The 71,235-nt window shown below is 43.4% G+C and overlaps 3 protein-coding genes across 5 annotated transcripts in view; 2 read left to right on the top strand and 1 right to left on the bottom strand.

Annotated features, from left to right (window-relative positions):
* Window positions 1-3,289, top strand: part of LOC131204615 (myosin light chain kinase, smooth muscle-like) — an 11,568-nt gene extending 8,279 nt beyond the window's left edge. The window contains exons 3-4 of the mRNA XM_058196047.1: window positions 1,092-1,208; window positions 2,662-3,289. Coding sequence (XP_058052030.1) covers window positions 1,092-1,208; window positions 2,662-3,143 — 599 coding nt within the window. The 3' untranslated portion in view covers window positions 3,144-3,289. The remainder of the gene's footprint in view (window positions 1-1,091; window positions 1,209-2,661) is intronic.
* A 16,474-nt stretch (window positions 3,290-19,763) lies between these two features.
* Window positions 19,764-37,377, top strand: LOC131204613 (phospholipase A2 inhibitor and Ly6/PLAUR domain-containing protein-like). Of its 2 annotated transcripts, none has more exons than XM_058196046.1 (7): window positions 19,764-20,556; window positions 23,516-23,637; window positions 24,870-24,998; window positions 26,632-26,748; window positions 30,118-30,270; window positions 33,007-33,144; window positions 35,958-37,377. In XM_058196046.1, exons 2-7 carry the CDS (start codon window positions 23,589-23,591, stop codon window positions 36,137-36,139), a joined length of 768 nt encoding a protein of 255 aa, XP_058052029.1. In that variant the 5' UTR covers window positions 19,764-20,556; window positions 23,516-23,588; the 3' UTR covers window positions 36,140-37,377. The 2 variants fall into 2 exon arrangements, with proteins under 2 accessions (XP_058052029.1, XP_058052028.1); XM_058196045.1 differs by having other exon boundaries at window positions 19,765-20,531.
* A 15,894-nt stretch (window positions 37,378-53,271) lies between these two features.
* On the bottom strand, window positions 53,272-64,554 carry LOC131204515 (phospholipase A2 inhibitor gamma subunit B-like). Of its 2 annotated transcripts, none has more exons than XM_058195895.1 (4): window positions 64,498-64,554; window positions 59,553-59,673; window positions 55,597-55,713; window positions 53,272-53,676 (listed from the first exon to the last, which is right to left on the bottom strand). In XM_058195895.1, the coding sequence occupies exons 2-4, from the start codon at window positions 59,599-59,601 to the stop codon at window positions 53,432-53,434; spliced, it is 411 nt and encodes a 136-aa protein (XP_058051878.1). In that variant the 5' UTR covers window positions 59,602-59,673; window positions 64,498-64,554; the 3' UTR covers window positions 53,272-53,431. The 2 variants fall into 2 exon arrangements, with proteins under 2 accessions (XP_058051878.1, XP_058051879.1); XM_058195896.1 differs by lacking the exon at window positions 64,498-64,554 and adding an exon at window positions 64,179-64,256.
* Window positions 64,555-71,235: the final 6,681 nt, after the last annotated feature.

Below are 71,235 nucleotides of genomic sequence, written 5' to 3'. Positions count from 1 at the left end.
TCTAGTGCTGCCTTCGGTGCAAAACTAACGGCAACTATCATGGAACAGTCATTTTCTCTCAGTCAATAACAAACTACTGTCAAAATCTTACCAAAAAAACCCCTGCAGAGACCAGACCAAGCAGTTGTGAGGTATCAAAAATAGACCCCAAAACATCCCCTATACACACACAAAGACTTCCTTTGGACTTCCTTGGTTTGGCGGTGGTGCAGTGGTCAGAATGCAGTATTGCAGGCTAATTCTGCTGACTGCCCATTGCCAGGAAATCAGCAGTTCGATCCTGACAGGCTCAAAAGTTGACTCGGCCTTCCATCCTTCCAAGGTTGGTAAAACGAGGACCCAGATTGCTGGGGCCAGTAGGCTGAATCTGTAAACTGCTTAGAGAGGTCTGTAAAGCAGTGGTGAAATCCATTTTTTTTTACTACCGGTTCTCCCGGCGTGGCTTGGTGGGCATGGTGTGGCTTGGTAGGTGTGGCAGGGGAAGGATATTGCAAAATCTCCACTCCCACCCCATTCCAGGGGAAGGATACTGCAGAATCCCCATTCCCACCCCACTCTGGGGCCAGCCAGAGATGGCATTTGGCAGTTCTCCAAACTACTCAAAACTTCCGCTACCGGTTCTCCAAACTACTCAAAAATTTCCACTACCGGTTCTCCAGAACCTATCAGAACCTGCTGGATTTTACTCCTGCTGTAGAGACATGTTGTGTTTTCCCCCAAATGAGACTGGGTCTTATATTTTTTGCTCCAAAAGACGCATCATGGCTTATTTTCCGGTTAGGTCTTATTTTGGGGAAAAATACGGTACTAAACGCCTCCGTCTGGTTGATGATCTTAACTAGGGCTTATTTTGGGGGTAGGTCTTATATTACGAGTATCCTGAAAAATCATGCTAGGGGCTTATTTTCTGGTTGGGTCTTATTTTCGGGAAAACAGGGTATGAAGCGGTATATAAGTGCGCTTGCTGTTTTCAGAAAGCCCACAGATTTAATCCGAACAGTACTTTTGGGTCCTTAGCGTGTTTGATCTATTCTGCTGAACATCCCCTAATACATTATGAACCTTTTTTCTCCCTCAATTTCTTTTTCCAGGAACTTGTCTAGAGTGTGAATATTGTTCTGCCTTTAAGGAAGACTGTACTGGCAAATTACAGCTGTGCGGTGAAGGCCAGGATACCTGTGCTACCATCCTAACGGAAACAATAATAGGTGAGTATTTTGGTGTTTTGTTTTGTTTTTGGCCAGCAAGTACCTGCCCTCCCCTTTTATCTGTTTTTAATCAATAAACCAATTTTACTCGCTAGAAATTGCAAAAGATTCAGCGCCCCTCCCCCGGCCGAGAATCTGCTTTCTTCCTGAGTTATTATGAATCTTTTCCTAAGAAAGGACGGATGAATTTAATACCTTTCTTGGTGGCTATGGATGATAACAGAGCTATTGCAAGTTTTCAATCAGAGGGATGCCCAACTTTGGGCAGCTTTGACACTTGTGGACTTCAACTCCCAGAATTCCCCAGCCAGCATCATCTGAGATTTTAGCATTCTTTCGTGAAATCTGTTGGTTGGTTCAAAATCACCCAGCTGACTTTCATGCCTAAGGCAGGGCTAGAAGTCACTGTCTCCTGGTGATTGGCCCAAAGCCACCCAGCCTTCTTTCATGCCTAAAATGGGACTAGGACTCATTGTCTGTTCTGTCCCCCCACCTCAGTCCGGGAAGCACGAGAAATGACTCAATTAGCCGGCAATTGAGTCCACGGCAGCTATCAGCTCTGGCAGCAACCCAGCGAGCGTCTGCCAAGGTTTTTCTGTTATCTTTCTTGATGCCGGCGTGTCAACCAGGAAGTCAGGAATAAACAGCACTTCAGCTCAAGTTCTCTCTAGGCAGTTTGATTTGTTCGTCACGAAGCAGTATAGCAGCCCCTCCTGCTTTTATACCCTGTGGGGTATGGCTCCGTGACTCAGCACTTTCTAGGCCTGCCCCACCCCTGCTTCTGTTGTTCCTGCCTCTCTTGTCTACAAAACCTGGGATCTAACCAGGACTGATTGTCCTCAGCTGGGTCTGGAAGCGTTTCCTGGGCGAGGGGAGATACAGGAGACAGAGGCCTCGTCACTATTTCCACCTGGCCTGCCTCTGGCTCCTGGAGCTGAGCCAGGGAAGCCGGCCCTGCAGAAGGGAGCCCTGACGGCCCTTCCCTCTCACTCTCTGAGTCACTCTCTGGCAGGGGGCCAGGCCTGGAGGGGGGCTGGATCCACAACACTGTCTCCTAGTGATTGGCCCAAAGCCACCCAGCCAGCTTCCTGCCTGAGGCAGGACTAGAACTCACTGTTTCCTGGTGATTGGCCTAAAGCCACCCAGCCATCTTTCACACCTAAGGCATCTTTCTAGCAGGGCGACTTAACCACTAGCCCCAATTTCCTTTTTGCTCAACCGAGTATGTAAACCTAGAAAATGAATAAATTCAGTCCCGAAGTCCAAACCAGCTCCTATATAAAGGCCTAACGAGGCATTGGCACAGTTGAAATCCACAAGTCTCCGAGTTGCCCACAGTTGGACACCTCTGCTCTAAATCATTTGTAGGGGTTCTGGTTCAATAAAGGTGGGGTTGACCATTCACCTCTGCCAGCATTTCCATGACTGCTTCTCTTGAATTGTTCTTATCTAGGAAAAGCGAACAGCTTTACCGTCGTAAAATCCTGCTACCAGACCTCCAAATGCGTTGGGAGCAAGCAAGGGAATTCCTTTATAAAAGTCAATGTGAACATTAAATGCAGTTCTTCACCAGCTGGAAAGATGGGACTTGAAGCACTGGTCCTTGAGAGCAATGAATTGCCCGACAATCAATTCCTAGTCCGACCCAAATCTAGGGCTGCTGCAGACCTCAATGCTAATGCTGGCAACCGCCAGGGTGGAGAAACACCCAAAACCACTAAAATACCTGAGAAACCTCCCACTGAGAAACCCAAGCCTCCCACTGAAAAGCCCAAGCCTCCCACTGAGAAACCCAAGCCTCCCACTGAGAAACCCAAGCCACCCACTGAAAAGCCCAAGCCTCCCACTCCCACTCCTACAGGGGATGCCCATCAAACCATCGCATCCTTTCTCCTGGCTCTCTCTTCCCTTCTGCTAATGAACCTCTTCCTCTAAAGCAACAGTCCCTTGCGCGATCTGAGTCCACGCAGAAGCAAACTTCTCATTTCAGCCCAAACTTTTCTAAAGAGAATCATTACTCTGAGGATCATAGAATTCTTTACTGGCCAAGTGTCTCCAGGTGTGTAAGCTCGCAGCGTTCATTTAAGCAGCAAGTCACAAGTCACTGATCATAATAAACAAGGAATGATTGTCTTCTCCTTCCATTTCTGGATTTGTCACCAGCGGAAAGGGAAAAAAATAATAATTTCTAACTTGAAATTTCGAGGCAAAGGGGAAAAGCAGGAAACAATTTCCAAGATAATTGAAATAAAAACCCATAGCTAAACTGGGACTATCTTCATGGAAAATTAGGGGAGAACAGGAAACATGAGTGGCCGTTATGGCTAAGAACACCTTCACATAGCTTCCTTTGGTGTAGAATAGAATAGAATAGAGTAAAGTAGAGTAGAGTAAAGTAGAGTAGAGTAGAGTAGAATAGAATAGAATAGAATAGAATAGAATAGAATAGAATAGAATAGAATAGAATAGAATAGAATAGAATAGAATAGAATAAGAATAAGAATTATTAGAATTAGAATTAGAATTAGAATTAGAATTAGAATGGAATGGAATGGAATGGGATAGACTTCTTTATTGGCCAAGTGTGATTGGACACACAAGGAATTTACAACCTCTTTTGGAGTAGGAGGTTTTGCTCACTGTCACTTGGGGTTTAGTTCTCTCTCTGCTAGATTACTGCATGATACCTTACACGGGATGGCCCTTGAAGACCATTCAGAAGCCATAAGTGCACCAGAATTCAGTGGTGCTCTCTACTGAGAGCACCAATTATACCATTGCTTCAGGAGCTGGTTATCACTTGGCCTCTGGGTGTCATTCAAGGTGACCACGCTCACATTTAAAGCCCCTTCATGGGCTGGTGACCAGAATTCTGGAGAACCTTCTCCCCATAAGAACTTCCTGCCTGATAGGATCAAGGACGTCCTCTTCTTTTAAAAATGCCTTCTCTATCTCTCTTCCCGTAGAATAGCATTCCTCTATGCCAGGAATTTTCGGGGAACAACAGCCCTTTTATGACTTATGAACGTCAACAGCATGGCTGGCTTAGGAATTCTGGGAGCTGAAGTCCACAAGTCATAAAAGGGCCATTGTTCCCCACCTCTGTTCTAGCTTCTAGACTAGGCGCGTCCAATCCACAGGCCACACGCAGCCCTGGACAGCTGGTAATGCGGGCCTCACAAGATCGTAAACTTTAAACGTGATGACGTGCATTTATTATACCTGCAAGTATAATATATTTTAGATGTGAGCCAAGACAATTCTCTTCACCCAATGCAGCTCAGGCAAGCCAAAACCATGGACACGCCTGCTCTAGAGATTTCCTTTTGTCATTTAGGAAATCAATGAAGATCAGGTTAATTAAACAAGACGTACGGTTCGAATGATTGTGCAACCGAACCCAAGTTCTGCTTGGGTTTCCTTCCTGGGTTTTCTATAGGTAATTTAATTTTACTGACTAGCTTACATGGGTAGATATTGTCTTCTGGCCTTATCCTGACTTATGAATAGGCAGAATTTGTACAGTGCTGAGGGCTGGTTCCGATTGTTGTGGTCTATAAACAAACCCTAGAAGCAAACAAACAAATGTTGATAGTCACTTCAATGGGTCTAAAGCAGGAGTGGCGAACAACGGTCCCTTTGTCAACCCTGAAGCTGACCTGGGTGAAGCCATCTTGGAGCTTCAGTGTTGCCACAATGGAGTGAGGGCTAGGGAGGGGAGGATTAGAGATAGCTGGGCTTTGTGTACTCAAAATAAAATACTTTCTAAAGACTTTCACCTGGGAACCAAGGACATTCTCACACCTGGCCGAGAGAAGGAGTGATGTCACCAGACCAGCGGATGCTGCCGTGATTGGGCCATGTGACTGATCGTTTGGGGATGAGGGAAAAACTTTTACTTATTTAAGTGAAAACCTAGGGCCATCTCAGAGCTGGTTTTCACCAGATAGGTGCCAATATGACCTTTCCAATAAAGCTATTCTTTGAGGAATTCACCTGCCTCGGAAAGTTTTGCTTGCAGTGGATGTATTATTTGGAACCCTGACATCCTTTATGACTTGTGGACTTCAACTTCCAGAATTCCTGAACTGGCTCAGGAATTCTGGGAGTCGGAGTTCACAAGATCAAAAAAGGGACCATAGTTCCCCACCTCTGGTCTCAGATGAGTCACTATATTTATCTTTTGAATAGAGCTGCTGGGTTTCCAAATCTGTCTCTCCTGGAAAGAGGCATTCCAAGCAACCGTGTCTTTTCCAACGTCGATGCTTTCCAAATCGCTTTCAGGAACAACGACATTTGTTTGTCATCGATCACCACAAGAACTCAGAGAGGTTTTTATGTTATGAAATACACAGGACAACCGAACTGTCTTCTTTCAAACATTATGGCTGTTGAGAAATAGCTCTCTTAGCTTTTTAGATAGCTCAGAAAATCACTAAGATCAGTCTGAAACAATCCAGGGGGTGGTGGAACAGTTGTGGTGGAACGTAGTCTGGATTCCCGGGAGAGGGGAGCTGCATTCCAGAGGATCAAGAGACAGCAAAGTTGAGATCCTTTGGTTGGGCGGGAGAGGGTCAAAGTAGCTTCTCCCTAGATGTTCCCAGAGTATATCTTTAATTATGCAAATTATGCAAAAAGTGCAAAGAAGAGCAACTAAGATGATCAAAGGCCTAGAGACAAAAAACATATGAAGGACGGTTGCAAGAATTGGGTATGGCCAGGGGTTGGATTCTATCTGTTCAGACCGGTTCGGTCAAACCGGTAGCTCCAACGATCAGCTGGGCCTGCCCACTTACCCGCCCCTGTGCTTTACTTACTTTTATCTTCGCAGCTGATTAGCGTGGCAGAGCAGATTGCTGTGCCTCAGCTGTTTTAGGTCCCTAGCACTAACGCGGAAGGTGGCTTTTTTTGTTGAACTGTGCACGCACGCGCAATGAAGCGCACGATCACCAAACCGGCTCTTAAACTGGAAGGATCCCACCATTGGGTATGGCTGCTCCAAAGAAAAGAAGCCTAGGGCTGACATGATAGCAGTTTCCCAGTATGAGGGGTGACCGCAAAGAAGAAGGGGGTCAACTTATTCTCAAAGCACCGGAAGGCAAGACAAGAAACAATGGATGGAAACTAATCAAGGAGAGAGGCAACCCGGAATTAAGGAGAAACTACTTAACAGTGAGGAGAACAATTAACCAGTGGAACAGTTTGCTTCCAGAAATTGTGGGTGCGTCATCGCTGGAAGTTTTCAGGAAGAGAGTAGATATGGCCACTTTTCTTGTGTGGGGGATTGGACTATCTCCAAAGGTCCCTTCCAGCTCTATTCTGAGGAAAATGCAAGTAGTTTGCTTTAGTTTCAGAAGATTTCTGCCTGAAAGAATGAAGAATAAAGAAAACTGCTCGGAAGTAATTCGGTGTGTATTTCTTGGTTTAGAGCAGGGATCTCCGACCTTGGTCCCTTTAAGACTTGTGGACTTCAACTCCCAGAGTCCCTCAGCCAGCAAAACTTGAGTTGCCACTGATGGAAATAAGCGGTCCATTCACGGGCCCTACGGAAGAAACCCTGTGGGCAGATGGCTTCAATCGTTACCCTAAAACTCACTGTGAATTTCTCACACACAAATGCTGGGAAGTTAGATGTGGTCTAATGTTCGTGCTTCGCTTCACAGTTTTGCAAGTTAAACAAAGGCGCGCCCCTCAATACCATATGCAGTCTACTCTTTCCATTCCGTGATGTGATTAATTCAGTAGCCTCCTCATATTATTACAGGGCCATAAAAGTATATATTCTCTTTTATAACCTCTGTAGTCCAAAGGGTAAGAACTCACTTCTTTCCTTGTACAATAAAATTCAAATCACTTTGCGGTCCCACCAATCTCTGGCCAGCTGCACGGAACCACGTACTTTACTGTTACAATCCTGATGTAACTGCAGTTACAAGGAAGCAGCCTCGAAAATTTCCCCAAACAGCTGCTGATATGACCCCAAAGAACAGTCTTCCCACTGAGAAGGGCAGGGGGCCTCATCCTATCACTCAACTAGAATAGAATGGAATGGAATGGAATGGAATGGAATGGAATGGAGTGGAGTGGAGTGGAGTAGAGTAGAGTAGAGTGGAGTGGAGTGGAGTGGAGTGGAATGGAATGGAACGGAACGGAACGGAACAGAACAGAACAGAACAGAACAGAATAACAGAGTTAGAAGGTACCTTGGAGGTCTTCTAGTCCAACTCCCTACTCAGGCAGGAAACCCTACACCAGTTCAGACACATGGTTGTTCAATCTCTTTTTTAAAGCTTCCAGTGTTGAAGAATTCACAACTTCTGGCGGCAAGTTGTTCTACTGGTTAATTGTTCTAACTGTCAGGAAATTTATTCTTAGTTCTAAGTTGCTTCTCTCCTTGATTAGTTTTCCCCCATTGCTTCTTGTCCTACCCTCAGTTGCTTTGGAGAATGAGTTGACCCCCTCTTCTTTGGGGCAGCCCCTCAGATATCGGAACACTGCTATCAGGTCTCCCCTAGTCCTTCTTTTCATCAAACTAGACATACCCAGTTCCTGTAACCGTTCTTCATATGTTTTAGCCTCCAGTCCCCTAATCATCTTTGTTGCTCTTTTCTGCACTCTTTCTAGAGTCTCAACATCCTTTTTCGTTGCGGTGACTAAAACTTTGTTTTGGTCCCCTTTGCTACAGACCTTAAGAGAGCAGGGTTGGTATTAAGACATCAGGCTAGAAACGAGGAGACCATGAATTCAAGTCCAGCCTCAGACACAAAGGCAGCTTGGGCCAGTCACTTTCTCTCAGCCCGAGGAAGGAGGCAAATGGCAAACCACTTCTGAAAAACCTTGCTTGTTGGTACTTGTCCAGGTGACCTCTGAGAAGTAGACAAGGTCCAAAGAGGAAAACAAAAGTTACAGATATATTTTCCAAGGTTTTCTTGCTAAACCAATGGAAACTTACAGACTGGAAGAAAAGATAGGGGAAGTCACAATTAAGTCAGAATGCCTGATAAGCCTTCATATGAGGAAGGGCAGTGCAGAAATAGATTATTGCAAGTAGCAAAGTGCAATCATCCAGATAGAGATATCGTAGAAACTTGTTAAATATAACTGAAATTAATTACGTGGGTTAAAGGTCAACGTAACCAGAGTTCAAGCACCCCAAAGCGTCAAATGTCACATTAAATGAACGGGGGAGTTCAAATAGGCTGCACATCAATACTAATCAAATATGGACTGGGCCTTGGATTTTTTAGTAAGATGTGCACTGGGTATGGTTGAAGCCCAGGCATTAAGGCACCAGAGGATAATTTAGAACAGGTTATCATCGATCTGGGGTTTCATTCACAGGTCTGAACCTGCTCCATGCCATGTTCTTCCTTATTGGATGCTCCATGACGCAATTCAGCTTTCCAGATCTCTGGCTGAGAAAAGGGACAGGAATGAAACCTTGGGAAAGTGTGTGAACAGATAGTCAATTGTTCGTTTAGCCAACATTCAAAGTTATAATCGCACTTAAAACTGGGATTTACAACTGGTCTTCACGCTTGTGACCATTGTGGCATCCCCAGGATCACGTGATCAAAATTTGAGCACGTCAATCAGAATAGAGCTTGATCAAAATCCGGACCCTTGACTCATATTTACAACAGCTGCAATGTCCCGGGGTCATGTAATTCCCCTTTTCCAACCTTCTGACAAGCAAAGTCAGTGGGGAAACCAGATTCACTTAACAATGATGTTATTAACTTAACAACCGTGGCAAAAAACAGTGGTGAGATTCAGCTGGTTCGGGTGAACTGATAGTTAAATTGCTGGCTGGCTCTGCCCCTTCCTGCCCCGCCCCTTCCAGGAGTGCCCACCTGCCCCATTTTTGCTCCCAGGTAAGTGCAGGGAGGCCTCCTAGGCCCAAAACAGGGCCCATTTTTGCTCCCAGTGCAGGAGGCCGAGCGCTGCCTGTCACACCCCCAGCCGGTCATTAAGGCAGCAAACCGGTTTTTTTTAATTATTATTCAAAAAGTTTTACAAAATTTTTTTTTCCCCTTTCCCCCAGCCCCCCTCCCCTCTCCCTTCACAAACCCCCCTCCCCCCTCCCCCCTGACTTCCCAGAACAAACACAAGGTATAGTTAAAAATAAAGCAAACATATGCTAAAAAAATTTTTCCCCAAAAACTATTATACCAAGTTTCCCTCTCTAGCTCTGACTTCCTCCTTACATAACCAAAATCCTTCAAAAAAAAAAAAAGAAAGAAAGAATTAACAGTAATAAAATATATAAATCAATAAAGCAGATTAATCCTAAAGTATTTAAAATCAGCTAATGCATAAAAATCCAATCCAATTCAGAAAATATCTCCCTTATAGTTTCTATAACCATATAATTTCCCCCCCAAATCTTTCTTACATAAGATCTTTCGAGAATATTCTATTTACAATTCAGTACAACACATTATATAATTTCAATACAAAAAATTACAGTATCTATTCAACTTTAGTCCTTCCTCGTCAAAATCCAATATAGATCCAAATATTTAGTCTTTTATGATAGATGTGAAACAAATAATCAACCCATTTCTTCCAGCAAACCGGTTGTTAAATTATTTGAATCCCGCCATCGGCGAGAAAGATGGTAAAATGGAGCAAAACTCACTTAACCAGTGAGCAACAGAAAATTGGGGCTCAATTGGGGTCGTAAATCGAAGACTACCTGTCGACGCAAGATCTGAGAACCAACTTGGGGAGGAATTAGGCTGAAACAAAATCTACGCATTTGGCAAAGAGCTGACGCTGACTTGATGGCACAGGATCAATCAATCTTAGGCGTTCACCCAAGAGATGGCGCACCAAGATAGATTTGCCAACTTCCTGGGGGAATGGAAAATAATAATAATAATGAAGAAAAGAAAAAAACAATGCCAGAAATTCGAATTAGGAATGAAGACTTGTAAAAATTCTCACACCTTAAGAATGTGCAAAGACATATTACCATATGTGGTGGTCTTGCCCCGAAGCACGTAAATATTGGTTAAAAATTAAAAAGTGTCTACAAGAAATCACGAATGAACAATTGGATCTAGAACCCGAACTTTTTTTATTGGGGATCTTTAAAAAAAAATACGTGAAGAGTATAAAATATTTACTACTACATATATTAACTGCTGCTAGGATGGCCTTCGCTCAATGTTGGAAACAGCCATGTGTGCCCACAGAGAGACTTATTGTACAAAAGATTATGAATTGCGCAGAAATGGACAAACTAACTTTGAGTCTGAAGGATAAGGAGACATCAATATTTTATGGTATATGGGAACGGTGGTATGGATGGATGGAAAGGAGATAGGAATATTTAGTTACTAAACATAATCAATAGATAAAATAAGAACACAAATATGTATAATTTAATATTTGTCATTATTGCATGGATTATTATTAGATGAAAAACACCACAAATAAGCTGTTAAATGATATAAGCCTTTTTTTCCCCTTTTTTTATGCTTTTAATGTAAAAAAGTTTAATAAAGTTTATTTAAAAAAAAAAGAAGTGTGCAAAGAGCATGTGCGTTAGTGCAGAAATGATGTGCTCGGTTTTTTTGTTTTTGGGGGTTTTTTTTTGAAAGGATATGAAGATTTAACTTGTTAGCACACAACCCTGAACGTTCAGGTAGAGTTCGGTTTCTAACCACATCTTGAAAAGACGTCACCAGTTCTCGTTCTCCTTTCTTACGCATCCGTGCGCACTTGATCTAGATTAAGATGTAGCATTTTGGGCTCAGAGATTGTAATCCGTCACTTCTATCTCTTCCCCTCATCTGCAAAGATCCTCTCAGTGCATTGGATTTCTTCTACACCAGGTACTAAGGACTCCCAAACCCAGGGGTAGGCGGGGCAGTCCGGAGAACCCCCAAATCCCACTCCTGGCTGGCCCCTCCCACTCTGCCCTGCCCCCGCCCCTTCCAGGAGTCCCCACATGGCCCATTTTGGATGCAGGTAAGTGCAGGGCGTGCCCGGAGGCTCAGGGAGGGGGGAAAAACAGGCCTACCGGAAGTTCGGGAAGGCCAGAAATGGGCCCATTTCCAGCCTCCAGAGGGCCTCCGGAGCCTGGGGAGGCTGTTTTCGCCCTCCCAGAGGCTCGGGAAAAGCCTCCAGAGCCCAGGGAGTCTCAAACTCAATTTCATTGAGAGCCGCATCAGGGTTGTGTTTATTTATTTATTTATTTTATTCGATTTTTATACCGCCCTTCTCCCGAAGGACTCAGGGCGGTGTACAGCCAAATAAAAAAGCACAGTATGTACATTAAAACAAGACTAAAACAAAACATATTACAAAATGGCCAAAAAATTTAAAACAGTTTAAAACCCTAAAATATAAATAACCCCAGTTAAAATTTAGTAAAACATCTAAGCCAGTCCCGCTTGAATAAATAGGTGCGTTTTCAGCTCACGGTGAAAAGTCCGAAGGTCAGGCACTTGACGTAAACCAGGGGGAAGTTCGTTCCAAAGCGTAGGAGCTCCTACAGAGAAGGCCCTACCCCTGGGGGCCACCAGCCAACATTGTCTGGCGGACGGCACCCTGAGAAGGCCCTCTCTGTGTGAGCGTACGGGTCGGTGGGAGGCATAGGGTAACAGCAGGCGGTCCCGTAAGTACCTGGGCCCTAAGCCATGGAGCCCTTTAAAGGTGGTAACCAGAATCTTAAAGCACACCCGAAAGACCACAGGAAGCCAGTGCAAACTGCGCAGGATTGGTGTTACATGGGAGCAACGGGTTGCTCCCACTATTACCCGCGCAGCTGCATTCTGGACTAGCTGCAGCCTCCGGGTGCACTTCAAGGGCAGCCCCATGTAGAGAGCATTGCAATAATCCAAACGGGAAGTGACAAGAGCATGAGTGACCGTGCATAAGGCATCCCGGTCAAGGAAGGGGCGCAACTGGCGAACCAAGCGTACTTGGTAAAAAGCCCTCTTGGAGACGGCCGCCAAATGATCGTCAAACGACAGCCGCCCATCCAAGAGGACACCCAAGTTGCGTACCCTTTCCATTGGGGCCAATAACTTGCCCCCCACAGTCAGCTGCGGCTGCAGCTGACTGTACCGGGGTGCCGGCATCCACAGCCACTCCATCTTGGAGGGATTGAGCTTGAGTCTGTTTCTCCCCATCCAGACCTGTACAGCTCAGGGACCAGGGTGGGCGTAGCCAGCTCAATGTCACTCGTGTTGGGGGTGCCTGTGGCGGCCCGAGCGCTCTGCCAGCAAAAATGGGCTCCCGAATTCCATTTTCGGCTGCGATGGTCTCCTGCAACCTTCTGCCAATGAGAACAATGAATCAGTGGAACCACTTGCCTCCAGAAGTTGTGAATGCTCCAACACTGGAAGTTTTTAAGAAGATGTCGGATAACTATTTGTCTGAAGTGGTGTAGGGTTTCCTGCCTAAGCAGTGGTTTGGACTAGAAGACCTCCAAGGTCCCTTCCAACTTTGTCATTCTAAATATTGAGAGGATCTTAAATCAGTATTTGGAATCACTAATTTAATTTAAGAGCAAAAACGCCCGCCCCTCCCGTGGTGCAGGAGGCTGACTAGGCCACACCCACCATGGCCACGCCCACCCGGAAACCGGGCAGAGAACCCCCTGCCCAAAAACCTATATAGAGTTTGTTCCCAGGGCCCTTTAGCTCCATTCATGCTCTCTCTTGAGCTTCACGTATGTCCTTTCCAGCAAGAAAAACAAACAGAAAAAGCAAATACGACAGATGCATGATACAGACTCAAAACGGGTGGTTAATCTGATCGCGGATCGGAAATTTTAGGCGAGTTAGAACATGCTGAGTAACAGCGACTCCTGGTGGGCCACAATTCCCTTTGTAGTTTGTCTTTACTGCTGTTTCTGCTATTGTTCATTTAGCTGTTGATTTCCTTTTTTTTTTTATTTCTTTTTGTCACAACAGTATACACAAACAATTATCATAGATAAAACAACATATCTTGAAGAATATATATATATATATATATATATATATATATATATATATATATATATATATATATATATATAGGCGTTTCGTCGAAGTCTCAGCTTCGTCATCTCTGGGAGCAATGTGATCGCAGAAGCACGAAGCTGAAGCCTGAAGATGACGAATGAGACTTCGTCGAAACGTCGCCAAGACACTTCCAATTTTACACGGGAGAAAACCCGAACAACCAAAGACCTGTATACAAACACCCGTGAAAACCTCAGAAAACAAATATATATATTTGTAAAAAATATGCATCAACTATATTAATTTGATATAATGAAGGGAACAATAGGACAGGAACGGTAGGCACTATTGTGCTCTTATGCACAATAATCCTTGCGGTATTTGCTGTCAGAAAGGAAGATTAAATTGCCCTGAGGCTCCCTAGATTAAAGCAGCCTATAAATTCCAGGGTAAAACTATAAAATAAAATAATAATAAAAAAAGAAATAAGTGTGAGATGATTTGTGAGTGCAAATCATTAAAGGTTCTCACTCATCCAGGTCATTGTTATCCTGGGTCTAGAAATATCCTGGGTCTAGAAAACTTGGAACTTCGTCGCCTTCAACAGGACCTGGGTTTAGCTCATAAAATCATCCGTTGTAATGTCCTTCCTGTCAATGACTTCTTTAGTTTCAATAACAATATCACAAGAGCTACCAACAGATTTAAACTCAATGTCAACCGCTCCAGTTTAGATTGCAGAAAATACGATTTCTGTAACAGAATTATATATGCTTGGAATGCATTACCTGACTCTGTGGTTTCTTCTCATAACCCCAAAAGCTTTACCCAAAATCTATCCACGGTTGACCTCACCACTTTCCTAAGAGGACTCTAAGGGGCGTGCATAAGAGCACAAACGTGCCTACCATTCCTGTCCTATTGTTTCTTCCCCTATGTATATATATGTTTATAGTACCTCGTTTCTCCTTATATATATGTTTATATATTATATAATCCTTTATGCAATGCTTGTATATATTGTTATGACAAATAAAATAAAATAAATAAAATAAAATAAATTGTTGTCCCAAAGGTGGTTTTTCAGGAGGCAACTGGACTTTTTTTTCTTTTGAAGATGTTTCGCTTCTCATCCAAGAAGCGTCTTCAACTCTGACTGGATGGTGGGGAATGGAAGGATTTATATTCCTTGCAGACAGTTGGTCATTCGCATCCTTCTAGAGGGTGGTGGAACCAGGAGCACCACTCAGGTGACCTTGAGGACACCGATAAACCTCCACCTGCTTCAAAGGCCCTCTAAAAGGATGCAAATGACCAGCTGTCTGCAAGGAATATAAATCCTCCCATTCCTCACTCTCCTGTCAGAGCTGAAGAAGCTCCTTGGATGAGAAGCGAAACGTCTTCAAAAGAAAAAAAGAACAAGAAGGTCCAGTTGCCTCCTGAAAAAGCACCTTTGGGACAACAATGACCTGGATGACTGAGAATCTCTAGCTATACAATTTGGGATGAACAGCCTTGAAATGGTGTAGGAGTAGGAAGGAATGGATTTCCAGAGGAAAAATTGCAGACTACAGGAACCAGGAGCACCATCAGGTGACCCTGAGGACCCAGATAAACCTCCAAGTGCTTCAAAAACATCTTTGGGATTTGAGTGCAAGGTAACTCAATCTAAGCCCCAGCCAAGCAATGAAATTATATATCTCATCTCATATAATCTCTCATCTCGTCTCGTCTCGTCTCATTTCATAGAGATGTCCAGTCTGGTATAAATCAACACATACTAGGAAAGTATGTCTTAATCTTAATCTTGCATAGCTTCTTCTCCAGAAAGATTACACTACTAACCAGAGCATATAAAACATTTGCTAGACCAATTCTCGATTACAGCTCACCTGTCTGGAACCCATACCTCATTTTGGACATTAATACAATTGAGCGTGTCCAGAAATATTTTACAAGAAGAGTTCTCCACTCCTCTGATCACAACAGAATACCTTATGCCAAGACTTGAAATCCTGGGTTTAGAAAATTTAGAATTCCGCCGCCTTGGACACGACCTGAGTTTAACTCATAGAATCATCTGTTACAAAGTCCTTCCTGTTGAAGACTACTTCAGCTTCAATCGCAACAATACACGAGCACACAATAGATTTAAGCGTAATGTTAACCGCTCCAATCTTGATTGCAGAAAATATGACTTCAGTAACAGAGCTGTTAATGCCTGGAATGCACTACCTGACTCTGTGGTCTCTTCCCAAAATCCCCAAAGCTTTAACCAAAGACTATCTACTATTGACCTCACCCCATTCCTAAGAGATCTGTAAGGGGCGTGCATAAGAGCACCAGCGTGCCTACCATTCCTGTCCTATTGTTTTCTTTCGTTATATCCAATTAATATAGTTATTACATACTCATGCTTATATATAACAAATAAACAAATATATGACAAATAAATAAATAAATAATAATAATAATAATAAGTAGACGTTTCTCTGAATGAAGCTAGCAGAATTTTTTTTTTAAGTTTTCAAAAATTTTCAAATCTTTATTGTCAGTGCGCAACATATGTGCAATGAGATTGGTTGAGCTCCCTCAGTGCAGCACCCCCCAACACAATACAACTTACAGTAAAGACAGAAAATTCCTAACCCTATATTTAATTTTTTATTAAATATAAAAAATTCAATGTCTACGTAAATGGCGTGTTGTCTGAGCACAGTTAATTTTGAGAAATAGTAATCATAATACCAGTAATCTTCGTAACAGTAATATTGATCGCATGATGATAATAATAATAATCGTATTTGCTTATCCATTTTAACAAGCCTTCCTTAGGTAATTAATCATTCTCTTCTGCTTCCAGATTTCTGACTTCTGTTTCTGCTAGTTAGCCTTTGATAAAACAAATCCCATGTTAACAAAATATTCAATTTCTTCCTTCGCCTTAATTTTAAGTCTTAGTTTATAAAGCTAGCAGAATTATTACCGGAAGCCTTAAACCTACCCCTCTAGATAAAATCTACCACCTAACTGACATTGCCCTCCCAAAAGCAGCAGCATACAGAGAGAGAGGCTCAAATCATCCATATTTAGACAACACCCTGGCCTACAACAACTCAGCAGAGACTAAAATCTAGGAAAACTTTTGAAGAATCCGAAAGCAGAGAAGGCCTATGGAAAGCTACACAAAACCAACACCGGATGGAACCAAGGTCTGACTAAAGCTGGGAAGAATGGAAATCGTTGAATAGACTGCGGCACAGGTACAAAAAGGCCCAGAGACACTCTGGATAAATAGGGCTATTTGGTGGCTTTTGCCCTTTGTGATTGTGGTGACTTGCATGTATATCTGCCCTTTGTGTCCCGGTCAGTGTACATTTGAGGCCCCTCATGGTAGCATGACAGAACACGATTAACGTTGCAAGATCTGTTTAGTTTGTGTATATTTTAGTCTTGCATTTCATATTTTATGTTCATATAGTATGCCTTAAGGCAGGGGTCTCCAATCTTGGCAACTTTACGACTTGTGGACTTCAACCCCCAGCTGGCTGAGGAATTCTGGGAGCTGAAGTCCACAAGTCATAAAGTTGCCAAGGTTGGAGACCCCGGTCTTAAGGGGTCCTTGTTGCTCTCTAAGCTTACTTGTTTTCTTGCAGATGTTTCATTACCCAAACTAGGTAACATCATCAGTGTTTGATGCTGATAATGCTAATAACCTAGTTTGGGTAGAGAATAAGCAAGCTTAGAGAGCAAATAAGGACCCCTCATGTCAACCCTAAGCTACAAATATTCTCCTTTGTTAATAGTATGCCTTGTTTTAATTGTGATGCTTGTGACGTGAATAAGCAAAAAAACATCATAGCATAGCATAGCGTAGCATAGCGTAGCATAGCATAGCATAGCATAGCATAGCATAGCATAGCATAGCATAGCATAGCATAGCATAGCATAGCATAGCATGATGTTTGTCCATTGTGTTTGAAGAGTGTCCATAGGTGACTGGTAAGGCCTATACGCAGTGGTGGGATTCAAATAATTTAACAGCCGGTTCTCTGCCCTAATGATTTCTTCCAACAACCAGTTTGCCAAACTGCTCAGAAAGTTAACAACCGGTTCTCCCGAAGTGGTGCGAACTGGCTGAATCCCACCACTGCCTATACGGGAACAAAATGTTCTGCCACATGTCGGGCAGACATGTGTGGGCACCATTATTACAGCATTTGCAACTCTGGCTTGGCTTGGCTTGGCTTGGCTTGGCTTGGCATAGCATAGCATAGCATAGCATAGCATCGCATAGCATAGCATCGCATCGCATCTCATATCAATCATAGTGTTTTAAGTTAAACGTGTTTTTTTTAAAAAAATTAAATTTTTAAATTTGGGCTGGTTAATTCTGCCTTTTAGCTTTGAGCTGTTTATTTTAATCTGTTTTTTCCCCCTTCTTGAAAACACTGCTGACCTTCTTAATTAGGCATCTCTTCTGAGATTTCATCATACCAATTCCAGAAAAGGAAATTGTCTTTCCCCTTTGTAGCCAATACAAGACGGGAATTTTGTGCCACCTTACCACCGAATGCATGTCTACTCTTCAAGGGTGCCCTTAGATTCTGTCTGTTGGGTTCAACTTTACACGACTTTTCACTGCTCCTTTGAACATAGGAGATGTCTTGCGGTGAAGACCTTTGCAAAAATACTTCGGTTTTTAAGGTGATACAAAAACAAACTTTCCTTTTCCGCAACAGATTTTATGAAACTTCGTAAGAGAGGCCCAATGAAAAGCCAGTTTGGTCTAGTGATTAAGGCACCGGGATAGAAACTGGGAGACAGTGAGTTCTTATCCTGCCCTAGGCATGAAAGCCGGCTGGGTGATTGATTTGGGTTCAGGGAGGAGGCCCTGGCAATCCAGTTCTGAAAAACCTTGCCAAGAAACTGCAAGAACCAGACACGACTGAAAGAAAGAAAAGAAACTTAATTACGCTTTGGAGCAGGGTTACTCAACACCTTGAAAGTTTCTGCAGTTGAGAAATGCTGCTTTCCCCACCCAAGGCAAAGACAACCACCACCACCAAAACCTCAGCTTCCGGAAACAATAAGGGAAGTCAGAGGATGGGCACATATCTGCAAAGAAAGGTACCTCCCAAGTGGTTTCGGCCATAAAAAAACTGACCCTGCCAGTTCTGAAATTCAGATGCATTGCCTGCCTTTGTTTTTTCAGCTCAGGTTCTCGTTGGTCCTAGAACAGGGTTAGGGTTAGGGTTAGGGTTAGGGTTAGGGTTAGGGTTAGGGTTAGGGTTAGGGTTAGGGTTAGGGTTAGGGTTCGGGTTCGGGTTAGGGTTCGGGTTCGGGTTCGGGTTAGGGTTAGGGTTAGGGTTAGGGTTAGGGTTAGGGTTAGGGTTAGTGAAGGACTGGCCTATGGTGCCTCTGCCAGTGAAAATGGAGCTCGGGAGGGCTGCCTGCAGTTCTCCAGAGCGCTGTTTTAAATTAAATTAATGATTCCAAATGCTGATTTAAGATCATCTCCATATTTAGAATGACAGAGTTGGGAGGGACCTTGGAGGTCTCCTAGTCCAACCCGCTGTTTAGGCAGAAAACCCTACACCACTTCAGACAAATGGTTATCCAACATCTTCTTAAAAACTTTCAGTGTCGGAGCATTTACAACTTCTGGAGGCAAGTTGTTCCACTGATTCATTGTTCTCATTGGCAGAAGGTTGCAGGAGGCCATCGCAGCCGAAAATGGAGTTCGGGAACCCGTTTTTGCCGGCAGAGCGCTTGGACTGCCACAGGCGCCCCCAACACGAGTGACATTGGGTGACAGGGACCAGGATGCCACACCCACCCTGGTCCCTGAGGTCAAACACAACCCTGATGCGGCTCTCAATGAAATCAAGTTTGACACCTTGTCTCAGTGCAATGCCAATCCAGTAGAGACCTCTAGATGGGGAATGGTTCTATGAAGCCAGTCTCTCTTGCCCTTACAACAGTGGTCCCCAAACTTTCTGACTTGTTGGACTGGGGGTGGGGACTGGGGGGAGTGAGGATGGTTCCATGTTCCACTCCAGGTTGCACGGCCCAGTCCCGAACAAGCCATGATCCAGTAGTGGGCCATGGCACCCTGCTTTATAGAATAGCAATAGCACTTAGACTTATATACCGCTCTGTAGTCCTTTACAGCAAGGGTCTCCAATCTTGGCAACTTTAAGACATGTGGACTTCAACTCCCAGAATTCCTCAACCAGCTGCTGAGGAATTCTGGGAGTTGAAGTCCACACGTCTTAAAGTTGCCAAGATTGGAGAGCCCTGCTTTACAGCAGTCGTCTTTGAGAGGTTTACTAATGTCAGTATATCGTCCCCAACAATCTGGGTCCCCATTTTATCAGCTTTGGAAGGATGGAAAGCTGAGCTTGGTCAGGATCCAGCTCCTGGCTGTGGAATGCAGAGTTTTCCTGCAATGCTGGCAAACCAGTATTGGTGCTAACCACTGCGCCACGCCTGCGAAGTAATCCAGAGAGGAAGCACAAACCACGATACCAAACACTATTTTTTTTGTAAAGTTACAGTAACAGAGACTTGCCAGTCAGAAAGCACTTGTCGGTCAGAAGGGTTGGCAGTTCGACGGTTCAAATCCCTAATACAGGTCTCCTGCGTGAGCAGGGGGTTGGGCTAGATGACCTTCAAGGTCCCTTCCAACTCACTGTTACTGTTACTGAGCTACCCGCACTCTCCCAAGGCCATTTTCACAGGTGACTACAGAACCTGAAGACAAATACGATGTCCCGATCTTTTGAGTTAGCCCTTTCTCGGGCTTTCCACAACGCCTTGGAACCGTAGCCTAACAGTCTACCCTGCCTTTATGCAACAAGCCAAATTGTGCAAACTATGATGCCGAGCGGCTCCTCAATCTGGCTCAACGTGCTGAAAGTTAGCCGTTTGGAATTTCCCTCTCTTGCGACTTGACTTCACCAAGAGTTATTTTTAAAGCGGAGCATTAGCTGTGGATCGGCCTCCCTTCGGGTTGTTGGTTTTGTTTTTTTGTTTTATCTGCAGCCGTCATTCAGGAAAGCAACAGATGAAACTTTGCTAGCTCTGATAAAAGTCATGTGAAGAAAGAAGAAGGAGAAGAGGAAAAAAAAAACACGATTTCAGCGACTGCCAAGAGTTTCAGCTGCTATTAAAGGCACAGGGAAAAGAAAAGTAGAAGAGACGCCAGAGTAGTAGCCAGCTGTGGATGTAACGCAGAGCAGTTTGTGAAATCCTGTGGTTTTTTTTAAAAGGGTTTTTTTTTTTTCTGGATTTCTGCGTTTGCTGCTAAAATGGCCCGTGGGGGTAGGTGGATCAGCAGACAGAAAACAGACGCTGGGTATGTATTTGAAGGCTGGGATACGGTAAGAACTTGCAGGGATCCCTGATCGGGCTATGGTGTTATTTCTCTCTCCCCCCCCCCACCCTTCTGTGATATTAATAGACTTTAACAGCATGGCTTTGCCAGTTATAGGATTCTCATAATCGTCCGGATTCATTAACCGTCAACAATGGGGGATCAGCGACCCCAGCTGATCTTGTTGACCTTTTAGATCTCTAACAATGAAGCATTTTGTCTTTGGAAAGTTCTCAGAACAGGTTAATCCGGAGGCAGGTGACGTAGTTCTGGGATCGGAGCTTGGATGATGTCAGGTTTAGGGTGCACCGTTCATCCTCGAGCTACGAACACAGCTGAGCCCAAAATTTATGTCGTGAAGCGAGACATTTGTTAAGTGGGTTGGGGGGGGGGCATTTTATGACCTTTCTCGCCATGGTGGTTAAGTGAATCACAGCAGTTGTTTGGTTGGGTTTTTTTTATTTTTTTTAGACAAACATATATAAAAACATCTTCAATACAAATACAGACAGTGTGTCGGTTGGTTACAAATCTTTGGTGCAATTTCACCATATTTACAGCGTGTGATTTATCTAATTTTACATTTTACCAATCTAAAATATATATCCAAATATTTTAATCAGTTAATCATTTATTTAACTACGGGCATTTCTTCCCTCACTTTGTGTAAAATATTCTAAATTTTATGTTAAGGATATTGCATCATTCATCACCTTAAATCAAACCGATGACATTACGTTCTGTTTTGTGTATTTCAACAATTTTTACATTGTAAAAGCCTCTATCCAACTTCATTAACATATTTTTTTATCTAACCATTGATAAAATAAATCCCATATCTTGTAATATTATTTATCTTCCTGTTCTCTAATTTCAGATGTCAGTTTGCTCATTTCTGCACATTCCATTTATTTTCTTGATAACTTCATCTTGTGCTGGTATTTTTTCATTTTTCCAGTTTTTAGCAAACACGATTCTAGCCGCTGTTAATACATTTACAATCAAATATCTCAGTTCTCTAGCTGGCTGAGGAATTCTGGGAGTTGAAGTCCACAAGTCTTAAAGTTCCCAAGGTTGGAGACCCCTGCTCTATTGCAGTTGTTAAGTTAGTAACATGGTTGTTCAGTGAATCTGGATCCCACCCCCATCCCCCGAAATTGACCTGGCTTGTCAGAAGGTCTCAAAAGCAGATCGCATGACTCCGGGACAAAAATATGAACCGCTTGCCAAGTTCGATCACATGAGCGGGGGGAAGTTATGACAGCCGTGTGAAAAACGTTCGTAAGTCGCTTTTTTCCCCCCCCAGTGCCGTTGTCACTTGGAATGGTCACGAAACGACCTGTTGTAAGTCGAGGACTACCTGTCATTGAATTTTGGATCGCCCTGTGCCACTTCCTGAACTGGGAGGGTTGTTGTTGTCTTTTTTCTCCTCCCGATGAACTTCCTGCCCCAAAAACTCTCAAACTGTCACGGTTGCAAGAAAATAGAATTTCCCACTGTTTCATTCTTTTTTTTTTTTAAATTAGCATATATATTCAAATCCTAGCTGTCGGTGTCGTGACCTTTTGCTTCCGTTTTTGAGTTCTTTCTTCTAGTGGCAAGGATCGTAATGTGTGCAGATGTGTGATTTTTTTTTTTTAAAGGTCATTCTTGGAGTTTCCAGCTCGTCTATTCTTGCTTAGTATTATAGTTCGATTCTTTCTCAAACTTCTCTTGCTTCCCATCCTTTCTGGACCAAAAAAGAAAAAAAAAAGCAAGGAAAAGAAAGCAAGGAAACTTTCTATTTTATATTATATTATATTATATATATTATGCAAACTTTCTCTTGGTGCCATTCCTCAGCAGAAGAGTAGGGTTCACCCCAATGATCTATATAAGGAGGGGACATATATATGTCTGGAGGCTAAAACATATGAAGAACAGTTGCAGGAACTCGGTATGTCTAGTTTAATGAAAAGAAGGACTAGGGGAGACATGATAGCAGTCTTCCAATATCTCAGGGGTTGCCACAAAGAAGAGGGAGTCGGGCTGTTCTCCAAAGCACCTGCAAGAAGCAATGGGTGGGAACCTATCAAGGAGAGAAGCAACCTAGAACTAAGGAGAAATTTCCTGACAGTCAGAACAATTAATAAGTGGAACGACCTGCCTGCAGAAGTTGTGAATGCTCCAACACTGGAAAAATTTAAGAAAATGTTGGATAACCATTTGTCTGAAATGGTGTAGGGTTTCCTGTCTGGGCAGGGGGTTGGATTAGAAGGCCTCTAAGGTCTCTTCCAACTCTGTTGTTGTTGTTGTTGCTGTTTATTATTATTATTATTATTATTATTATTATTATTATTATTATTATTATTATTATTATTATTAAACTAGAGATAAAGGGACAATAAAGATAAAGTTAAGAAAAGAGGGGGGAAAATGGGGAATACATAAAGCAGAAAGTATGTGGAACAAAACTGACACGTAAATAGAAAACACGTATTATGTGTTTGTGTTATATACTGTATGTTTGCGTTGTATTGTTGTAGCAAAATTAATAAAAATTTGGGATTAGATTACAGTTTGACGTGGGACCCCCGCAGTCACAATGAAGGGATAAATACTATGCCCCATTCAGAAGCAGTGAAGAAATTGGGAGAAAGATTTGCAAAAAGTTGTCCTTTTTCTGGAAGGATTTCTATTCCCCCCACTCCCAGCCCCCCAAAAAAGGAAGAAAACAAAAGCTTAGCAAAATGTTTTCTGCAAAACGTTGCTTTCTTAAAGAGAAAACAGGTACTCCTCGACTTCACAACCGGGTTGCTCGCTTTCCAACTGCAGGGATTCGCTGAATAACGGTGGCAAGAAAGCTCGTAAAACGGAGCAAAAATCACTTAACAAATTTCTCACTCAGCAACATCAATTTTGGGTCATAAATCAAGGACTACCAGTAAATGTCTATTTTTTTTCCCTGTGAATGTTTTACCCTTTAGGACATAGAAGTGGCTCCACCGCAGAAGCCGTCCCAGGGAGACGCTGCCGTCTTCCTCACTCCAGTTCTTCATCATGAAAGTTCTTCTGAGCCTATTTTGCATTTCTGTACTTCTTTCTCCCGGTAAGAAACAGCTGGTAATTCCTCAACAGCTGGGCAAACATCTGACATATTATGAAGGCAAGGCAGGCCTAAGCAGATCTTCTAGTTACGTCATGAAAACCCTTTCCAAGATAGGCCTGCTCTAATTTGGGACTTCCCTGAATTTCCCCAGGTAGCGTAACTCATACCTGGACTTGTGTAGACAACAACAGAAGAAGCATGAGTTTTGCCCCAGGGAATGGGAGAAGATTAGAAGAGCGTCTCACCTCACAAGTCCCTAGGGAAATAAGAGGGAGGAAATGGAAAATCCAGGTGGATTTGCAAGATTCCAGGACAAGTATTCCTTGATTTAACACCCACCATCGAGGCCAAAAATTTCTGTTGCTAAACAATACAGCTGTTAGGTCCCACTAGACATTAAGCTCACTAATACAAATTGTTAACACAGTGACTAGTGGACCTAACCTAACAAAGATGTTTTGGGGAACGAAAGCTAGGATTGTCCCCTTAATTGGGGCAAAACCAGGGGTGAAATCTAAAAATTTTCCCTACCAGTTCTGTGGGCATGGCTTAATTGGTGGGTGTGGCTTGGTGGTCAGGTGACTGAATGGGCATGGTCAATAATAATAAATAATAAAAATAATAAAGTATACAAAACTTGGGAGGCAACGGTCTACTTTCTTTAAAAATAGAGGCCCCAGTCTACCAATTGCCTTTTACTGACAGGCCCCGGTCTACCTTCTTTAAAAATACTACAGCGCTGATCAGCTGTAGTGCGGCCCTTTGAAGTGCCGCGGCAGTCATTTAAGGCCGTTTGCAGCTATATCACCACCTAGCGCTTCAGGGACAGAGAAGAAGAACAGCGAGGCGTGGGCAGTGGGGGGGGGAGCAGGGATTTTTGCTACCGGTTCTCCGAACTACCTGCCCCCATCGCTACCGGATCGTGCGATCCGGTCTGAACCGGGAGCATTTCACCCCTGGACAAAACCAGTTATGGGAAGACTTCCACGGTCTTACTCAAGGCAGCATCCCACCCAAGAAGGGAGCAGGTAGCAAATGAAAGAGGAGACCCAAGTTACCCTCAATCCCAGCACAATGTCCCTCTCCAACTCCATCTTTTGTTAGTGATGACCAGGAAGGGCAGACTAGATGCCTCGCAGATAAGCAGAACTTGACCAGATTTGCAATCCCCCCCCCCAAAAAAAACGGTCAGAAGGTCAAAGATGTCACTAAGGCCAATCCTTGTTTATTAGCTTTTTTTGAGACCCAAGAAAACACAAGGAACAAGAAGCTTCCTGATACATCAACTTCAACTGAGGGGCTGTTGAAACATCCTACCCAAAAATCCAAGGATGCAGAACCAACAATACTTCCATCTGTTGGTGAGTACTGACTCTTATTTCATTGGAGGGCCAGGGATAAATTCTGCAGGAATAAATTCTGTGTTGCCTTAATCTGTTGGTATGCTCCAGCAAAGCCCTTGATGGTGTGGGACCAGGATAACTGAGGAGCCATCTTGCCCTAGTGGGAATGGCCCACCCTGCTTGTTCTGGCCAAGGAATTTCACCTGGCAGGATCTAGGAAAAAAGCATTTTCTTGTCCCAACCTCCCTCTTTGGAATATCTTGCCTTGGGACGTGAGATCCGACCTCCACCCTTACACATAAATCTTCATCTGAAGTTCCAATGGAGTTCTAGTCTGCGAGGTGAAAATTAAACTTGGAGCATTTCCAAATTTCTCACAATCAAACCCAGCTCTTCTTCACCTGAGGAATGAATTAACCCATTTTCTGAATTGACACCACCCATGTAACCATAAGTTTTAACCAGGCAGTCTTGAGTTGATACAGCTGGCTAAGCCTAACGTACACAGCAGCTGTGGTTTTCACATTATGTTACTACTGGTTCACTGCCCCCGTGTGTGCACGCTCACTTTGTGCGTACACATGCCCAGTTTGTGCACGCCTGCCTTCTGCACATGTGCCCGGCCTTCTGCACATGAGTTTTGCTTGCATGCACCTCAAAAACATGCCTAAATAGGATGGGGGTGTGGGCCCACCTGCAATTTCTGCTACTAGTTCGGGCAAACTGGTTTGAACCAGCTGAATACCACCTCTGGTACAAAGACATGGAGAAACCCACCAAATCAAAAGACCAGCACATGGTATGAATGTGTTCTGACCTAGGCCTCCTGAGTCAGTAAAACACACAAGTAGTCCCCAAAACCTGTTTTATTTTAACAGCTGTGAATTCTGTTCATTCTCAGATGAGTCCCAAATAGTTGTAAAGAGTCCTTCGGGATAAGACTGATAATCACCCACCTTTATGTCCTTTGACACGCTGCCAAAGACCTAATTGGCAAAGCCACATGGAGTCCAGAATCAAACAGAGCTTCAGGCTTTAAGCTGAACCGAATGAACAAATGTTGCTTCCTGCAAAGGCCCGTAGGTCGTAGCACAGCTATTGGTTCCTTCCGTCTGACAGCTCCCTATTTAAGCAGCTGTCAGATGGTAACTTTAAGTCAGTGTTTCAGAGTTGCCTTGTTCTTGTTAGCTGGTTATTGTTAGCAATAAATGTTACATTGATTAGCTAAGCCTCTGCCAATTCTTGTCTGGTTCTCCATACAGAGCACAATCATCTCCTAGCCTTACTCCCGAGTCGCCCCTTTTGTTTTAGCTGTTCTTGCCTTCTGGCAGCTCTGCTCGTGCATGCACTGGGCACAGGCTCCCCCTGTTCCTCTGCCTCGCTGAGGTCCAACTCTGGAGGCTCCGGAGGCAGCACGTACCTGCCAGATGGCCCTTTCTCTGCCTCCGACGCAGAGCCCTCATCCGAGCCTTCCCCAGACTCCAGGACTGGCCCATGTTCCTCCCCAGCCTCCTCACTCTCTGACTTTGCTGCCAGGTCCACAGGCTGCTGGCGGACCAGAACAGAATGTAGTCACCAGACCCTTAAGCGACTCTATGGATACATGGCCTGAAATATCTGTCCTGCAATCTGGGCCATTTTACTTTTTCAGATGCCTCCCTGGAGTGTGAAAGGTGTTTTGGCACAGGAAATAGTTGTCTAAGTGGGAAAGAGAAGTGTGAATTGAATGAGGACATCTGTATCATCGGCCTGACAAAAATCTCCCAAGGTGAGTGAAAGGTGCAGCAGTAGACAAGCAGATCTCTTGGCCCATCTTCTCTCCCTACAATCGTTTATTTTTGTCCTTGGAAATAAGAGGAAGTCCTCGATTTATGACCAGCGTGTCGGTTGCTAAGCAACACGGTTGTTAATCGCTCCTGATTTGCCAACCTTTTTGCCACGATCGGCAATATCTGCAGTTATTAAATGAATCACATGGTCAGGAAGTGAATCCAGGCTCCCTCACTGACTTTGCCTGACGGGAGCCAGCTGGGAAGATCACCAATGGTGACCACATGGTCCCAGGATACTGGAACTGTCATAAAAACATGCCGGTTGCTAAGCGACCAAATTTTGATCACATGACTGTGGGGAATGCTGCGACGCATTATCTGTACCATCCAGGCCAGTTGGTGAGTGAGATTAGATTGAGGAGTTAAACCGAGACTAGCAGATTAAGTTCCGTTCCTTTCCTGACCATGGTGTTCACTGGCTAACTTTGGGCCTCACTGCAGTCCAACCTGCCACCCATGTTTGTGATGGATTAAGATGATGCCTCCTTCGGTTATAAGAACAAAAATGGAATATTAAGAATAACACAACATTTATTGTCATATTTTTTTTACTGTGAGCACACTGGCAGACATTAAAAATGAAATTCGGTTGCCTGCTCTCTAAGGAAAGTATGTATCTACCCATACATATAAAAAATACACATATACACATGCTATATGCATACATACCATGTTTCCCTGAAAATAAGACCTAACCCTAGCATGATTTTTTCCAATATTTTTAATGTAAGCCCTACCCCCGCAAAATAAGACCCAGTTAAGCTCATCAGCCACATGGATGTATTTAGTATCATATTTCCCCAAAAATAAGCCCTAATGCTTCTTTTGGAACAAAAATTAATATAAGACCTGGTCTTATTTTCAGGGAAAAATTGTATATCTATATCTATATAGAGACACACAGAGACCTATATCTATCTATCTATCTGTCTGTCTGTCTGTCTGTCTGTCTGTCTGTCTGTCTATCTCTATCTCTATCTCTATCATCATCATCTTTTAATGACCCCATAATCCTTGCGGGGTGGAGTCTGGGCAACCGGATGGAGCTGGCAGAGTGTTTAATGGCCGGATGCCCTTCCTGTCACCAATGCAGAGTTTTGTTCAGCAGATATATTCTCATTGTGCCCAGAGAGAGAAATAGAATTGAACTCACAGCCTCCTGATTGTGAGGCAAGAGCTCCACCTCTAGGCCACTGCACCACATCTCTATCTCTATCCTCTATCTCTACCTCTACCTCTCTACCTCTACCCCTTCCTCTACATCCATCTATCATCTATCTATCTATCTATCTATCTATCTATCTATCTATCTATCTATCTATCTATCTATCTATCTATCTATCTATCTATCTATCTATCATCTATCTACAATACAAAAAGTGCAATAAATACATAGAAAATCTTTTGGCTGAAACCCTCTTTATTCTCTGAGCTGAGATTGCTATATTATCTGCATTGAGATAGCTGCATCTTTTCTACAATACGTTTTATTGATTTGAGCATTGTCCATCAGAACTGTAAGCCATTGGGTAAAGGTAAAGATTCCCCCTGTCCACAACCATGTCCAACATTAGGGGGCCGTGTTCATCTCTATTTCCTAGCAAAAGGAACCAGTCTTGGCCAAAGACGCTTCCATGCTTATGTGGTTAGCATGACTATATGCCAAAAGTGCGTAGAAGGCTGTTGCCTTCCCACCGAAGTAGTACCTATTTATCTGCTCACATTTGCATGCTTTCGAACTGCTAGGTGGACAGGAGCTGGGACAAGAATGGGAACTCACCCCATCGTGCGGCATTCGGGTCTCGAACTCAGGCTGTCAGCTGTTGTCGTGTCCCACTCCTCCGCTGACGGCCGGGTCGGGGAAGTCTGTATCAAGCGTGCCTCTCCAGCTCTGCCAAAGTCCTATCAGAGTTCTCAAGGCAGGCAGGAGACCAGGAAGTGACTTCAGCAATCCAAGTTAGACTTTGCCTGATTCAGAGAATGCCAGAAAGCAGATCCTTTATATAGGCCATGGGGTGTGGCTCCATGACTCAGCACTTATCCAGGCCTGCCCCTCCCTTCCTTTTGCTGACGTCGCCTCTCAACTCTCCAGAAGCGAGGATCTCTCCAGCCTCCAGCTGTTGGCAATCCTAGCTCATGACTGGCCTCACATTCTTCAGGCTCACATGCTGTGGGGGAGGGGTTTAGTTGCTCCATTTGCCTGGGCATGGTGCCAGGACTGGGGGCTGAAGGCACGTCAGGCCCTTCGTCTTGCTCGGCCTGTCCGGGCATGGTGCCAGGGCTGGGGCCTGGAGGCATGCCAGGACATTCTTCCGAACTATCAGTGTCCGGCAGGAGATAAGAGGGGCCCGGCTGCGGCAGGGGGAGCGGGCGAGACACAACAGCTGTCCAGCTGAAAAGTGCACAATTTTACCACTAAGGGATTTAGAAATCAAATATTAACAGTCATAAAAAACACGCTTCTTTATGCCTGCGAATTAATGGAGCATGATCCAAACATGGAAAGTTGCCTTCAACCTGCGTTCCTTTGCTGGTTCACCAAGAGGTAACTCTCCAAGGCATTAGACTTGGAGATGCCAGCCATTGAGCTGGTTGCTTCTTGAGGCTAAGCAAGCATCCTACTACAGCTTGGAGATCCTTAGTCACAAAAGGAATCCCACAAAAGCTTTCTTTGTGCACTGCTAGCTTGCACGCAGCGTTCAAAATACAGCAATTTGAAGCTCAGCTGCCTTTGGTGTGATTCAATTTTTTTTTTTACTGCCGGTTCTGTGGGTGTGGCTTGGTAGGCACGGTGTGGCTTGGTGGGTGTGGCTTGGTGGGCATGGCAGAGGAAGGATACTGCAAAATCTCCATTCCCACCCCACTCCAGGGGAAGGATACTGTAAAATCTCCATTCCCTCCCCATTCCAGAGGAAAGTTACTGCAAAATCCCCATTTCCTCCCGATCAGCTGGGAGGCAGAGAATAGATGGGGGTGGGACAGTAGAGGTGGTATTTACCGGTTCTCCGAACTACTCAGAATGTCTGCTACCGGTTCTCCAGAACTGGTCAGAACCTGCTGAATACCACTTCTGTCAGCTACTTACCTTCTAAGGCAGCCCCGATAAGTAGAACACCGGAGGCGCAGAAATAAGCTGTGCTGCACGAATCAGCTGAGCCAGAAAGAAGGAAATGTAGGACAGGATAGGGCAGGGTGGGTGCGCGGGGCCAGCTGATTGTCAGAATTACCGGTTTGGCCAAACCGGTCTGAACCAGCAGCAGCCCATCACTGAACATCACCAAATATGAAATCTTCTCTCTTGGCAGGAGGAAAAAACATGTCGTTTATAGAAAAGGACTGCTATTTCTCCGAGAACTGCACCTCTGCATCTGTTTTGGTGACCTTTGGACAAGGAGAATTCCTCCGGAAAAGCGCCCTCTGTTGCTCAGGAGAAGACTGCAGAGAAGATTCTCTTCCATGTAGGTCTCATCTTCTTTTCCTCTGCCAGTGATCTCCATCCAACAACCTCAGAAATGATTTCATTGATATCCATCTCAAAAGAACTGGGAAGTTGCCATGCCCTCCAAGAACTTCAAGTACCAGAATTCTCTGCTAGAGGCCCTGTTGAGCATTGCAATTCAGAATGATCGAGAGCACGGGTATCCAAACTTGGCAACTTATAAGACCTGTGGATGTCAACTCCCAGAATTCCCCAGCATGCATATCTGGGGAATTGAAGTCCACCGGTCTTAAACTTGTTAAGGTTGGACATCCCTGATCTGGAAGACTACAATTTCCTGTCTTGGATAAAAATCCTTGAATTGCAAATTAGATGTTTCTGCTTTTTTTCCCTGTTTGCAAGATGGGTAAACAACTTTATCTGGGGGATTGTAGGATTCTTTGAAGACTGCATCAATAGTGTTGGGAAGTAGAATAGAATAGAATAGAATAGAATAGAATAGAATAGAATAGAATAATGAAAAAATAATAAAATGGAATGGAATAGAATAGAATAGAATAATGAAGAAATAATTAGAACAGAACAGAACAGAACAGAATAGAATAGAATAGAATAGAATAGAATAGAATAGAATAGAATAATGAAGAAATAATAGAATGGAATGGAATAGAATAGAATAGAATAGAATAGAATAGAATAGAATAGAATAGAATAGAATAGAATAATGAAAAAATAATAGAATGGAATGGAATGGAATAGAATAGAATAGAATAGAAATAATTAGAATAGAATAGAATAGAATAGAATAATGAAGAAATAATTAGAACAGAATAGAATAGAATAGAATAGAATAGAATAGAATAGAACAGAACAGAATAGAATAGAATAGAATAGAATAGAATAGAATAATAAAAAATAATAGAATGGAATGGAATGGAATAGAATAGAATAGAATAGAATAGAATAGAATAGAATAGAATAGAATAGAATAGAATAGAATAATGAAAAAATAATAGAATGGAATGGAATGGAATGGAATGGAATAGAATAGAATAGAATAGAATAGAATAGAATAGAACAGAATAGAATAGAATAGAATAATGAAGAAATAATTAGAATAGAATAGGATAGGATAATGAAGAAATAAGAATAGAATAGAATAGAATAGAATAGAATAGAATAATGAAGAAATAATAGAATAGAATAGAATAGAATAGAATAGAATAGAATAGAATAGAATAATAAAAAATAATAGAATGGAATGGAATGGAATGGAATAGAATAGAATAGAATAGAATAGAATAGAATAGAATAGAATAGAATAGAATAGAATAGAATAGAATAATGAAAAAATAATAGAATGGAATGGAATAGAATAGAATAGAATAATGAAGAAATAATTAGAACAGAATAGAATAGAATAGAATAGAATAATGAAGAAATAATAGAATAGAATAGAATAGAATAGAATAGAATAGAATAGAATAGAATAATGAAAAAATAATAGAATGGAATGGAATGGAATGGAATGGAATAGAATAGAATAGAATAGAATAGAATAGAATAGAATAGAATAGAATAGAATAGAATAATGAAGAAAGAATAAAATAGAATAAAATAGAATAGAATAATGAAGAAAGAATAAAATAGAATAGAATAGAATAGAATAATGAAGAAATAATTAATAGAATAGAATAGAATAGAATAGAATAGAATAGAATAGAATAATGAAGAAATAATTTAGAATAGAATAGAATAGAATAATGAAGAAAGAATAGAATAGAATAGAATAATGAAGAAATAATAGAATAGCATAGAATAGAATAATAGAACAGAATAGAATAGAATAGAATAGAATGGAATGGAATAGAATAGAATAATGAAGAAAGAATAGAATAGAATAGAATAGAATAGAATAGAATAGAATAGAATAATGAAGAAATAATAGAATAGCATAGCATAGCATAGCATAGCATAGCATAGCATAGCATAGCATAGCATAGCATAGCATAGCATAGCATAGAATAGAATAGAATAGAATAGAATAGAATGGAATGGAATAGAATAGAATAATGAAGAAAGAATAGAATAGAATAGAATAGAATAGAATAGAATAGAATAGAATAGCATAGCATAGCATAGCATAGCATAGCATAGCATAGCATAGCATAGCATAGCATAGCATAGCATAGAATAGAATAGAATAGAATAGAATAGAATGGAATGGAATAGAATAGAACCTTGGAGGTCTTCTAGTCCAGCCCCCTGCTCAAACAGGAGAACCTCTACCATCTCAGACAAGTGACTGTCCAGTCTCTTCTTACAAACCTCCAGTGATGGAGCAACCATGATTTCTGAAGGCAAGGTGGGATGGGAATGTTTAATTATTTATTTGATTAAAAAAAAACTTATAAGTAAGTCAAGACAGTGAACATATTCAGTATCCTATTTCTCCCACCACAATAACCCTGTGAGGTGGGTTGGACTGTGGGGATACTGCATCAATCATAAGTATGAGGACTGGTTATAAGTCACTTTTTTCAGTGCCATTGTAGCTTGGAACGGTCGCTAAACGAATAGTTGTAAGTCAAGGACTGTCCGTATAAAAAATGCAGGAGTAGGTTTGAGAGCAACTATGGATGACAAATGCCTAGAGAGCCCTAGAAAACTAATGGAACCACGGATCACAAGAGGGTTAGTCATTTTTGAACTCAAATGTTCTGATTTAATTAATTGGGCTCATATTTTTTTTCAGGGCCACCAGTAAATATAACAGCCAATGGGAAATACTGCCCAGCTTGCTATTCGGAATCTGAGCCATGTCCTGTGGAGACAGTCAAGTGCACTGGATCTGAAAATTACTGCCTGGATTTGCTTGGGCATAAAGATTCTGGTAATTCTGAGGTTATATTATGAACATGTTCACACCAGAGGTGGGTTTCAGCAGGTTCTGACCAGTTCTGGAAAACCAGTCGCAGAAATTTTGAGTAGTTCGGAGAACTGGTAGTTAACATTCTGACTGGCCCCACCCCCATCTATTCTCTGCCTCCCAAGTCCCAGCTGATCGGGAGGAAATGAGGATTTTGCAGTAACCTTCCCCTGGAGTGGGGTGGGATTGGAGATTTTACAGTATTCTTCCCATGCCACGCCCACCAAGCCATGACACACCCACCAAGCCATGCCCACAGAACCAGTAGTAAAAAATGTTGAAACCTACCACTGGTTCACACATCACCTTAAAACATATTGACTGTGTTGGTCACCACACTACAAAAAAGATATTGAGTGCAGACAAGAGCAACCAAGAGGATTAGGGGACTGGAGGCTAAAACATACAATGAACGGGTGCAGGAACTGGGCATGGCTACTCTAGTGAAGAGAAGGACCAGGGGAAACATGATAGCAGTCTTCCAATATTTGAGGGGCTGCCACAGAGACGAGGGGGGTCAACCTATTTTCCAAAGCACCTGAAGGCCGGACAAGGAATAATGGATGGAAACTGAACAAGGAGAGATTCAACCTGGAAATGAAGAGAAATTTTCTGACAGTGAGAGGAATCAAACAGTGGAACAACTTGCCTTTGGAAGTTGTGGGAGCTTCATTACTGGAGGCTTTCAAGAAGAGACTGGACTGCCATCTGTCAGAAATGGTACAGGGCAGTGATGGGATTCAAGTAATTTAACAACCGGTTCTCTGCCCTAATGATTTCTTCCAACAACCAGTTTGCCAAACTGCTCAGAAAGTTAACAACCGGTTCTCCCGAAGTGGTGCGAACTGGCTGAATCCCACCACTGGTATAGGATCTCCTGCTTGGGCAGGGGGTTGGACTAGATGACCTACAAGGTCCCTTCCAACTCTGTTAATCTGTTAACCTTGGTTATATTTCTTTGTGGGTATATTTGGCTTAGGTGGGATCCTTACCCATACTAACGGCGGGAACTGGATATGTATAGTCTAATGAAGAGAAAGATTAGGGGTGACATGATAACAGTCTTCCAATATTTGAATGGCAGTCACAGAAAGGAGGAGGGTGTCAACCTATTTTCCAAAGCACCTGAGGGCAGGATAAAAAGAACGGAAGCTTACTGAAGAGAGATCTAGCCTAAAATTAAGATGTTCCAGAAGTCGTGGGTGAAAACTGGAGGTTTTCAAGAAGAGACCAAACAACCATTTGCCCAGAATCATATAGGGTCTCTTTCTTAAGCAGAGAGTTGGACTAGAAGACCTCCAAGGTTCCAAATCTGTTATTCTGTTATCTATACCAAACCATCATGTTACACTAGGACAGGGCTGTCAAATGAGTGGCCTGTGGGCCGGATGCATCACGTGCTGGCCACGCCCACACCCGGTTTAGCGAAGGGGGGAAAAGTCACGATACATCATGTGACGCTGCCGTGACGACGCAAGTTTGACACCCCTTACACTACGATATGGTTTATATTCACATGTTTAGTGAATATAATACTGGCACTTTGTCAAACAAGTTGAAAGATTTGTCGTGTCCCCCTCCCCCTCCGATGACCGGGTCTAGGAAGTCCGTATTAAGCGTGGCAACAAAGCCTCTGTTGTGTCTTGCCCGCTCTCACTGCAGCCGGGGTCTGCTTATCTGCTTCCGAACGCTGAAGAATGTCCTCCCGGCCCCAGCCCTGGCTCCATGCCCAGACAGGCTGAGGAGGGGGCATCTCCCGGCCCCAGCCCTGGCTCCATGCCCAAGCAGGCTGCAGAGGAGGGAGCACCCCCCGGCTCCAGCCCTGGCTCCATGCCCAGGCAAACGGAGCAGCTACACCCCTCCCCCTCCTCCACAGCATGTGAGCCTGAGGAAAGTTTATTTCCAACAGCTGCTGATTGGTGTGACCCTCGCATCAGAAGACTGGATAGCAACAGAAGGAAGGGAGGGGCAGGCCTTAATGAGTGCTGAATCATGGAGCCACACCCCATGGCCTATATAAAGGATCTGCTTTCTGGCAGTCTCTGAGTCAGGCAAAGTCGAACTTATCTTGCTGAAGTCACTTTCTGGTCTCCTGCCTGCTCTGAGGACTTTGCTAGGACTTTGGGCAGAGCTGCAGAGGCAAGCCTGATTCGGATTTCCCTGACCCGGCCGTCAGCGGAGGAGTGGGACACGACAGCCTCTGTAGCTTTGCCAAATTCCTCCGAGGTTTCTCAGGGCAGGCAGGAATCCAAGTTGTGACTTCAGCAAGCTAGATGAGACTTTGCTTGACTCAAAGTTGGAATGCCACAAGCAGGTCCTTTATATAGGCTGTGGGGTGTGGCTCCATGACTCAGCATGTATCCAGGCCTGCCCTTCCCTTCCTTCTGCTGGCGTCACCTCTCAGATCTCCGGAAGCGACGATCCTCCCACTTTGAATTGTCTTCTGCTGTTTGGGAGGGGTCAGAAGGAGTAGGCCCAAGTAATTCCAATCTGTGGCTGACTTCCTCTGATGGCTGAGCCAAAGGAACACACGCCGTATGAGTGAGGTTTGTTTGTTCATTCCTGACGTCCATGGGGCCGTTCATCTTCATTATCAGACTCTGAGTCTGATAGCAGGCCCGGGAGGAGACGGGAGGGGCCTGGCTGAGGAGAGGAGGGAGGACGAGGCACAACAAGATTAGTGTGTTGTGTTAAGTAGCCACTAAGTGGATGAATGGACTTCTTAGGTCATTATCACCAGGCTGTGTGTGACTTTGCTTCTTATTTGTCGTATTTAGAGAAACGCATCACTCTAAAAGGTTGCACAACGGAGTCCATGTGCAACGCTTTACACTCTAGAAAAGTGAACCTGTTTGATATGGGTACTGTGAATTGCCGGCCAGCCAACCAGGTGTCCCAGCTGACCGGATGTCTCATCCTCACGCTCGCTGCCCACCTGCTGATGAAGGTCCTCTTGTGACGCACCTCTTGGAAGAAGAAGCCATTAAAGGTTCCTTGATTCTCCTTCTCAGAAAGAAGAACATAGAACATGGAAGTGGCATTTCACCAAGAAATACCCCATACCACCGAAACATTACCATCGTTTTGAGTCCACTCATTTGGTTTTCTCACTTCCTGACCAGCACAAGGTCTCCAGAGGAAATGTTGGGACTTGAATTTGGACCTTTTTTTTAACCAACAAGGAAAAGCTTGCTAAGCCATGAATACGTAGAAACAAAATTTCTCCTGGGAAATGCCTGTACTTAACAGACGTGTGCGAGGTAGAGTGGCCATCCGAGGTGATCAAACCATCCATCCAGGGTGATCGTCCTTGACTTAGGATTTTGTCCCGGAGGATGGGACTTCTGGACGCCTGCCACCCATGCGCAGAAGGTGCTGCTTTTCGCAAATAAAGTTTGGCCATACCACTCTGGTACTATACTAAGAAGGTGGAGAGCTCTGTATCTCCCCTGCAAAGCAATCTTCTGAAGATTTGCACAACATAATGCTTAAAACCTGGGATCTGTTTGACCAGGTTAGCGTAGGAGTCAGCAACCTTAAAGAGCCACAGAGGTCCTAAACGGAAGCCCCCATTCAATTCCGGAGCCAATTGGAAGTCCGGTTCCCCCACCATAGAGTCTCCTCCTAACGCGGTGTCCTTTTTTCTCTACCTACCCTAGCTGAAAGCCCTATCAATTGTGGAGCTGACCAACAACAGGGAGCTGCAGCAGAGGGATGAGAGAGCCACATGCGGCTCCAGAGCCCCAGGTTGCTGACTCCTGGGTTAGTGTAAAGAGTAATGGTGGTGTCCCCATGGCAAATCTAATCAGGACAGCTGATAATATGTTAGGCTTGGTTAGTTTTTAACTCTGATTTCTGGATGCATATGAAGTTTGATGCGATGTATGAAGCCAGGCTGGTTTCATAAATATTGCTCTATTTTTGTGCAATCGTGCTACGGCAAATATGGTGCCAATTGTATGGGTTTACAGTAATCGTGTTAGCATGTTCTGCCAATGGGGGAGCAGTGTTAAAACTTCTGCTTCAAATGGACCAAAATGCTTGACTCGGTTTACAGTAAAATTCCTCGTTTTCCTTCTTTCCTGCTGGACATTTGGGGTGGGGGAGAAAGAATATTAGATAGCCATTTGAACTTACTCAAAGCTGTTTGAATCTCTGAGATTCAGACCTCCAAATAAAATATGGTTTTAAACTTGATGAGCTCTTGCAAGAGTTTGATGGTCTCATGGGGGAATCTCATGAAATATTGGGGAATTGGGATGAGAGGACATTACCCAAGACAATGCCCAAGATATCATGCCAAGCCTTGAGTGAAGCTAACTGTGTTGTAATAAAGGAAAATTCATGCCAGCCCTTTAAGATCAGTTGGTTTTATACCTTAAAATATTGAAACCTTACCACAGGGGTTTGACAGGGCAGGACTGCCCTGGAAACAGCGAAGGACCGGTCTGCAGGTTGCCGGAGGCCATCATAGTTGAAAACGGAGCTCACTTTTCATTAGCAGAGCACTCGGGCCACCACAGGTGCCCCCGATACGAGTGACGTCAACCCTGGCCATGCCCAACCCGGCCCGCTGTGGTCAAACACAACCCCGATGCAACCCTCAATGAAATCGAGTTTGACACTCCTGCCCTACCAGGTCCTTCAAAGGAAGTTCATCTTCTACCGTGATGGGATTCTTTATGACTTTGGATCGGCTCCTTGTATTATCCTGCACTTGGTTTCCTGTATCTCTTTTTCCTTCCTGGGGAGCCCTCCTTCATTCTTCCTTGCAGTAGACAGACAGATGGACAGGCAGAAAAGATCTCCTCTAGATCAAGCAGACTTCAACTCAGCCATTTCTACGTGGTCCTCGTTGCCAATGAATCTCAGCAATGACCACACTGGCTTGAAATTCTGAACGATGGAGTCCTCATGTGTAGAGGCTGCCCATTGACAAGCCAGGATGACTAATAAATGACAGGCCATACAAATCCCACCTTTACCTACTTTATGTCAAAGCAATTAGCATGTATATGCAGGCATAAAAATGTACATCAGGTTCTTCCAGAGTCTTCCCATAATCGACATAATCCTCCTATGGTTACCTATGCCTGTTCTGTCCCCCCTTCACCTCCGTCCGAGTGATGGCTTAATTAGCCGGCACTATCAGCTCTGGCAGAAAAATAGCGAGCATCTGCCAAGTGTCTCTGTTATCTCCCTCGACGCCGATGAGTCACCCAGGAACAAACTTCAGCTCTTAGTTACTCAGTTGATTTGCCTGCTACGAAGAGGCACAGCAGCTCTTGCTGCCTTTATATCCTGTGGGGGTGTGGCTCCATGACTCAGCACTTCCTAGGCCTGCCCCACCCCTGCTTCTGTTGTTCCGTCCTCTCCTGCCTACGAAACCTAGGGTCCAACCAAGCCTGATTGCCATCAGTTGAGTCTGAAGGCATGGCCTGGGGGGGTGGGGAAGAGTCAGGGGACGGAGGCCTCGTTATCTCTTCCACCTGGTCTGCCTCTGGCTCCTGGAGCTGATCCAGGGAAGCCGGTGCTCCCAAGGTAAGTCCTGACGGCCCTTCCCCCTCACTTTCCAAGTCACTTTCTGGCAGGAGGCCCAGCTCGGGGGGCGCAGACACAACAATGCCTACTCTGGTCTTCCAACATCTTTCCACTTCAGTTCGTTATTTCAATGTCTTATTCAACATTATTTTCGGACAGTGAACAATTAATCAGAGGAACGACTTGCTTCCAAAAGTTGTAGGTGCTCCAACACTGGACTACAGAAGAAGCTGTATACTGTAGCTATTTGTGCAGAATGGTATAGGGTCTCTTGCTTGAGCACTGGAAGACCTCCAAGGTCCCTTCCAACTCTTGTTATTCTGTACCATTCTGTATTGGAATTGTGGTCTTCAGCATCTGACACTAAGGTGGGCTGAAGGAAGTAAATAAATAAAACCGAGGTCCAGTTTGGGTGTATAGATAGTCCTTGACTTATGACCACAACTGGGGTGGGAATTTTGATCGTAAGTCATTGTGGTTGTAATTCAAGGCAAGCATGGGACTGGACAGGCGGTGTGGTGGCTCAGTGGTTAAGATGCTGGGCTTGTCGGCTGGAAAGCCGGCAGTCCTGGCTCGGGACCCGAACTCCACGCGACAGGGTGAGCTCCCATCCTCCCCCCAGCTCCTGCCAACCTAGCAGTTTGAAAGCTTGCAAATGCGAGTAGATAAATAGGTACAACTTGGGTGGGAAGCAACGGCGCTCTGCAACATCATGCTGGCCAGACGACACGGAAATGTCTTCAACATTGAGCAACTCTGGCTCAATGGCCTTGAAATAGAGGTGAGCACTGCCCCCTAGAGTCTAGCAGAGTAAAATCCACAGGAACTCCTTTACTTTTCCCTTTATGGGTCTGGACAGGGATCTTTCTCCTATTTTTGCAGAGATTGCTAAGCCATTCTCCCGAGTGAGCATGTCTGCAGGCAAACAATCTAGGAAACAGTGCCAAAAACCTTGTAGGACTCAGCAAAACCTGTTGAAAAAATGGTGATGGGATGCTGCAAGCAGTTGTAAAGGCGAGCTGGACTCCTAGCACCTGAAATGCAGTCACGTGACTGCAGAGGGCGGGGCACGACATTTTACGACGGGCTGGAAGTGTTTTATGGATCATAAAGCACCTTTTCTGAGGCCGTTGTCACTTCATATCTGCCTGGGTTTTCCATTTCCTCCCTCTTATTTCCCTAGGGACTTGTGAGGTGAGACGCTCTTCTAATCTTCTCCCATTCCCTGGGGCAAAACTCATGCTTCTTCTGTTGTTGTCTACACAAGTCCAGGTATGAGCTACGCTACCTGGGGAAATTCGGGGAAGTCCCAAAGTAGAACAGGCCTATCTTGAAAAGGGTTTTCATGACGGTAACTAGAAGATCTGTTAAGGCCTGCCTTGCCTTCATAATATATCAGACGTTTGCCCAGCTTTTGAGGAATTACCAGCTGTTTCTTACTGGAAGAAACAAGTTACAGAAATGCAAAATAGGCTCAGAAGAACTTTCATGATGAAGAACTGGAGTGAGGAAGATGGCAGCTTCCCCCTGGGATGGCTTCTTCGGTGGAGCCACTTCTATGTCCGAAACAGGGGTGGTATTTACTTACCTTTGCTACCGGTTCGCAAATGTGAGTGCACACACATGCTCACTTTGCTTGCACGCGCCACCTCTGCACATGCGCAGGACCTTCCGTGCATGCGTAGAACGTCAAAAGCAGGATATGATGACATCCAGGCGGGTGGGCGGATCCTCCTGCAGCCGCCGCTACCGGTTCACCCAAATTGGATAGAACCGGCTGAATATCACTACTGGTCCTAAAGGGTAAACATTCACAGGAAAAATAGGCATTTACAGGTAGTCCTCGACTTACGACCACACTTAGCCCATGTTGCTAAGAGAGAAACTCGTTATGTGATTTTTGCCCCATTTTACGGCCTTTCTTGCCACAGCTGTTCAGCGAATCAGTCATAAATCAAGGACTGACTGTGTCTGCATGATCCCCCACACACACACACCTTCTCTCTGCATTTTCTGCCTGTCCTATAAGACCTAGTAGGCAGGGCATCTTACCAGTCCTGAAGAAGCACTACCTTCAGGGACCATGAGGCTGTGCCATTCGTATATGTGTTACCACAGATGCATCTTCCTCAGAGAATTGCTTTCTGGTGCAATAGACTTACAGAGAGGATGCAAAAGGAAAGAGAAGCAAGTTATCTTTCCCAATTTATACAACAGGAAAGGGTTTTGGAGGAACAAACCTCAAGAAAATCTTTTTTTTTCTCTTTTTGGTGGGCTAAGTACAGTGGTGGGACTCAAAAAATGTTTACAAGCAAGGTTCCTGTAGCTTCAACACCTTCTATCATTTCATCTCTGTTAGTGAGAATTAAGTCCAATAGGGCTGATCCCCTAGTTCCGGCGGTGGGTTGCTACCTGTTCGCGCCGAAACGGGTAGTTGGTGGTAGTGGGAAGCTCCGCCCACCTGCCTGGATGTCTCTGCGCATGCGCAGAAGTGTCGCACACGCACATGGGTGCAGCCACGAGCGAACCGGTATCAAACAAAATTGAAACCCTCTACTGCCTAGTTCCCTTCTCTACTTTTTGGGAGGCAAAGTTGTCTGCTAGATTTGTCAGGAACCTGTTTGATCTTCCACTTGTTGTGGAGTTTGCCTCCCAATTGATGTCAGGGTAGTTAAAGTCCCCCATTACTATTGTGATGTGCTTCCTAGATACCTTAGTTAGGTGAGTAGCAAAAAGTTCATCTATTTGCTCTGTTTGGTTGGGTGGCCTATAGTATACAACTAGGGCAGGGGTCTGCAACCTTAAAGAACCATTTGGACTCATTTTCCACAGAAAAGAAAACACCGGGTGGGTGTGGCCAACTCGATGTCACTCACTTCTACCAGTCACATGACCCCCCCTAGCCACGCCTACCTAGCCAGTCAGTAGGGCAGAGAACCAGTTGTTAAAAAACACTGGGAACCACAAAACCCTTTTGACATCTCTTTCTTCCCCCTCCCTCCTTCCCTCCCCATCTCTCTGTATCTCTCTGTCTCTACTCTGGCCGCTTCTCCATCCCTCGCCGTCGCCCTTACCTTCACAGGTCAGGCGAGGAGTGACTGGGAGGGGAGGGCGAGGCCAGCCAGTGGTGGGATCACCCGACAGGGAGACATAGCAGAGGGCCCAAAGAGCCGCATGTGGCTCCGGAGCCGCAGGTTGCCGACACCCGAACTAGAGCAATGTCATTCCTCCCCATCCCTTTTATGTTGACCCAAATGCATTCAAGACAGTTTTCATCATTGTTGTGCTCTATTTCTGTAGAGATGCAGTTATTTCTTCAATATAGTGCAACTCCATCTCCTCTTTTATTTGATCTGTTCCTTTTAAATAATTTAAATCCCTCTAGTTGTATGTTCCATTTGTGGGTTTCATCCCACCAAGTTTCCATAATGGCAACAATATCCTATCCACCCTCATTTACTTGAATTGCTAATTGTCTTCAGTCTGCGTGTTACCAAAGTATGTGTGTGTGAGAGAGAGGGGGGGGGAGATCCTGCTACAGCACACAGTTGCTAACCACAAATGTTCAGATCTCCTTTTCATCAAAAGTGAAAGGGGAAGTTCTTATTTTGGGCAATGATTTAGCTCCAATGCCAACCCAGATGCTGGTGGTTGAATTCTGTAAGTTGTCATCTTTACATCTTAAAGTGGTTGACATTGACCTCAAGTAGCATGTTGCACCTCTCCTTTTGAAAAATAGAAACAGCAATTGTGAACAAAGATCCTTGTTCTTCCTCAGGTTAACAATGAAAAAAGAAAAAATGAACAGGGTAATTTAGGGGTTGTTTTTTTTTTGGCAATCAGCAAAAAAAATTTGCATCTTCATTCAGGAACTTTGTCCCATTTTCATTCTGTTTCACAAAAGGGGAAGAATTTTGGACATGGGATTGACTTAGAGGCATGGCAAACATTATGGACTTATAATTATAAAACAACAATGTCTACGGCATATAAAGAGAATTTGTATAAGATGTTTTACAGGTGGCACCTACCTCCGACAAGAATTGCTAGAATGTTCAAGGACAAATCTGAAAAATGCTGGAAGTGCCATCAGACTCCTGGATCATATTATCATATGTGGTGGACATGTCGGGAAGCTAAAAGATACTGGCCTAAAATACACACATGGTTGGAAAAAATGATTAAAAAACATATCGATTTCAAGCCAGAAGTCTTTCTATTAGGGATCATGCCAGAAATATATAGTAGAGAATTGAGATATTTGATGGTGAATGTTATAACAGCAGCCAGGATTGTATTTGCTAAAAATTGGAAAAATGAGAAATTACCTTTGTAAGAAGAAATTATTAGGAAAATAATGGAATGTGCAGAAATGAGCAAATTGACATTTGAAATTAGAAAACAGGAAGATAAACAATATTATAAAATATGGGATTTATTTTACCAATGGTTAGAAGGAAAGATGTGTTAGAAAAGATCTAAGAAGGGTCATTATTAAGTGAAATATTAATTGAATTGATTTAGAATGATGGAATGAATGATGTTATAATTTGTGGGAATTTATATGAAATGAGAGAATGAAAGGTTATAGCCATTGGTTAATTAAAGGATTAGATACCAGATGGATGCAATGTAATGTACCACTTTATAATGCCTTGGTAAGGCCACACTTGGAATAGTGCATCCAGTTTTGGTCGCCACGATGTAAAAAAGATGCTGAGACTCTAGAAAAAGTGCAGAGAAGAGCAACAAAGATGATTAGGGGACTGGAGGATAAAACATATGAAGAACGGTTCCAGGAACTGGGTATGTCTAGTTTAACAAAAAGAAGGACTAGGGGAGACATGATAGCTGTGTTCCAATATCTCAGGGGCTGCCACAAAGAAGAGGGAGTCGGGCTGTTCTCCAAAGCACCTGAGGGTAGAACAAGAAGCAATGGGTGGAAACTGATCAAAGAAAGAAGCAACTTAGAACTAAGGAGAAATTTCCTGACAGTTAGAACAATTAATAAGTGGAACGACTTGCCTTCAGAAGTTGTGAATGCTCCAACACTGGAAATTTTTAAGAAAATGTTGGATAACCATCTGACTGAGATGGTGTAGGGTTTCCTGCCTGGGCAGGGGGTTGGACTAGAAGGCCTCCAAGGTCCCTTCCAACTCTGATGTTATGTTATGTTATGTTATGTTATGTTATGTTATGTTATGTTATGTTATGTTATGTTATGTTATGTTATGTTAATGCTAGATGGATTAAAGAGATTTTTACATTGAAATTGCACAAGGGATGTATTACTACCCCACTGTAATTGGATTGAAGATGTTTTTATGTTTGTTTGTTTTAAAAAAAAATTCTAAAAAAAAAATGTTCAGATCTTCTTTTCACCAAAAGTGAAAGGGGAAGGTCTTATTTTGGCCAATGATTTAGCTCAATGGCCAACCCAGATGCTGGCGGTTGAATTCTGCATCCTCACATCTTAAAGTGGTTGAGAAACAATGACCTCAAGTACCATGTTGCGCCTCTCCTTTTGAAAAATAGAAACAGCAAGTGTGAACAAAGATCCTTGTTCCTCCTCAGGTTAACAATGAAAAAAGAAAAAAAAAATAGGGTAATTTGGGGGCAGGGGAGGGGAGGGTTGGCAGTCAGCAAAAAAATTTGCATCTTCATTCAGGAACTTTGTCCCATTTTGATTCTGTTTCACTTTTGGTATCCACCCTAACAGAACATTTTTTGCACTCCTAAATGGCAGGGGGGGGTTGGGGTGTTTCTGGAATGCTGACACTAAATAAATATTACTTATTTATTGCACTTAATGGCTGCCATTGTTTTATTGTTCTTGTCGTTTCCTGGAAGGTTTCTAAAATGTTATTTTAAATGCATACTGTAAGAAGGAAGGCTGTGGAATTCTTACTGGCGTATGTACTCGGTTTCTTTCTGGCAGACTATTTATTCCAGGATTAAGTGACATGAGGGCCATGATGTAGCAGAGGGAAGTTTGGTTCAGCTGCTTGTGGGATTTTATAACCCACACAAAATACTTTGCCGGCTAGAAGGACAAGAAATAAATCTAAGCCAGCGCTTTGCGGCCGTTAGTTTCATTTTATTCAAGCCATTTTCCCATCTCTACCTGCAAGACAGGAAAAGAGGGTGAAGGAAGTTGAAGAACAATGTCAGATTGACATTAATGTGAACCTGCTCTAATCTTGATTGCAGAAAATATGACTGCAGTAACAGAGTTGTTAGGGACGCGGCGGCTCAAGGGGCTAGGACGTTGAGCTTGTCGATCGAAAGGTCGGCAGCTCAGCGGTTCAAATCCCTGGTGCTGCCGTGTAACGGGGTGAGCTCCCGTTACTTGTCCCAGCTTCTGCCAACCTAGCAGTTTCGAAAGCACCTAAAAATACAAGTAGAAAAAATAGGGACCACCTTTGGTGGGAAGGTAACAGCGTTCCATGCGCCTTTGGCGTTGAGTCATGCCGGCCACAGGACCATGGAGACGTCTTCGAACAGCGCTGGCTCTTTGGCTTTGTAACGGAGATGATAACGTATGAGTTGGCAACGACTAGCTGAGTCGGCAACTACTAGCACGTATGTGTGGTCTCTTCCCAAAATCCCCAAAGCTTTAACCAAAGACTATCTACTATTGACCTCACACCATTCCTAAGTGGTCTATAATGGGCGTGCATAAGAGCACCAACGTGCCTACCGTTCCTGTCCTAATGTTCCCTTTGATTGTATCCAATTTCGTATAATTATTACATACTTATCCTTATATATATGCTTATATATCGTATAGTTATTTCATGCTTATGCCTATATATACTGTTGTGACAAATAAATAAATAAATAAAATAAAAAAGATTAAGGAATATCTTTGTCAACAAGATATTTTTATTTCCGGGATGTTTTCCAACTCAACGAAGTTCAATTCTCCAGTGCTAGAATTCTCTGGAGGTTTCCCACCCTCTCTGCAGTGTTCAGATCAGTGGTTTCTTCTTTTTCCATTCCAAACTTGGCAACTTTAAGATGTGTGGATTTCAGCTGCCAGAAAACCCCAGCCAGCAATTTAGCGATCGAGCGATTTGAAATTGTGATCACTAATCTCTGGTTTTCCAAGCTTGCACAAGACGTTTAAGAATACAATGGTATCTCAGTTGCAAATATTCCCAGATATTGCTGGCTATTTACATTCATTCCAATCCTATTACAAAGTAGGTTCAGAGTCAGAACAGAATAAAGGGGGTGGTATGGTGGAGGGGAGGGGGGGAAGGGACATGGTGGCTCAGTGGCTAAGATGCTGAGCTTGTCGATCAGAAGGTCAGCAGTTCAGCGGTTCAAATCCTTAGCGCCGCATAACGGAGTGAGCTCCTGTTACCCATCCCAGCTTCTGCCAAACTAGCAGTTTGAAAGCATGTAAAAAATGCAAGTAGAAAAATAGGGACCACCTTTGGTGGGAAGGTAACAACGTTCCCTGTGCCTTTGGCATTTAGTCATGCCGGCCAAATAACCATGGAGACGTCTTCGGCTTTCTAAATTGGCTAATCCCAAAATTTCAAGCCTGGTGGCATAAGGTTGTGAGCAGACAAGTGGAGGATTCTTCTCGTGAAATATCTCTGGACTTAATGTCTGATATACAATGCGGGTTTCAGACGAATGAGCTGTATTCGAGAATTGGTCTAGCAAAAGTTTTGTATGCCCTAGTTTGCAGTACAATATTATACTGGAGAAGAAGCTTCACAAGATTAGGTTGTCGACTCTTAATGCCTTTTTGGCAATGTTGTTGTAGTGAGCTCTGGCACTTAGATCATTTGAGATAAGTACTCCAAGGTCCTTGACCGAATGAGGGTCATCTATAAGGTCATGTCCATCTAATTTGTATTTTATGTTTTGATTTCTTTTTGCCAATGTGCAAAACAGAGCATTTGTTGGTTGAGATTTGGAGTTGCCAGTTGTTTGACCATTCTGACACATAGTCAAGGTCTCTTTGTACGGTAGCAGCATTGTCCGTGGTGTTTAATAGTTTTACATCATCAATGAAGAGAACACAGTTGCTTATGATATGATAGCAAAGGTCATTTATGTAAAATATAAAGAGTGTGGATCCTAAAACGCTACCTTGGGGGACACCGCTGTTAACAGGTGCAGGGTTTGATAGGATGTTCCCTATTTTGACTCCTTCGACAGGAACGCAGCTATCCACTTATGCAGGGATCCAGAAATGCCATAAGATTTGAGTTTTAAAAGTAGTTTGTCCTGTACCACTGAATCAAAGGCTTTGCAGATGTCTATGTAAATTGCATCTATTGCTTTACCCTGGTCAAGTTGTGTTGTCCATATGTTTTTGCAGCATAAGAGTTGCAGATTAAAGGACAAATTTTTCCTGAAACCAAACTACTTGTTAGAGAGTAGGTTGTTTGACTCTAAGTGGAGGGGGATTGCTTTATGATTGATACCATGACTTTGCAGGTGACGCAACACAATGAGATTGGTCTGTAATTTTCAACTAGGGTGGGGTCACTCTTTTTGAAGATAGGGATGACTGTGACTAGTGACCATAGTTTAGACAAGCAGCTGGTTCTGAAAGATTTTCATAGATTTTGCTTAGAGGTTCTGCTATGGAAGTGGAAAGCTTTTTTTAAATCAAGTTTTTATTATTATTGTTATTATTTTTAATTTATACATACCATTGTGTGAATGGCGCGATGTTTGAGTGTCATACATTTCAATACATATAAACACATTCCCTGTTATTACATTCCATTTTCCTTATTTCATATTATTTACTCCTACCTTTTGCACAAAATTTTAATTTTCATATAAATATTAGCTAGTATGCAATAACATCTAAACCGATGTGCTTTAGCATCTGTATTAACTTCTATTATAGTTTCAATAGTATAACCCTCAAGAAAAAAAAATACGAAATTGTCCGTTTTCTTTTCTCTTGTACACCACATTTCACCCATTTTTACAACATCCCTCTTCTTTCCTCTTCTTTCTCCTCCCTCTCATCTCTACTCCCCTCTCCTTTAATCTCTTTCCCTCCTTCCTTCTCCTCTCCTTCCCTTTCTCCTTCTCTCCTTCTCCTGTCCCCTCTCTATTTCCCCTCTCTCTTCTTCTCCGCTTCCATCTCCTTCCCTTTCTACTCTTCTCCTCCCCTCCACTCTCCCCTTTCCCCCTTTCTACTCTTACTCTTTCTCCTCTCCTCTCCTCTCCTCTCCTCTCCTCTCCTCTCCTCTCCTCTCCTCTCCTCTCCTCTCCTCTCCTCTCCTCTCCTCTCCTCTCCTCTCCTCTCCTCTCTGTCAAGGTTCCAGAAAAACCTCTTCTGTAATAAAAAAACTCAGAAGCCATTGTTTTTTCAGAGTTCTTTACTAGCATGTGGAAACTGGCACACAATGAGTGAAATTCCAAAACTGAATTTCCGGATTCTTTTCCCAGTTATACAAACCCCAAGAGTCCCACCCCCCTAACCCCTTTGATGGTCACATGGTCCCATGTTCTCCCAGTTCATTCAAATATCTTCTTGCCACTCTTCCTGCAGATGTGAACACCATCCGACCTTGACCGCTTGAAGAATGTTAACATACCCCTCAACCCCCCTTCTTCCCCTCAGGGGAAAAATGTGGCAGCGTCTGGAACCCTAAAGTCTAGTATGGTTTCCAGGCCTGACAGGCATCCCCCCTTGGAAAAGAAGCTATATCCTAGGAAAGAAGGACACTCTCCTCTCCTCTCCTCTCCTCTCCTCTCCTCTCCTACTCCCTTGAAGTGGAAAGCTTTTTTAAGAAATAGGCACATAATCCATCAGGGCCAATAGATAGAGATGGTTTTAGGCTGTGTTTGAGTTCTAGTGCCTTTTCAATGTTCTCGTCTGTAAAATCGATATGTAGTAGATCGTTGTAATTAGTTGTGGTATGACTAGGAAATTTTGGGCATTGCTGTTTACACAAGACTGAACCGAAAAACGTGTTGAAGAGTTTGGAACTCCCAACCGTTAGGAAACTTTCTCTTTCACTTGTGGTCATGCGCTCTTTCCTTTCCCAGGGTTTGAGGGCAAGTGTTAAAAAGTAGCACGTGAAATGTTCTGCTCTTGTCATTTTGGAGAAATAGAAACTAGAGAATATGCTCATTTCCTTCTTTCTTCTTGTTTTTGAGGCATGCACACCAGATTTCGCTTCTCTCTCACTAGCAGATCTGATTGAGCAAGTTTGGCCTAAGCCCAGAGGCTGTTTGAAAATGAATTGAGGTTACTGCACCCTTTTGGACCTCAGGGACCACCAAGTTCATAGTTTTAAATCCCACGGACCACTAATATGAATCCAGCGCGCTGCTTGCTGAAGCGCCTGGACTCCCAGTGACGGGATGAGGTCTTTCAGGCACTTTTCCTCCTCTCCCTTTCGTTCTTTCTTCCCCCCTCCCCTCTCTCTCCCAATCTTTCTCTCTCATTCTCTCATCTCTCTTTCTCTCTCTCTCTCCCCCTTTCTCTCTCATTCTTTCTCTCTCTCTCTCTTTCCCTCTCTCTTTCTCTCTTTCTCTCTTTCTTCCCCTCTCTCTCCCACTCACTCTTTCATCTCTCTCCCCCTTTTTCTCTTTCTTTTTCTCTCCCCCCTCTTTCTCTCTCTCCCACTCATTCTCTCTCTTTCTCTCATCTCTCTGTCTCTCCCCCTTTCTCTTATTCTTTCTCTCTCTTTCTCCCCTCTCCCCTCTATCTCCCACTCACTCTCATTCTCTCATCTTTCTCTCTCTCTCTTCATTCATTCTTCTCTCTTCTCTCTCTCTCCCTCTCTCATTCTCTCTTCTCTCTCCCACTCATTCTCTCTTTCTCTCATCTCTCTCTCTCTCCCCTTTCTCTTATTCTTTCTCTCTCTCTTTCTCCCCTCCTCTATCTCCCACTCACTCTCATTCTCTCATCTTTCTCTCTCTCTCTCTTTCATTCATTCTTCTCTCTCTCTCTCTTTCCTCTCTCTTTCTCTCTTTCTCCCCTCTCTCCCACTCACTCTCTCATCTTTCTCCCCTTTCTCTCTCATTTTCTCTCCCCTTTCTCTCTCCACTCATTCTCTCTCTTCTCTCATCTCTCTCTCTCTCCCCTTTCTCTTATTCTTTCTCTCTCTCTTTCTCCCCTCTCCCCTCTCTCTCCACTCACTCTCTCATTCTCTCATCTTTCTCTCTCTCTTTCATTCATTCTTCTCTCTCTCTCTCTCCCCCTCTCTCATTCTCTCTTTCTCTCTCCCTCTCATTCTCCCACTCATTCTCTTTCTCTCTCTCCCACTCATTCTCTCTCCCTCTCGCTCCCCCACTCTTTCTCTCATTCTCTCTTTCTCTCCCCCCTCTCTCTCTCCCACTTTCTTTCTCTCATTCTGATTCTCTCACTCTCTGATTCTCTCTCTGATTCTCTCTCTCTCTCTCATTCTCTTTCTCATTCTCTCTCTTTCATTCTGTCTGTTTTTCTCTATTTCATTTTGCGCAGCATCACCATTCCGCCTCAGTATATTTGCCCAACCGGTGGAGCAAAGCAGCCCTCGTCTCCTGCTGCTTGGGACTCAGAGCTGTAAATGGTGACTGGTCCAGGGAGCATCCAGATTTTGCTTTCTATTGCGGATGCCAAATCGGCCCCCTGCAAGCTCTCATCTCTTGAGAAGCGCTCACTGAAGCGACATGGGAAACTTCGGCCGGGCTCCTCAAGAGATGAGAGCTTGCAGTGGGCCAGTCTGGCATCCGCAATGAAGAGCAAAATCTGGCTGCTCCCCTGATCAGATGCCATTTACTGCTCCGAGTCCCAAGCAGCAGGAGACGAGGGCTGCTTTGCGCCACCGGCTGGGCAAATATACCAAGGTGGAATGCTGATGCTGCGCAAGTGCAAATAGTGCTTTGCTCTCACAGATTCCAGCCATCGCAATCGCTGCTTTGGCCCGCTTGCACCGCAGTTCCTCCACCAAGCTGCACTGGCAAAAATGCAAACATTTTTCCACAGATCACCAAAATTTTCTCGTGGACCACTAGGGGTCCGCAGATCACCAGACCATGGCCACAGACTCCAAGACAAAACTCAAGATTTAAATCTTCAAGCCTTTGCGAAACCCCTGTGGTTACATTGTGGGTCCCCACAGGTTGAGAACCACTGCCCTACACCATTTCAGACCAATGGTTGTCCAGTCTCGTCTTAGCAGCCTCTAGTGACGGAGCACCCACAATTTCTGGAGGCAAGTCGTTCCACTGGTTAATTGTTCTCACTGTCAGGAAATTTCTCTTTAGTTCTAGGTTGGTTCTCTCCTTGACTGGTTTCCATCCATTGCTTCTTGTCCTATCTTCAGGTGCTTTGGAGAATAGGTTGACCCCCTCTTCTCTTAAGAGAGAATGAATGACCCAAGTTGGCCTCATGCCTAAGGCATGGCTAGAAGTCACAGTCTCTTGATTTCTAGCTTGACACCTTAAACCAAGACTGGGTCAATCTCAACCCTTCAAGACAGTCCAGGCAAGAGACCAAAACCATGAGTAGGGACACTATCTATATTTTAAGGTTATAATACCAGACACCTACAAATCTGACATCTGCATTTTTCCCTGCCTTTACTTTCCAGAGAACCAAGAAGGGTTCCTTCTGAGATACTTTGTTCACTCACTTCCCTCCTTTGGAAGTGAGGTTCCATCTATTAAATCATTGCCTAGACTGCAGCTGTTCCGCCTGTCTATCAAGGTTATTCTCACATCCCATTGTATTCTCACACAATTCCTGAGATATTGTTGTTTGAACCCCGGCTTGCTTTTTCAGGTGGATGGAGGAGCTCACAAAAGCAAATAGGGAATTTGGGGGAGGGAGATGACGTCCTGCCTTTGCTACCTCGTGGCACAGACATCAACGAATCAAAAAGTCACAACAGTATCCATAGCCATATGAACAAAGGAGCTCCTCTTTTATAACGCATCTAGGACTTTCCATGACTGCAGATACCATTTTGACTTTTCAGGACCCCACCTCTGGTAGATGCTCCACCTTTGGGACCATTATACATAGACAAATCCAAGCTACATCCAGATCATCCTGCCAGCTTGGTGTTGTCTGCAATATTTGATGAGTTCCCTTCCTATCCCTTCGTTCCCAATCATTGATGAAGAAATTATTGAAGGTATCTGTTGAACTGCTTAAGGTGAAGATTAAATTAGCACCTCTTTCTTTCAAAGCAAAGAAATAACCTACAGCAATCATTGACTCTTGCTTGATCTCGGGTCATGGGTCAACCTCTCACGCTCATGAACAGAACAACTCAGAATATGTAGGGCAAAGTGGAAAGTACCAGTATCTCCATCCTTTGGCATTTCACTTAAAGTTCTATGCAAATGGTTTTCCGACATTACCCACCAAAGTTCTGAGCAGGATGGAGAATTTCTCCAGGAGAATGAGAGTGCTTTCTTCAAACTAGATCAGTGGTTCTCAACCCTTTATAATGCTGCGACCCCTTTAATTCCCCACGATGTGGCGACCCCTTTTTAATACAATTCCCCACAATGTGGCGACCCCCAACCATAAAATTATTTTCGTTTTGAATTTATCGTGCCTGAAGCCGTATTGGCTAGCGATCGGAACTGCTTGCGATTGCCTTGAGGACGGAGGCATTAAAGCGGAGACTCCTCCCCTATTAAGTTTATCGCGCCTGAAGCCAGATTAGGTTAGTGATTGGGAGTGATTGCAGCTGGCTTGAGAGGGAGACATCAGAGCAAAGATTTCTCTCTTTTTTAATTCATTGGGCCTGAAGCCGAATTCGGCTAGCGATTTGAAGAGCCTGCAGCTGGCTTGTGGAGTCAACCATTGGAGCGCGATTCTTCGACTCGCAAGTATATTTCCCATATTTCCGATGGTCTTAGGCGACCCCTGGCAAATTGTCATTCAACCCCCAATGGGGTCCCGACCCACAGGTTGAGAACCGCTGAACTAGATGAAAGATGAAGATGAAGCTTCCTTGTGATGTTTGAATGAACCAAGGAGGCCAATGTGAATTAATGCTTATGCCAACATAAGCAACTTGATACTAACTTAAGCTGTTACCAGACAAGAAAAAACTGGAAGCTTGCAGAGTGGAGCTTGTTAATTTTCTCTCTGTGTGTGTGTGTGTGTGAGCGCCAGTGGTGGGTATTACTTACCTTTGCTACCGGTTCACAATTTTGACCGCACACACATGCACCACTTCTGCGTATGCGCAGACCGTCTGTGATGACATCCAAGTGGTTAGGCAGAGCCTCATGCCACTGCTACAACCGGTTCGCACAAACCGGGATGAACCGGTAGAAAACTACCACTGGTGTACGCACACATCTGTGTCTCTTTGTCTCTCTCTCTCTGTGTGTGTGTGTTTAATGCTTTTGAACCAGCTCAACTAGATATGTTCACAAAGCTTTCTTCTCTCAAGAAAACTCCAGGGTTGTAGACTAAACTGGAAGAAAAAAATAAGCAATGCATAGAGTTGCCTTCAGGATTGAGATGGCACCCATAGAATAAAAGAAAATAAAAAGCTGAATGAATAAAAAAAATAACATAAAATAGCTTTCTTCAAACACACATTCAAGGCGGCTGATTGTATTTCTGTTGGCTTAACTGGTTTCCATTTAAAATTTAACACATTAAATTTAGACACATACGCATAACATCCAAGATCCCGCCTGATCAGCTGGAGAGGACATACTGGCCAAGAAAAAGGAGACAATTTCTTGGGTGGAAGGAAGAGCTTTAGAAGAGAAGCTTCATCAGGAGGAGCCCAAGGAATGCTGGGAAGAAGGGTACAAGGTGGAATGCAAAGGAAAAAAGGACTTTGCCGCAGATAACGTCTTGAATGACAGATCCAACTAGAAGGCCAGACAAATTATCTGTTATGTTGAGCGGCTGGCCAGATAAATACTTCCCTTTTAGACTTTCATAATGCTTGCAATCATCTATACTGCTGCAACGTTTCATGCTGGCAGGAATTTTTACCGCTGGAAGAAAAGAGAAAAACCAGTGATCAAAGCCATCACTCGAACTTGAAGGAATTGCTCCACCCACTCCAGTACAGGTTTCCACTCCTATCTACATGACCAGGCTCAAATTATCCTACATCTGCCACCGACAAGGCTAGCAAAGATGTTAAAAAGCATGTCTGCTAAATGTTGGAAATGTAACCTGATGTTGGGTTCCTACTATCATATGTGGTAGACATGCCCGAAGGCAAAAAACAACAACAACAACAACAACCCCCCCCCAAAAAAAACCAAATTGGGTGAAAATACACACATGGTTAGAGAAAATGTTAAAGGCAACATATAGATTTAAAGCAAGAAATATTTGTATATATACACACAGCACTGGAAGAATGAGAAAATCCCTACAGGCAAAAATATAATTTAAAAAATATTAGAATGTGAAGAAATGGATAGGTTAACACTAAAGATAAAAGACAAAGAAGATGCAGAATATTTTTTAACATGAGATTTGTTCTATCAATGGTTAGATAATAGAGGTAGAAGTTACAAGTTGAAAGATTATTAATATGTATAAATAAACAATATTGTTACTACTATTACTATGTTTAAGTAAATTGACCAGACAATACTCTGTTTACCAAGCACTAATGTATGTTAAAGAAAAATGTACCGTATTTTTCAGAGTATAAGACGCACCTTTTCCCCCCAAAACGGAGGGTAAAAATCTGGGTGCGTCTTACTCTGAATGTAGCCCAGCTTCTCAAATGGAGGTTTCAGAGGCTGAAAAAAGCATCAGAAATGGAGCTTCAGAAAAAAAGCCCCACACAGAGCTTCAGAGGCATTTTTTCTGAAGCTGTTTCGGAGCCTTTCAGAGGCAGAAAAAAAGTTTTTTCTGAAATGGAGTTTCAGAATTTCAGAGGCAGAAAAAAAAAAAGCAAGGCACAGAGCTCACAACCAAGAAACCTTTTGTGTCTGCGCCCCCCGAGCCGGGGCCCCTGCCAGAAAGTGACTCGGAAAGTGAGGGGGAAGGGCCATCAGGACTTACCTCTGGAGCACCGGCTTCCCTGGCTCAGCTCCAGGAGCCAGAGGCAGGCCAGGTGGAGGAGATAACAAGGCCTCCATCCCCTGATTCTTTCCCCCCCAGGCCACGCCTCCAGACCCGGCTGATGGCAATCAGGCCTGGCTGGACCCTAAGTTTCGTAGGCAGGAGAGGCGGGAACAACAGAAGCAAGGGTGGGGCAGACCTAGGAAGTGCTGAGTCATGGAGCCACACCCCACAGGATATAAAAGCAGCAAGGGCTGCTATACCACTTCGTGGCAAGCAAATCAACTGCTTAGAGGGAGAATTAGAGCTGAAGTCCTGTTTGTTCCTGGTTTCCTGGCTGACTCATCAGCATCAAGAGAGATAACAGAGACACTTGGCAGACGCTCGCTAGTTTGCTGCCAGAGCTGATAGTTGCTGGCTAATTAAGTCATCGCTCATGTCTCCCAAACTGCGGAGGGGGACAGAACAAACCTGTTGCTAAAATTCACCTCTGGGAACAGCTGACTGGGGGTATTCCGGGAGGCCAATCCACCTGCCAATCAGCTTTTTTCTTATATTCCTCCCCAAAAACTAAAGTGCGTCTTATACGCTGAAAAATACGGTATAAATATTTTTCTTAAAAAAACAAATGATCCTACATCAGACACATTATATGAAGACCCAGCTCTCTGGAGAAGGCCATAAATCTGGGTAAATCAGAAGAAAAGAGAAGAAGAGAACAACCAGCATCAAGGTGGATGAGCTTGGTTTCAGTGGTGATGGGGTCACTGTTGGACGACCTCAAGGACCATCACCAACCTGATGGGGAAATGTTCAATCAGACTTATGTAGCTTGGAAAACTCGTGTTACTTATTTCCTTGTTGGGAAAAATTGGACTATTCTTACTCACTTGTATTAATTTCAGTTATCAAAAACATGCAGACACTGTTCTTATGAGCACATACTTTTCTTGGACCAGAACAATTTGAAGTAGTTGATACACAATATTCACACCTCAAGGAACTACCTGGAAAGGAGGGAAAAGTAGGTGGAGCTAAAAAAATATAAGAATATATATACATATATACACATATATACATTCACACATACATGTATATGTATGTATATACATACATACATATGTGTATGTATGTATATACACACACACACACACACACACGTTTCCCCAAAAATAAGACCCCGTCTTATATTGTTTTGAACCCAGAAATAAGCGCTTGCCCTAATTTTCGGGGTGGTCTTACTATTTTGGGGCACGTGGAGGAAACAAGAGGAAATGGGGACCGGCTGCGCATGCTTTTAAATATTTTCGGAGAGGGTTTATTTTTGGGGGGGGGCTTATTTTAGCGCATGCACTCAAAAACCCAGTTGGGTTTTTTTTATATATATATATATATATATATTTTCTGAGGTTTTCGCGGGTGTTTGTATGTAGATCTTTGGTTATTCGGGTTTTCTCCTGCATAAAATTGGAAGTGTCTTGGCAACGTTTCAACGAAATCCCATTCGTCATCATCAGGCTAGGTGTTTACAGCTTAGTGCTTCTAGAAAGCTGCCATCACACATTTCTAGAAGCACTTATATAATAAGGAGTGGTAGTGGCGCAGTGGTTAGAATGCAGTATTGCAGGCTAATTCTGCAGACTCTCGACTGCCAGGAGTTCGGCAGTTCGATCGTGACCAGCTCAAAGTTGACTGAGCCTTCCATTCTTCCGAGGTCGGTAAAAGGAGGACCCAGATTGTTCGGTTGGCTCTGTAAAGCACTTAGAGAGGGCAGCAAAGCACTGAGAAACGGTATATAAATCTAAGTGCTATTGATAATATAAGATAGGGAGGATGTTGTGGCCTGTTGGCTGCTAGCAGCTGAATCAGAATGAGGAGGAGGCATGGGAGTCAAGGTCAGCATCAAAGCAACCTGAGAGCTCTGAGCGGGAAGAGGGAATGGAGCTGTCAGAGAGAGAGAGAGACAGAGGCGGAGCCTTGGCTGTCTGTCAGCCCTCAGATGGAGAGCCAAGAGCCCCCAGATCTGGAGATGGCTGATGAGGAAGAGAAGGAACACCTAGGTCCAGTGCCTGACATGTGGATGTGCAAAAGGCAAAGGAGAGGAGAGCAGTGGAAATCTATGGGCAGGTCCTTGGGACGGAAAAACCACCACAGTTAGCAATGCCCCACCCTAGCTCTGGGAATAAAAGGCAGAGGCGGAGATGAATAGATGTGGCAGACAAGGGCCGTGGATAGCTCAGGCTGTTAGGAGCCTGTTATTAGAACACAATAGCCTGCAATTACTGCAGGTTCAAGCCCGGCCCAAGGTTGACTCAGCCTTCCATCCTTTATAAGGTAGGTAAAATGAGGACCCAGATTGTTGGGGGGGCAATAAGTTGACTTTGTAAATATACAAATAGAATGAGACTATTGCCTTATACACTGTAAGCCGCCCTGAGTCTTCGGAAAAGGGCGGGATATAAATGTAAATTTAAAAAAAAAATCATCTCCCAGCCAGACAGACTTGTTAGCCTGCATTGAGAGAGAAACTTTTTTGCCGAAGCTGCTGGTGCTCCTAATAAACGAATAAACGAATCATTTAAAGGGTTTCAGGACTCTCAACAGACTTAGCTAATGCTGGCAGCCAGTGGAGATATGGTGAGACACAATCACAGGTTAAATGAAGGTAAAATATGTTTCAGAGACAACGTTTAGCGGTACAGGAGGTACAGGAAGTATACACTGCTAACCTCTGGCAGGGAGAGGAAGGAATAAGAGAGAGGAAGTACAGCTTACACTGGAAACAAAAACAATTTGCATTTGTTGCTTTTGGAATCTGCCAAAATTCCTGGGGAAAGTAGCCAGTTAGAAATAGGAAGGAAGGAAGCTTGTTGCTTTCCTATATCAATCGGTTTTTTGTTTTAATAAAAATTATATACAGGTAGTCCTCAACTTACAACAGTTCGTTTAGTGACCATTTGCAGTTACGATGGCACTGAAAAAAACCCACTTATGACCATTTTTAATGCTTATGAACATTGGAGCATCCCCATGGTCATGTGATTTGCACCTACCCTCTGGAACGAACTTCCCCCCGGTTTGCGCCAAATATCTGACCTTCGGACCTTTCGCCGGGAATTAAAAACTTACTTATTTATCCAAGCGGGACTGGCCTGATTTTTAAATTCTTAAATTTTTAAATTTTAATTTTGTAATTTTATATGGGGTATTTTTAGGTTGGGTCAATTGACGGTTTTAATTCGGCCATTATCGAATATGTATTTTAAATTGATATTTTAACTTTGTATATTTTATTGTTTTTATGTATGGCTGTACACCGCCCTGAGTCCTTCGGGAGAAGGGCGGTATAAAAGTTTAAATAAATAAATAAATAAATAAATAATTTGGAAACTTGACCACTGATTTGTATTTATGACGGTCGCAGTGTCCCGGGCAGTGGTGAAATCTAAATTTTTTTACTACTGGTTCTGTGGGCGTGGCTTGGTGGGCGTGGCAGAAGAAGGATACTGCAAAATCTCCATTCCCACCCCACTCTGGGGTCAGCCAGAGGTGGTATTTGTCAATTCTCTGAATTACTCAAAATTTCCGCTACCGGTTCTCCGAAAGTTCTGTTACCGGTACTCTGAACTGCTCAAATTTTCCACTACCGGTTCTCCAAAACCTGTCAGAACCTGCTGGATTTCACCCCTGGTCCCGGGATCACGTGATCTCCTTTTGCGACCTTTTGACAATCAAAAGTCAACGTGGAAGCCAAATTCACTTAACAACCCTGTGATTAATTTCACAACGGCTGTGATTCGCTTAGCAAATACGGCAAGAAGAGTCGTATAACGGGGCGAAAGTCACTTAACAAATTTCTCCCTTCGCAACATAGATTTTTGGGCTCAGTTATCTTTGTAAATCGAGATAGTTGTAGTTGTGGTGGTAGTTGTAAACCGGTCAGAGTCTCTCTGAGAATGAGATGGGCAGTACTTAAATGTCATAAATAAAAATTTTAAAAATCTGAAACATGAGTCTGTCCCCCTCTTAATTTTGAGAGATGTTTTGGGTGGAGGCACATAAGGTAGAAGAGATTTTCAAGACAGACTGTCAGTTTTCCTTTAAGAAGGAACATTCTGGCCAGGCTGCGTTATCTTGAAGCTTAAAAAGCCCACCTCAAGACCCCTTTTTCAATTATCTGGCCCAGGGCCAGGTTAAGGCCAACTGATGCCCCAACAATGGTAACCTTCAATGGAAGTGATTCATTTTTTTTTTAACAATGCAGATTAAAATCAAGGACAGAAGATAAAGACAATGCCAAAAAAAAGGAGGGGGACGCAAATGTGACACGTGGCAGTGAAATAATTAAGGGGTTGTAACTGGGAGGAAAATCTTTGTGGCTCTTCCTTCCTGTAGTGTCCTAAATATCTTCTTATTTTGCTTAGTGGTTATTTTATTTGTTTATTTATTTATTTGTCACAACAGTATATATAAGCATAAGCATGAAATAACTATACGATATATAAGCATATATATAAGCATAAGTATGTAATAACTATATTAATTGGATATAATGAAAGGGAACATTAGGACAGGAACGGTAGGCACGCTTGTGCTCTTATGCACGCCCCCTACAGACTTCTTAGGTCTGTAAGGGGCGTTATGAAAGGACCACACATGTGGTAAATCTGCTCTTGACTTAAATACTTTTGATAAACCTTGGTCTGTTCTGAATCTGCACCCACAGCAAATGTCTCCATCTTTGAGGCCTTCTCGAGTTTTTTTTTATAATCCCTAGGGAACTCCGAAGGGCCAGTGTGGAAGACCCTCCTTATAGTTCCACTGAAGCCCCCAACTCTGGCCATACCTGCAGTCAGGAGGACGGAGAAGAAGAAGAGCCCCATCAAAAACCGCATGGTGATGAGTTAGACACGAAGGTTAAAAAATTATCTTTTCTTGCAGGAGCACAATTGTGTGGCCTGGAAGTTCTGCAAAACAACACACAAGGCATCTATGCACAAAAAATTTAATTAATATTTTATTGCGTTTTTACAGATAAACAAATCTTACTCATTTTATGCAGAACTGTGACTATTTACATACCATAACATTCCAATTTAAATACACTCTATACATTTATACTATCTATCATTATTATTATCTATCTATCTGACTATCTATCTATCTATCTATCTATCTATCTATCTATTTATCTATCTATCTATCTATCATCTATTTTTCACCATCATTATCTATCTATCTAATCTATCTCTATCATCATGTTCTACCTACCAACCTATCATCTATCTATCATCTATCTATCTATCTATCTATCTATCTATCTATCTATCTATCTATCTATCTATCTATCTATCTTATCTATCTCTTTCATCATTATTATTAATCAATCTATCATTATTATTATTATCTATCTTTCATCATCATTCATCATTATCATTTATCTAATCTATCATAATTTCTATCTATCTATCTATCTAATTTATCTCACCTTTATTATTTTTATAAACAACTCAAAGCAACGAGCATACCCAATGTTGCCTCTACTTCCTATTTTCCTCTCAATAGAATATCTGAGTGGTCAGTTGGACCGATAGAGTGTAACTGGCCCAATGTCACTCAACTGCCTTTCACGCTAAAGGCGGGACTAGAACTCACAGTCGTTTAGTGATAGGCCCAAAGTCACCCAAGCCTCAAGACAAACTCAGAAGAAATTCAGCTTCTGCTGCTACCCTGAGGCCACTCATCCATGTAGTTCTAGGCACTTGGCATGGAGCCTCCGACTCTTTCCCACCTCCAGCAATTCATGGTGGCTGTAACAATCCAGTTTTCTGTTTCGGGCAAGCACCCCCTGCCCCCCCCCCAGTGACAAAGTGTTGACTGTGAGGGGGGAGCTTCTCCCTGCGTTCTCCCTCCCTCCATCTTCTTATCTATGACAGTTCTCACAATATTCAGCATTCCTGGGGAGGGAACCCAGGCAGGTTGCGAAGTGAAGAATTAGTTTAATTTCAATTTCCAGCTGGAGTATCCAAATAAAAGTCCAGGCTCATTTTTGTTAATTAAAAAAAATTAATTAAAAAAAAAACACTTACTGAATATCTAACGTGGTTTTGCTGAGGTCAAATTAACTCTAGCACCAGTTCACAATATTCAAGGATGAATTTCCCAGCCCAACCCTCAGAGTCCCATGTAGACCATTTAAAAAGGGTTCTCTGGTTATGGGAACCAGGCCAGGCCAGTAGTGGGTTTCAAATATTTTTACTACTGGTTCTGTGGGCGTGGCTTGGTGGGCGTGGCATGGCTTGGTGGGCGTGGCATGGCTTGGTGGGCGTGGCTTGGTGGGTGTGGCAGGGGGGAAGGATACTGTAAAATCTCCATTCCCACCCCACTCCAGGGGAAGGATACTGCAAAATCCCCATTCCCTCCCCATTCCATCTATTTTACTAATTTATTAGTTCCAGTGATTTGCTTAACCACTGTCACAAGAAATCTTGTAAGTGACCTTTTTAGTGACCGCTCAAAGTTATAACAGCACTGAAAAAGGTGTAAAAAAACAGACATTCTGCGAGCTCCGGAATTGAAATAAATTAAAATTTTACTCTAAAATAAAATTTATTTATTTTCTTTATTTTATTTCTTTAAAAAGAAATAAAATTTTATTTTATTTATTTCTTTAAAATTTTCTTTATTTTAAGCTTTTGTCAGACATCTGCTGACATCAACTGCTGACAAACTATTTTTAAAATAGGTGTGTATGTATACACACACACACACACACACACACACACACACAAGGCCACCTTCTGCCCAGTTATTAGCAAATGCCTCTCTGTTTGCACAAGGTCCACACCTGCCCAAATCTTCCTCCTTATTTTGCTTCATAAAGCGTTTGTTGTCCCTCCCTTCCTCATAAAAGTTGCTCAGGTAGAAGAGTTCTCCCCTTCCTTTTTCCTTCTGTCAATGCAGTTTTCCCCAACTTTAGAGCCTTCTGTGAGCCAAGAATGCCAGATTCGGCTTGAGAAGTTTCTTAAAAATATTTTTTTGGACAAAGTTAAACCAGGATCCCGATTGAGGAAAGACAACAAGGTGACAACTTTGGAGCGGAGCGCGATTGTAGGAGAGATCGTAGGAGATTGTAGGAGTGATCGGTTGGAGCGATCGTAGGCAGTGGTGGGTTACTACTGGTTTGCCCCAGATCGTGCAAACTGGTAGCGGCACCGGCGGGAGGCTCCATCCACCCACCCGGACGTCTCTGTGCATGCACAGAAGAGTCTCGTGCACGCCCTCAATTGAACCAGTAGCAAACGAAATTGAAACCCATTACTGATCGTAGGAGATCGATCCCCACCAAAGTTCAGAAAGAAAGGAGCGCCAGAGCCTATGTCCGCGTAAAATAGAATGTGTTTCCCCCATCAGACCCTGATTTTCCCCCACCAAAGTCTGTTTTTCCCTGCACCCAGGATCTTCAATCCTGCTTCATTACCTCAATACTTATAACATTGATTAATTCATACTTCCTACTCATTGACAACCTTCAGTCTCAAAAGACTATGATATCTGGAAAGAGGTCCTAAAACAGCATCTGGTGTGACTAAAAAGGCCAATTCGAGAGGGGCAATCCCTTCCACATTGAGGGCAGATAATAATAATAATAATAATAATAATAATAATAATAATAATAATAATAATAATAATAATAATAATAATAATAATAATAATAATAATAATAATATCAGAGTTGGAAGGGACCTTGGAGGTCTTCTAGTCCAACCCCCTGCCCAGGCAGGAAAGCCTACACCATTTCAGACAGATGGTTATCCAACATTTTCTTTAAAATGTCCAGTGTTGGAGCATTTACAACTTCTGCAGGCGAGTTGTTCCACTGATTAATTGTTCTAACTGTCAGGAAATTTCTCCTTAGTTCTAGGTTGCTTCTCTCCTTGATTAGTTTCCACCCATTGCTTCTTGTTCTACCTATTCTTGTTCTATATATTTTGTACCCTGCCCAGCCCCCAGATTTCGCTGGTTCCAGGACTGCCTCTTTGCCTCAGCCTGCAGAACAAATATCTCTTCGAATTGGAGAAGGCCGTGCTGCGTCTTTAGCCTCCAAGCTGAACGATCGGAGGTCAAGGTTTCCCAGTCATTAATGTCCTTTCCCAAGGCCTTTAGATCTCTTTTGTCAATTTTGTCAATTGTCAATGTCAATTTTGACATCAATACAATTGAACGTGTCCAGAAATATTTTACAAGAAGAGTTCTCCATTCCTCTGAAAACAACAAAATACCTTATCCCACCAGACTTGAAATCCTAGGCTTAGAAAACTTGGAACTCCGTCGCCTTCGACAAGACCTAAGTTTAGCTCACAGAATCATCTATTGTAATGTCCTTCCTGTCAAAGACTACTTCAGCTTTAATTGCAATAATACAAGGGCAACCAATAGATTTAAACTTAATGTAAACCGCTTTAATCTAGATTGCAGAAAATACGACTTCTGCAACAGAATCATCAGTGCTTGGAATACTTTACCTGACTCTGTGGTCTCTTCCCATAATCCTAACAGCTTTAACCAAAAACTTTCTACTATTGACCTCACCCCATTCCTAAGAGGACCATAAGGGGCGTGCATAAGCGCACAAACGTGCCTACCGTTCCTGTCCTATTGTTCTTCTTTTCTTCTTCCTATATATGTTTATATGTGTATATACTATATAATCTTTTTGTATGATGTTGTGACAAAATAAATAAATAAATAAATAAATAAATAGATATCCTTATATCGTAGCTGTGGTCTCCCTCTAAGGCTCATTCCCTGCACTAATTCTCCACAGAGGAGATCTTTCAGAATCCGACCATCAGCCATTCTCACGACATGCCCAAGCCAGCATAGACGTCGCTGTTTCAATAGTGTGTACATGCTAGAAATTCCAGCACGTTCCCTGACTGCGCTATTTGGAACTTTGTCTTTCTAACACAATATAATATCATCGATCGTAGCATTAATTAACCTATTAATCGATTAACATGACTAGTGTAACTGATCAATTGTAATTGATTACAGTATCATTGATTATCTAGTTAATTGTCTAATTGATTAATTGATTGCCTACTAGATTAATAGTTTATCTTAATTGATTAGAGTGAACATTAATTGCTGATTTATTGCCTAACTAATTAATTTAATTAAACGGTTGTCTAGCCTATTGAATATTTAGTGTTATTGATTAGTGTGGCATAGATTACCAGCAAATAAGAGATTAATTCAACACTGAAAACCAACAAATAAGAATAGCAACAAACAAGAATAGCAACAAATAAGAAGTACTCAGCTATACATCTACACAAGAAATCTACCATGCCAAACAAAAACTACAAACACTCCACTCACAAAAGAAAGATATCTCTACGAATGATGACCCAAACAACTCTTGCAAATGCTTTAAATGTTCTGAAACTTTCAAGAATAGTGAGGATACCATGAAATCAGGGGTGAAATGCTCCCGGATCGGAGAGGATCGCGTGATCCGGTAGCGATGGCAGCTGCTGGTTTGGAGGACCGGTAGCAAAAATCCCTGGCCCCGCCCCCACTGCCTCTGCTGAGCCGCACCATCTGCAGGTTTTGTTTTTTTTACTTTTAAAAGCCAGTTTTGCTTCAGCCGAAACAGGCCTTTAAAAGTAAAAAACAGCAGAACCTTACTTGTACTCTTACTTGTAGAAAACATGTTTTCTACAAGTAAGAGTACAAGTAGAGTACTAACAGTAGAGTACTAACAGTAGAGATTCTAAGGCACTTACCTGATTACTGATGAACGCGTGGCTCTCTTTCCAGCCCAAAAGCAGTTTCAGTTTCAGCCAGACAGAATCAATTGCTTAGCTAATCTATTTCCTCGGTGATCAAGGTGATATGCTGGCTGAGGAACTCTGGGATTTGAAGTCCACAATAAAATAAAATAATAAAATAAAATATTTGTGCAGCTTTCTGAGATTTGGTGTGTTTCTGTAGTGTTTCACTCTAACTACACAAACTCACAAAATCTCAGAAAGCTGTATGTGGCATTGTGTGTGTGTGTGTGAGAGAGAGAGAGAGAGTTGTGTGTGTGTGTAAAGTGTGAAAGTTGGTTTTTGAGCTTTTTGTGGCTGTGTGAAGTGTGAAGTGCAGCTGCTTTTACATTGTGTGTGAGTCAGTTGTGTTGTGTTGTGTGTGTGTAAAGTGTGAAAGTTGGTTTTTGAGCTTTTTGTGGCTGTGTGAAGTGTGAAGTGCAGCTGCTTTTACATTGTGTGTGAGTCAGTTGTGTTGTGTTGTGTTGTGTGTAAAGTGTGAAAGTTGGTTTTTGAGCTTTTTGTGGCTATGTGAAGTGTGAAGTGCAGCTGCTTTTACATTGTGTGTGAGTCAGTTGTGTTGTGTTGTGTGTGTGTAAAGTGTGAAAGTTGGTTTTTGAGCTTTTTGTGGAAGTGTGAGGTGCAGCTGCTTTTACATTGTGTGTGAGTCAGTTGTGTTGTGTTGTGTGTGTGTAAAGTGTGAAAGTTGGTTTTTGGTACCTCTTATTGTTTTTTTATACTTTATTATTTTTATTATTTATTGTTATTGGCCACGCCCACCAAGCCATCTGACCACCAAACCACGCCCACCAATTAAGCCACGCCCACAGAACCGGTAGGGAAAATTTTTAGATTTCACCCCTGCATGAAATGCTACCTATGTGACAAGTAGGCCCACCACACCTGCTTAAAAGTAACCAAACAAGTAGCCAATTTCACTGTACTTCTTTTCCCCTTTTCTCTATTACCATTTATATCAAACCCTTTTATTCCCCCTTATTATATGTTCTATTACATCTTCCAATTAAACATCATCATAAATCAAATCTTATGTTCCAATAACATTTTGTTAATTATGTATCATCCAGAGGAAAGAAAAGGGAGAAGACAACAAACCCAAATTCACTTCAGAAGGTTTTACAGAATGATTTTTCCAGTGTCATTATAGCTAAACATCTATCTTAACCTTCAATTAACTTTACTCATATTAAAATCCACGCTCATTAATTGTATTTTCTTTTTTTTTCTTTTTTTTTCTTTCCCCCTCTTATCTTTTTCTCCTTCCTCCTCTTAAATTAGTACAATTAGATATAAAGATTAAAGATGGGGACAAAGGCAATTAGATTTCTAAGAAGATTGCAAACAAGGAAAGGGAAAATGAGGGAAAATATATTGATGAAGGCATGGAAGGAGGGTTGGAAAATAACAAATTTGATCTGATATGTATCTGGCACATATTTTGTTCAGAAAAAATGATTTTTGTGTTCTCTGTGTTTAAAAAAAAAAAATTCATTAAAAAAAAGTAGCCAATTTCCTCCAAACATCAGCCGCATTTTCTTATCTCTGTCCATCATGTTTACCTAAGCTGGACAAATTAATTGTCCTGTCTGATAGAGCCAAAACCATAGAAACATCCATGGACTCCATAGAAACATCCATGGACTCCATAGAAGCATGCTTAGAAACATGTTTACAAGTACATCTAACATCTCTTGGAGAAAAAAATACAGCACAGAAAAGTGAATACCCACCAGCTCAAATTCCTATCTCAATTCAACAACCACTATCACAACCACAACCACAAACAGCCACCAACCCGGCAAGTAACATCTCTTTAGTCACCAAACATGCCATCGAACATGAAAAACCATCCCAACGGTATTTTATTTGGTCTTGAGGACACCAATGAATCTGATGATATTACAAAGATTCGCAACATCACTGTTGTGACTCCAGCCCCCGAACCTGGACCCATGCCCGAAAGTGACTCCGAGAGTGAGGGGGAAGGGCCGGTAAAGCTTACCTTGGGAGCACCGATGCCTTTGGCCCGGCTCCAGGAGCCAGAACCAGACCAGTCGGAGGATGTAATGAGGCCGTCATCCCCTGATTCCTCCCTTCCCCAGGCTACGCCTTCAGACCCAGCTGATAATAATAATAGTCAAGCTTGGATTGACCCGTGCTTCAGAAGATTAGAGAGGCGGTGTCATCAAAGGGAAGAGTGGGGCAGAGGCCTCACCCCACAGGATATATAAGGAGCTTTGGGACTGTTCTCACTCCACGGGAAGCAAAAGTTTAGCTGAACCGTTTCAAAAAGAGCTGAAAGTCTTGCTACGTGAGTCATTTGTTTGAACTTTGGCAGGCAGCTGCGATTTCTCTGCCAGGACTGATAAGAGCTGTGAATCCTCTGGCTGAAGGCCAGCTCATTAATCTGAAGTGGGGAAGGAGACAGAACAATCACCAATAACTGTCAGACATCAACCATCTCCCCTGACGAAATCATCAGTATTTCCCGCGACGGCCCTGAAGTCAAGTACAGCGACGGCTCGGTGGCCACACGCTTCTGCAGAATCATTTGCAAGAATGAGTCCATCAAATGCAAATTCATTCATACTATTAAGTCAATCGCCAAAAGCAACACTAACCATAACAAACGTCGCTCATGGCCCGACCTATCCATACTACAATGTGTCTGCTCTCATGAACTTTGCTCTGAACTCAAAAGACGTCAAGACCAAGGAGAGACTGATTTATTCACCCATGCTGACTGTATTAAAAGTAAAACCAACGGCCCACATCTCAACAACAACCACCCCAACAACCGATACTAGGCACGCACACCCTTAACTTCCTCAATACCAACCGCTACTGACCTTAAATGCAAGCTACTTAATGCGAGAAGCCTCATAAACAAAATGCCTGAATTCCTCCTCTTACTAAATTGTCTATCTCTGGGTGGGGTGGGTTGGGGCCTCTGGTGGCTCAGACTGCTAACACAGTCTGTTATTAACAGCAGCTGCTTGCAATTACTGCAGGTTCAAATCCCACCAGGCCCAAGGTTGACTCAGCCTTCCATCCTTTATAAGGTACATAAAATGAGGACCCAGATTGTTGGGGGCAATAAGTTGACTTTGTATATAATATAAAAATGGATGAAGACTATTGCTTAACACTGTGTAAGCCAGTGCTTCTCAAATAGTGGGGCGGGCCCCCCAGGGGGGGCGCGAGGCTCCGTAAAGGGGGGCGCATTTGACCTCGGCAAACACTGTCATAACAAGCTAAGCCCCGTGTTTACAGTCGCGCGGGGGGCGCGAAAAATGTTTTCTTCTTCCTAGGGGGGCATGACAGAAAATAATTGAGAAGCACTGGTGTAAGCCACCCTGAGTCTTCGGAGAAGGGCGGGATATAAATGCTAATAAAATAATAATTAAAAAAACCATGGTGGGAGCAGTCTGCCTCTCCTGGGCCCTTTCTTTCAATGGAAGTGGCTTCTGTGTTTGTGTGGGTTGATACCAGAGGTGGGTTTCAGCAGGTTCTGACCAGTTCTGGAGAACCGGTAGTGGAAAATTTGAGTAGTTTGGAGAACCGTAAAAAATTCTGTAAAATTCTGACTGGCCCCGCCTTCCATCTATTCTCTGCCTCCCGAGTCCCAGCTGATCGGGAGGAAATGGGGATTTTGCAGTATCCTTCCCCCTGGAGTGGGGAGGGAATGGAGATTTTACAGTATCCTTCCCCTGCCACGCCCACCAAGCCACGCCCACTAAACCATGCCATGCCCACCAAGCCACACCCACAGAACCAGTAGTAAAAAAATTTGAAACCCACCACTGGTCTGTAGATGTCATATATACGCTAAATAAATAAATGGATATCAAATCTGGAAGAAGGGAATAGCAAACTTTCTTTTAGAATGGCAAACGTGGATTTCCCCCCCCCCCCCGATACCAAATCAAAAGAATCAGGCAAAAACTAGAGTCCTATTATTTATTATTGTTTTCTTTATTTGAATTACACTTTTTTTCCCCTTCAAGCACATGTTCAAAGCTGCTGATTGTATTTCTGTTTGCTTAGTTGGTTCCCATATAGAAGAAAATACAGGAAAACAGGAAATAGGAGGAAAATTTAGAGACCTATGCATAACATCCAAGAGGCCGCCTGATCAGCTGGAAAGGTTATACAGGCCAAGAAAAAAGGGGACAATTTCTTGGGTGGAAGGAAGAGCTTTAGAAGAGAAGCTTCATCAGGAGGAGCCCAAGGAATGCTGGGAAGAAGGATGAGAACGAGGGACGGGCTTTGCTGCAGGTAACTTCTTTAAGGACAGCTCCATCTAGAATGACTGGAATTCTACTAGGGTTAGGTTTCCCTATCAGACTTCCATATTCCTTGCAGTCTTTTTCTGTAGCGCACTGTTTCAAGATGACCTGGATCGCTGGAGGAAGAGAGAAACATCAATGATCAGAGCCATCATTCAGACTTAAAAAAATTCCTTCACCCACCCAAATATAGGTTCCCAATACTGTCTACACAACCAGGCTTAAATTATCCTACGTCAGACACATTATGAGAAAGCCCAACTCTCTGGAGAAGGTTCCAATGCTGGGAAAAGCAGAGTGAAGCAAAGTGAAGACAGACAACCAGCAATAAGGTGGATGGGCTTCATTACAGCGTTGATAGGGGGAAGACTGTTGGAAGACCTTGAAGGATTATGGGACATAAATCTGAAGGATCATGGGACATGATCAATCAGATTTATGCAGTGTTGGGATTCATCCGGTTCTGGCCAGTTCAAGTGAACTGGTAGTAAAAATTCTGGCTAGCCCCACGCCACCCCGCCCCACCACTACTTATTGGCCTTACATGCCTTGGCTGGGGCCTTAGAGTCACACTGCGGCATAGCTGCAGCTGCCATTTGGCTCCCTTGCCTCAACCATGTGGCCATGGAGCCTAGCCTACTGTTGTGTCTCGTCCGATTTCACCGCAGCCGGGGCCTTCTTATCTGCTTCCAAATGCTGAGGAATGTCCTAGTATGCCTCCCGGCCCCAGCCCTGGCTCCATGCCCAGACAGGCTGAGGAGGAAGAAGTACCTCCAGCCCCCAGCTCTGGCTCCATGCCCAGGCAAACGGAGCAACTAGACCCCTCCCCCTCCCCCACAGCATGTGAGCCTGAGGGAGGTCAATTGCCAACAGCTGCAGACTGGAGTGACCCTCGCGTCAGAAGACTTGATAGACGGAGGCAACAGAAGGAAGGGAGGGGCAGGCCTGGATAAGTGCTGAGTCATGGAGCCACACCCCATGGCCTATATCAGTGCTTCTCAAATAGTGGGGCGGGGCCCCCAGGGGGGGCGCGAGGCTCCGTAAAGGGGGGCGCGTTTGACCTCGGCAAACACTGTCATAACAAGCTAAGCCCCGTGTTTACAGTCACGCGGGGGGCGCGAAAAATGTTTTCTTCTTCCTAGGGGGGCATGACAGAAAATAATTGAGAAGCACTGGCCTATATAAAGGATCTGCTTTCTGGCATTCTCTGAGTCAGGCAAAGTCGAACATATCTTGCTGAAGTCACTTTCTGGTCTCCTGCCTGCCTTGAGAACTTTGCTAGGACTTTGGCAGAGCTGCAGAGGCACGCCTGATTTGGATTTCCCTGACCCGGTCGTCAGCGGAGGAGTGGGACACGACACCTACTTCCCTGCCTTTACAGCAGCCTACAGCATGAGGCCCTCCCACTCGTCTGACTTGGCCTGCTCCCAACCGCTCCAGCAGCAGAACAGGTAAGCGAGTGCCCCCTCGGGGGACCAGGGCTGGGAAGGGTGGTCGACCAGTGCCCATCCAGCCGCCAGTCGCAGCCTACTCCCATCTGATTGCGGCAGGCTCTTAGGCCTGCACCTGCCTCCCGCCTGGGCAGTGTGGCCTACCCCCATCCGATCGCCATGGCCTCAAGTCATAGGCTGCACAAGCAGCAAGCAGATCATGGAGGCAGAGAGAGAAATATGGAGAGAGAGAGAGAGAGAGAGAGAGAGAGAGAGAGAAACTGAAGTCATGGAATTGTGTTGGAAAGCTTCTTAGCAAGGTCTGTTCATAAATGAGATTATTCCATGCTGTTGCCATTATAGTGATACCGGATCTATTTCGCAAGATCTAAACCTGTAAATATAAATCCTTACACACCCAGTAAGATTCTCGATCCTAGAAATGGTAGCAGTAAAATTTTGTGGGTTCCTCTCTCTCGCTACGACAATGTCTGAAAATTAAATGGCTCCAATAAAGGAAAATATTTGTACCTCAGGGTTGAAATGAGGGGTTCTTGGTACTCTCTGAGCTTGGTTGTTTTCTTGCAGAGGTTTCATGAACATAATTAGGTAATATCAACAGTGCATACTGACGATGTTAGCCAGTTTGATTCCTGAAACATCAGCATGAAAGCAACCAAGCTCAGAGAGGACCAAGGGCCTCTCAATGAAATGGCTCTCCTTCTTCATTCTGTAGAACATTACTGTTGTGACTCCAGCCACCCCCACCCTGGGCCTGGCCCCCTGCCAGAGAGTGACTCAGAGAGTAAGGGGGAAGGGCCGTCAGGGGTCCCCCCCCGCAGGGCCAGCCTCTCTGGCTCAGCTCCAGAAGACAGAGGCAGGCCAGGTGGAGGAGATAACGAGGCCTCTGTCTCCTGTATCTCCCCCCGCCCAGGCAATGCTTCCAGACCCAGCTGTGGACAATCAGTCCTGAT

This window comes from Ahaetulla prasina, chromosome 10 (genome assembly GCF_028640845.1).
Source record: "Ahaetulla prasina isolate Xishuangbanna chromosome 10, ASM2864084v1, whole genome shotgun sequence".
Classification (NCBI taxonomy): domain Eukaryota; kingdom Metazoa; phylum Chordata; class Lepidosauria; order Squamata; family Colubridae; genus Ahaetulla; species Ahaetulla prasina.
The sequence above is the reverse complement of the archived record's forward strand: the minus strand, read 5'-3'. Positions and strand labels throughout refer to the sequence as shown.

What these genes read in the sequence shown, in the direction of transcription:
- LOC131204515 (XM_058195895.1), bottom strand. Translation starts at nt 59,601, where the DNA reads ATGCGGTTTTTGATGGGGCTCTTCTTCTTCTCCGTCCTCCTGACTGCA. An exon ending in CTCCGTCCTCCTGACTGCAG is followed by an intron (nt 55,714 to 59,552) that starts GTATGGCCAGAG and finishes CCTCCTTTCCAG; the next exon opens with GTAGTTCCTTGAGGTGTGAA. An exon ending in GATAACTGAAATTAATACAA is followed by an intron (nt 53,677 to 55,596) that starts GTGAGTAAGAAT and finishes CTTTTCTTCCAG; the next exon opens with CGGTAAAAATTCCTGCCAGC.
- LOC131204613 (XM_058196046.1), top strand. Translation starts at nt 23,589, where the DNA reads ATGAAAGTTCTTCTGAGCCTATTTTGCATTTCTGTACTTCTTTCTCCC. An exon ending in TTCTGTACTTCTTTCTCCCG is followed by an intron (nt 23,638 to 24,869) that starts GTAAGAAACAGC and finishes CTTGTTTATTAG; the next exon opens with CTTTTTTTGAGACCCAAGAA. An exon ending in GCTTGGGCATAAAGATTCTG is followed by an intron (nt 33,145 to 35,957) that starts GTAATTCTGAGG and finishes TGTCGTATTTAG; the next exon opens with AGAAACGCATCACTCTAAAA.